The 72,089-nt window shown below is 46.3% G+C and overlaps 1 pseudogene; it reads left to right on the forward strand.

Moving 5' to 3' along the window:
- Positions 1 to 37,808: 37,808 nt before the first annotated feature.
- On the forward strand, positions 37,809 to 52,673 carry LOC141581125 (putative uncharacterized protein PRO2829; annotated as a pseudogene).
- Positions 52,674 to 72,089: the final 19,416 nt, after the last annotated feature.

Below are 72,089 nucleotides of genomic sequence, written 5' to 3' on the forward strand. Positions count from 1 at the left end.
GGGCACCACAGACCCTGTCTTAGAAAACAAAAACAAAACAGAACCTCCACATCAAGTCTGATTATAGGCATGCTCTGCAAATGTATCATAAAATTCAGCATCAACTTCAACGGTGCTCTTCTCAAACGGTGACACTCCAAAGGGAAGGCGTCTCTTTCTTTCCAGACAACAGAAAGCACTTCCCTTTAGAGGGTCACAGTATGAGATCTTCTTGCTCCCGCACTCTCGGATTTTTGTCGGAATTTCCCCTGACCAGGTTAAAATGGACACAAATATAAAGATGCATTTACTTGCCCTGTTCGCATGTTTTCTGGAATCCAGAATATAAAACCCTAAAAATCACCATCTCTAGTTCCTTGATTCAAAGGCTCAGCAGGTCAGCCTTGTAATCAGGGGGCCGTCTTTCTGAGTTTTGTCCTCAAAGAGAAAAAGCTATGCCAACGAGGCATACGTTATCCTTACCCAAGAGAATTGGGCTGGATTTCTACAGAATAGCAATGGATGTTGAGCCAGGTACAGGGACACACAGTCCTGATGGGAGCTACCAAAATGGAATCTAAGATGCTGAAGAACATATATTGTCCACACACACATCCTCCAGCATAGATCACCGTCTAGGCTGACTCAAGAGGACCACTTGAGGCTAGGTGCGGGGCTTACACGCCTGTAATCCCGGCACTTTGGAAGGCCAAGGTTAGTGGATCACCTGAGGTTATGAATTCAAGACCAGCCTGGCCAACATGGTGAAACCCCATCTACAGTAAAAACACAAAAAGTAAGTGAATGTGGCTGGGTGCTTGTAATACCAGCTCCCTAGGAGGCTAAAGTAGGAGAATTGCTTGGACCCGGGTGGTGGAGGTAGCAGTGAGACAAGATCACACCACTGCACTCTAGCCTGGGCAAAAAGAGCAAAACTCCATCACAAAAAAAAAAAAAAAAAAAAAAAAGAAAGAAATTAGCAGGGAGTGATGGTAGGTGTCTGTATTCTCAACTATCTGGCAGACAGAAATGGTAGAATCCCTAGAACCTGGAAGGTAGAGTTTCCAGTGAGTAGAGATTCTGCCACTGCACTCTAGCCTGCGCAACGGAGCCACAGTGAGTCTCAAAAAATAAAATAAAGAGAGGATCACTGGAGCCTTAGAGATCTCGCTGGAAGTATCACCCACTCCAGCCTGGGCAACAGAGACAGTGTCTTGAAAAAAGAAAACAAAACCCCAACATCATCCAAATCTGACTATTAGCATGTTCCGCAAATGTATTACAAACATCGGCATCAACTTCAACATTCCTTTTCTCAAACAGTAACCATCTAAAAGCAGGCACGTTCTAAGACTAGGTTAAACTGGACACAAAAATAAAGATGCATTGATCTACACCTTTGGCCCTGTTTGCACATTTTCTGGAATGCAGACCAGAAGCACCTAAAAGTCCCATCTTTTCTTCATTGCTTCAAAGGCTCACAAACCTCCTTTAGCACAGACCACAGTCTAAGCTGACTCAAGAGGACCACTTGAAGCCAGGCACGGTGGCTCCCGCCTGCAATCCCAGCACCTTGGAAGGACAAGGTTGTGAATTTGAGACCAGCCTGGCCATCACGGTGAAACTCCATTACAACTAAAAACATAAAAAGTAGGTCAGTGTGGTGGTGGGTGCCTGTAATTCCAGCTACCTGGGAGGCTAAGGCACAAGATGATACCATGGCACAGCAGCCTGGGCAACAAGAGCAAAATGCCACCTCAAAAAAAAAAAAAAAAAAAATTAGCAGGGGCTGATGGCAGGTGTCTGTATTCCCAACTATTCAGCAGGCTGAGGTGGAAGAAACCCTAGAAGCTGGGAGGTGGAGTTTCCAGAGAGCAGAGATCCTGCCACGGCACTACAGCCTGCGAAGCCAGAGTAGGTCACAGAGAATAAAAGTATAAAGAGGGGACCACTTGCACCTGAGAGAGTTCGATGAAAGTGCCACTCACTCCACCCTGGGCAAAAGGGACCCTGTCTTGGAAAAACAAAAACAAAAACAGAACCCCACCATCATCCAAGTCTGATTACAACCACGCTCTGCAAATGCTCAAGCCTGTAATCCCAGCACTTTGGGAGGCTGAGGCGGGTGGATCATGAGGTCAAGAGATCGAGACCATCTTGGTCAACATGGTGAAACCCCGTCTCTACTAAAAATACAAAAAATTAGCTGGGCATGGTGGTGCGTGCCTGTAATCCCAGCTACTTAGGAGGCTGAGGCAGGAGAATTGCCTGAGCCCAGGAGGCGGAGGTTGCGGTGAGCCGAGATTGCGCCATTGCACTCCAGCCTGGGTAACAAGAGCGAAACTCCGTCTCAAAAAAAAAAAAAAAAAAAAAATGCATTCATCTGAATCTTTGGCCCTTTTTCCACATTTTCTGGAAGCCAGAACATAAACACCTAAAAGAATCACCTTTTCTTCATTGCTTCGAAGGCTCAGCAGATTACCCTTGCTCATCAAAGGGCAATGTCCTGAGTTTTCCTCCCAAAGAGAAAAAACAAAGCCTAAAAGACATACCTTATCTTTACCCATGAGAATTGGGGAGGATTTCCAGAAAACAGCAATGGATTTTGAGTCAAGTGTTCCCTTGAGTTCCAGCACGGGAACGCACCATCTCTATGGAAGCATCCAAAATGGAATATAAGACATTGAAGAATATACATTGTCATACACACAAACATTCTCCAGTATAGACCACAGGCTAGGCATAAAGGTTTCTGAATAAATGTTGAACAGAAATACACACATAACCAGGCATGGGGGCTCATGCCTATAATCACCACCATTTGTAAGACAGAGGTTGATGCATCACCTGAGGTCAGGAGTTTAAAACAAGCCTGGTTAACATGAGGAAACCGAGTCTCTACCAAACATACAAAAAATTTGGCCAGGTCCAGTGGCTCAACCTGTTAATCCCAGCACGTTTGGAGGCCAAGGTGGTTGAATCATGAGGTCAAGAGATAAGAGACCATCCTGGCCAACATGGTGAAACCCTGTCCCTACTAAAAATACAAAAATTAGCTGAGCTTGGTGGTGCACACCTGTAGTTTCACCTACTCAGGAGGCTGAGGCAAGAGAATCACTAGAACTTGGGAGGCAGAGGTTGCCATAAGCTGAGATCACGCCATTGCATGCCAGCCTGGCCACAGGGTAAGACTACAACCACAGGTAAACAGGAAATTATTTGATGTTTACCTCAAATACTTTGTTCCTCTGAAATACAAATTTAACTGGGGGTGGGGTGTGAAACAAAGAACAATCTTTCCTTTTTCTTGCCTGTGCACAGGTTACTATTCAGATGTGTTCCCATCTACAAAGGATGGGGGAGGGGCAAAGGCAGAAGGATCGAATCCTACTTCAGCCTGGGCAGCATAGTGAGACCCCTATCTCACGCATTTATTTCTTGATCAGGCACCCAAGATTTACCCAATAAATACTGAAACCCCATGCATTCCACCTCTATGATCTTGCTAAGCAGTCCACATCCCTTCTTCAAGGGACACTAATGTCCCCTCCAACACTACCTGATCCCAAGTGAGGTTCTATAAATAATTGCCAAAATAATTTCCATGGAGCTAAAGGCGTTGACGGCCATGAGTGGTGGCTCACACCTGTGTCCTCAGCATTTCGGGAGGCTGAGGCAAGCAGTTCACTTGAGGTCAGGGGTTTGAGACCAGCATGGCCAACATGGTGAAACCCAATCTCCACTAAACATAAAATAAAAATAAAAACAGTAGCTGGGCTTGGTGGCAGGCACCTGTAATCACAGCTACTCTGGAGGTTGAGGCAGGAGAATTAATATAACCTGAAAAGCAGATGTTGCAGGCAGCCAGGATTATGCCACTCCATCTAGCCTGAGCATCAGTGAGACTTCATCTCAAAAATAAATAAAGGAATAATTTTTAAAACCCTACAAATATTAGCCAGGTGTTGTGTTGGGCACCTGTAATCCCTGCTACTTGGAAAGCTGAGAGAAGAGAATCACTTGAACCCAGGAGGCAGAGGTCACAGTGAGTGCAGTCCTGGCACTGCACTGTGGGCTGGGTCGCAGAGAACACTCTGTTAGAAAAAACAGGACTATTTTAGCCCAAGAGACCTAGGTTGGAGGTACCACTGTACTCCAGCCTGGGCAACACAGACCCTATCTTAGAAAACAAAAACAAAACAGATCCTCGACATCATCCCAGTTTGATTATAAGCATGCTCTGCAAATGTATTACCAAGATCAGCATCAACTTAACGTTGCTTTTCTCAAACGGTAACTCTCTAAAGGGAAGGCCTTTGGTTTTTTTCAGACAACAGAAAGCACTTCCCTTTGGAGGGTCACAGCCTGAGGTCTTCTTGCCCCAGGTCTCTTGGATTTTTGTTGGAATTTCCCTTGACCGGGTTAAAATGGACACAGAAATAAAGATGCATTTACTGGACCTGTTTGCGTGTTTTCTGAAATGCAGGAAATAAATCCCTAAAAGGACCATCTCTGGTTCCTTGCCTTGTTTATCAAGGGGCAATTCTCCTGAGTTTTGTCCCCAAAGAGAAGAAGCAATGCACACTACATATACCTTATCTTTAACCAAGAGAATTGGGCTGGATTTCTAGAGAACAGCAATGGATGTTGAGCCAAGTGTTCACTTGAGTTCCAGTACAGGGACATACAGTCCCAGTGGGAGCATCCTAAATGGAATCTAAGATGTTGAAGAATATACGTTGTTGTATATACAAACCTCCTACAGTATAGACTACAGGCTAGGCATAAAAATTTCTGAATAAATTTTCAACAGAATGCACAGGCCAGGCACAGTGGCTCACCCCTGTAATCGCCGCATTTTGGAAAGCAGAGGTGGATGCTGTGCCTGGGGTCAGGAGTTCAAAACCAGCCTGGTTAACATGGCGAAACCCCATCTCTGCTAAAAACATAAAAAATTTGGCCAGGTACGGCCAGGCGCGGTGGCTCAAGCCTGTAATCCCAGCACTTTGGGAGGCCGAGGCAGATGGATCACGAGGTCAAGAGATCGAGACCATCCTGGTCAACATGGTGAAACCCCGTCTCTACTAAAAATACAAAAAATTAGCTGGGCATGGTGGCACATGCCTGTAATCCGAGCTACTCAGGAGGCTGAGGAAGGAGAATTGCCTGAACCGAGGAGGCAGAAGTTGCAGTGAGCCGAGATCGCGCCATTGCACTCTAGCCTGGGTAACAAGAGCGAAACTCCGTCTCAAAAAAAATTTGGCCAGGTTCAGTGGCTGATGACTAAACCCCAGCACTTTAGGAGGCCGAGGTGGGTGAATCACAATGTCAAGAGATCGAGACCATCCTGTCCAACATGGTGAAAACCCCTATCTCCTAAAAATACAGTCATTAGCTGGGCATGGTGGCACATACCTGTAGTTTCAGCTACTCAGGAGGCTACGACAGAAGGAACTCTTGAATTTGGGAGACGGAGGTTGCTAAGCTGAGATCACACCATTGGACTCCAGCCTGGTGACAGAGCGAGACTTCGTCCACACCTAAACAGCAAATCATGTGTTGTTCAAGTACAGCTCAAATACACTGTTTATCTAAAATATAAATTTAAGTGGGGGTGCGGCATGAACCAAAAACAGTCCTTACTTTCATCTTGCCTGTGCATAGCTTAATATTCTCATGTCTTCCCAACTACCAAAACCAGGAGAGGAGCAGCGGCAGGAGGACGTAAGCCCAGTTGAGCCTGGGCAGCACACTGGGACTCCCATCTCATGCATTTATCTCCTGGTTACAAACCCAAGATTCCAGCTTCATTTACCCAATAAACACTAAAACCCCATGCATTCCACCTCTGTGGTCTTTCTAAGTAGTCACATCCCTTCTTCGAGAGATGCTGAGGTCCCCTCCCATCTACCTGACCCCAAGGGAACTTCTCTAAGCCAGTGGCAGAATGACTTACATGGAGTCAAAGGTGCTGATGGTCATGAGCGGGGGCTCACACTTGTATTCTCAGCACTTCAGGCCAAAGAAAGTGGCCCCTGTGAGGTCAGGGATTTGAGAGCAGCCTGGCCAACAGCGTGAAAACCAGTCTCCTTAAAAAAAAAAAAAAAAAAAAAAAAAAACGTAGCTGGGCACGGTGGCAGGCACTTGTAATACACACTACTTTGAAGGTTGAGGAAGGAGAATTAATTGAACCTGAGAAGCACAGGTTGCAGTCTGCCGAAATCATGCCACGGCCCTCTAGTCTGGGCAACAGCATGACTCTGTCTCAAAAATAAATAAATAAATGAAATTATTAAAAGAATATAAATATTAGCCAGGCGTTGGGGTGGGTGCCTGAAATCCCAGCTACTTGGAATGCTGAGACAGGAAAATCACTTGAACCAAGGAGCCAGAGGTTGTAGTGAGCAGAGTTCTGGTACTGCACTCCAGCCTAGGTCACAGAGCAAGACTCTGAAAAAAAAAAAAAAAAAAAAAAAAAAAAAAAAAAAAAAAGGACTATTGGCCGGGCGCGATGGCTCAAGCCTGTAATCCCAGCACTTTGGGAGGCCGAGGCGGGTGGATCACGAGGTCAAGAGATCGAGACCATCCTGGTCAACATGGTGAAACCCCGTCTCTACTAAAAATACAAAAAATTAGCTGGGCATGGTGGCGCGTGCCTGTAATCCCAGCTACTCAGGAGGCTGAGGCAGGAGAATTGCCTGAACCCAGGAGGCGGAGGTTGCGGTGAGCCGAGATCGCGCCATTGCACTCCAGCCTGGGTAACAAGAGCGAAACTCCGTCTCAAAAAAATAAAAGGACTATTTGAGATCAAGAGCTCTAGGTTGGCGGTGCCACTGTACTCCAGCCTGGGCAACACAGGCCCTGTCTTAGAAAACAAAACCAAAACAGAACCCCAACATCATCCAAGTGTGACTGTAAGCATGCTCTGCAAATGTCTTACCAACATCAGCACCAGCTTCAACGTTGCTTTGCTCAAACGGTAACACTCTAAAGGGAAGGCGTTCTTTCTTTTCTAACCAGAAAGCACTTCCCTTTGGAGGGTCACAGTATGAGATCTTCTTGCTCCAGGACTCTGGGATTTTTGTTGGAATTTCCCTTCGCCAGGTTAAAATGGACACAAAATTTAGATATGTTTATTGGCCTGGTTTGCATCTTTTCTAGAATCCAGAACATCAACCCCAAAAGGACCCTCTCTAGTTGCTTGCTTTAAAGACTCAGCGGGTTCGCCTTGTTCATCAGAAGGCAATCTTTCTGAGTTGTGTCCCCACTGCCATACCTTATCATTAACCAAGAGAACTGGGCTGGATTTCTAGAGAACAGCAATGGATGTTGAGCCAAGTTGTTCACTTGAGCTCCACACAGTCCCAATGAAAGAAACCAAAATGGAATCTAAGACGTTCAAGAATATACATTGTCAGACACATCAACATCCTCCAACATTGACCAGAGTGTAGGCTGACTCAAGAGGACCACCTGAGGCTAGGCGCAGTGGCTCACGCCTGTCATCCCAGCAGTTTGGAAGGACAAAGATGGTGGATCACCTGAGGTTGTGACTCTGAAACCAGCCTCGCCAACACAGTGAAACCCCATCTATACCAATAACACAAAAAGTAGGTGGGTGTGGTGGTAGGTGTCTGTAATCACAGCTACCTGAGAGGCTAAGGCAGGAGAAATGCTTGAACCCGGGAGGTAGAGGTAACAGTGAGACAAGATCATTCCATTGCACTCCAACCTGGGCAACAAGAGCAAAGCTCTGTTAAAAAAAAAAAAAAAAAAAAAAAAAAAAGCATGGTGTGATGGCAGGTGCCTGTATTCCCAACTATTCAGCAGGCTGAGGTGGGAGAGTTCCTAGAACCTGGAAGGTGGAGTTTCCGGTGAGCAGAGAACCTGCCAATGCACTCCAGCCTAGGCAACGAAGCCACGGTAGGTCTCCAAAAATACAAATATAAGAGCGGACCCCTGGTGCCCTAGAGATCTTGCTGGAAGTGCCACCCACTCCAGCCTGGGCAACAGAGACCCTGTCTTGAAAAAAGAAAAACAAAAACAGAACCCTACCACCATTCAAGTTTGATTATAAGTATGCTCTGCAGATGTATTACCAGCATCAGCAACACCATCAACATGGCTTTTCTCAAAGAGTCACCACCTAAAGGAACGTGCCTTCTTTTCTTTAAGACAATACACCACATATCCCTCTAGAGTGCCATACCATAGGAGCTTCTTGCTCCACTGTTCTGGGTTTCTGGGTTTTTTCCTTGGAATTTTCCTTGACCATGTTAAACTGGACATAAACATAAGGATGCATCTCTCAGCACTTTGGGAGGCCGAGGCAGGCGGATCACCTGAGGTCAGGAGTTCAAGACCTGCCTGGCCAACATGGTGAAACTCTGTCTTTAAAAAAAAAATAAAAATAGAAAAAATAAAAAGGATGCATTCATCTGCATCTTTGGCCCTGTTTGTGTATTTTCCGGAATCCAGAACATAAACATCTAAAAGGACCATCTTTTCTTCGTTGCCTCAAAGGCTCAGCATGTTAGCCTTGCTCATCAAAGTGCAATGCACCTGAGTTTTGTTCCCAAAGAGAAAAAGTAATACCCACTACACATACCTTATGTTTAACCACGATAATCGGGCAGGATTTCCAGAAAAGAGCAATGGCTTTTGAGCCAAGTGTTCACTTGAGTTCCAGCGCAGGGATGCACCGTCTCTAGGGAAGCATCCAAAGGAAATCTAGATTGTTGAAGAGTATGCGTTATCCTACACACAAACATCCTCCAGTATAGATCACAGGATAGGCATAAAAGTTTCTGAATAAATTTTGTAATTGCCGCATTTTGGAAAGCAGAGGCAGATGCATCAACTGAGGTCAGGAGTTCAAAACCAGCCTGGTTAACATGGCAAAACCCCGTCTCTACTAAAAATACAAAAAATTTGGCCATGCTCGGTGGCTGATGACTATAATCCAAGCACTTTAGGAGGCCAAGGTGGGTAAATCATGAGGTCAATACATCGAGACCATCCCAGCCAACATATTGTAATCCCGTCTCTACTAAAAATACTATCATTAGCTGAGCATGGTGGTACGCACCTGTAAGTTCAGCTACTCGGGAGGCTGAGGCAGGAGGATCGCTTGAACCTGGGAGGAAGAGGTTGCAATAAGCTGAGATCCCGCCATTGCACTCTAGCCTGGCAACAGAGCGAGACTTTGTCCACACCTAAATCAGGAAATCAGTTGTTGTCCCACTACATCTCACACACATTGTAATCTATAATATAAATTTAACTGCAGGTGGGGGGTGGCCATGAACCAAAGAACAGTCCTTACTTTCTCCTTGCCTGTGCATGGTTTAATATTTACATGTGTTCCCAGCTACTGAAAACGGGGGAGGAACAGAGGCATGAGAATCTAAACCCACTTCAGCCTGGACAGCATGGTGAGACCCCCCCGTTTCACGCATTTATCTCCTGATCAGGTACCCAAGATTTCAGTTTCATTTACCCAAAAAACACTGAAACCCCATCCATTCCACTCTGTGCTCTTGCTAAGCAGTCCACATCCCATATTCAAGGGACACTGAGGTCCCCTCCAACCAGGGTTAGAATAATTTCCATTGAGTAAAAGGTGTTATGGCCACGAGCAGTGGGTCGCACCTATATTTTCAACACTTTGGGAAGTCAAGGCAAGCGGCTTACTTGAGGTAAGGGGTTTGAGACCAGCCTGGCAAACAAGGTGAAACCCAGTCTCTACTAAACAAACAAACACACACACACACACACACACACTACAAAAAGCAGCCGGGGATGGTGAAGGGCACCTGTAATCTGAGCTACTCAGGTGGTTGAGGCAGGAAAGGTAATTGAACCTAAGAAACGGAGGTTGCAGTCAGCCGGCATTGTACCACTGCTCTCCACCGTCAGTGACGGTGAGAGACTGTCTCAAAAATAAATAAATAAATAAATAAATAAATAAATAAAATGTAAATATTAGCTGGGCATGTCAGGTGCCTGTATTCCCAGCTACTCAAGAAGCTGAGGCAGGAGAATCACTTAAACCCGGGAGGAGGGAGGTTGCAATGGACTAAGATTGCACCACTGGACTCCAGGCTCAGTCACAGAGCCAAGACTCTGACCCAAAAAAAGAGGACCATTGGAGCACAAGAGACCTAGGTTGGAAGTGCTGCACTCCAGCCTGGGCAACAGAGACCCTGTCTTAGAAAACACAAAACAAAACAGAACCCCCACATCATCCAAGTCTGACTATAAGCACGCTCTGCAAATCTATTACCAAGATCAGCATCAATTTCAACGTTGCTTTTCTCAAACGGTAACACTCTAAAGGGAAGGCGTCTCTTTCTTTCCAGACAACAGAAAGCACTTCCCTTTAGAGGGTCACAGCCTGGGATCTTCTTGCTCCAGGACTCCGGGATATTTGTGGAAATTTCCCTTGACCAGCTGAAACTGGACACAAAAATACAGATGCATTCACTGGCCGTGTCTGCATGTTTTCTGGAATCCAGAACATAAACCCCTAAAATGACCTTGTAATCAGGGGGCAATCTTTCTGAGTTTTGTCCCCAAAGAGAAAAGGCCGTGCACACTAGACATACCTTATTTTTATCCATGACAATTGGGGAGGATTTCCAGAAAAGAGCAATGGACTTTGAGCCAAGTGTTCACTTGAGTTCCAGCACAGGGATGCACCGTCTCTATGGAAGCATCCAGACACATCCAAAATGGAATCTAAGATGTTGAAGAGTATACATTGTTGTACACACAAACATTCTCCAGTATAGACAGCAGGCTAGGCATAAAAGTTTCTCCACAAATGTTGAACAGAAATACACAAGGCTGGGCACGCTGGCTCATGCCTGTAATCGCCACAATTGGAAGGCAGAGGGGTATGCATCACCTGAGGTCAGGAGTTCAAAACCAGCCTGCTTAACATGACGAAACCCAGTGTCTACTAAAAATACAAAAAATGTGGCCAGGTGCAGTGGCTCATGCCTGTAATCCCAGCGCTTTGGGAGAACAAGGGGGGCGAATCATGAGGTCAAGAGATCGAGACCATCCTGACCAACATGCTGAAACTCCGTCTCTACTAAAATACAAAAATTAGATGGCTTTGGTGGTGAGCACCTCCAGTTTCAGCTACTCGGTAGGGTGAGGCAAGAGAATCGCTTCAACCTGGGAGGCGTAGGCTGCGATAAGCTGAGATCGTGCCATTGCACTCCAGCCTGGGTAACAAGAGTGAAACTCCGTCATCAGCCAGGATCATGCCATCAGCCAGGATCATGCCACTGCCACACAGCCTGGGTGACAGCAATACTCTGACCTCAAAATAAATAAATGAACTAAAAAAAAAAAAATACAAATATTAACCAGGTGTTGTACTGGATGACTGTAATCCCAGATACTTGGAATGCTGGGACAGGAGAATCACTTCACCTCAGGAGGCAGAGGTTGCAGTGAGCCAAGCCCTGGCACTGCATTCCAGCCTGGGTCACAGAGCAAGATTTTGTTCAGAAAAAAAAGGACCATTTGAGTTAAAGAGACACAGGTTGGAAGTGCCACTATACTGCAGCCTGAGCAACACAGACTGTCTCTTAGAAAACAGAAACAAGGGTCGGGCGCGGTGGCTCAAGTCTATAATCCCAGCACTTTGGGAGGCTGAGGCGGGTGGATCACGAGGTCAAGAGATCGAGACCATCCTGGTCAACATGGTAAAACCCCGTCTCTACTAAAAATACAAAAAATTAGGTGGGCATGGTGGCGCGTGCCTGTAATCCCAGCTACTCAGGAGGCTGAGGCAGGAGAATTGCCTGAACCCAGGAGGTGGAGGTTGCGGTGAGCCGAGATCGCTCCATTGCACTCCAGCCTGGGTAACAAGAGTGAAACTCCGTCTCAATAAAAAAAGAAGAAGAAGAAGAAGAAGAAGAAAACAGAAACAAGGCCGGGCGCGGTGGCTCAAGCCTGTAATCCCAGCACTTTGGGAGGCTGAGGTGGGCGGACCACAAAGTCAAGAGATCGAGACCATCCTGGCCAACATGGTGAAACCCTGTCTCTACTAAAAATACAAAAATTAGCTGGGCGTGGTGGCCTGCGCCTGTAGTCCCAGCTACTCGGGAGGCTGAGGCAGGAGAATTGCTTGAATCCAGGAGGCGGAGGTTGCAGTGAGCTGAGATTGTCCCACTTCACTCCAGCCTAGTAGCACCTGGTGACAGAGTGAGACTGACTCAAAAAAAAAAAAAAAAAAAAAAAGAAAAAAGAAAACAAAAACAAAACAGACCCTCAATATCATCCAAGTCTGACTATAAGCATGCTCTGCAAATACATTCCAAGATCAGCATCGACATCAACGTTGCTGTTCTCAAACGGTAACACTCTAAAGGGAAGGCCTTTGTTTTTTTTTCAGAGGGCAGAAAGCACTTCCCTTTAGAGGGTCACAGCGTGAGATCTTCTTGCTTCAGCACTCTGGGTTTTTGTTGGAATTTCCCCTGATCAGGTTAAAATAGAATCAAAAATAAAGATGTATTTACTGGCCCTGTTTCCATGTTTTCTGAAATCCGGAACATAAACCCCTAAAAGGACCGTCTACAGTTCCTTGTTTCAAAGGCTGAGCAGAAAAGCCCTGTTCAACAAGGGGCAATCTTTCTGACATTTGTTCCCAAAGAGAAAAAGCAATGCACACTACAAATACCTTATCTTTAACCAAGAGAATTGGGCTGGATTTCTAGAGAACAGCAGCGGATGTTGAGCCAAGTGTTCACTTGAGTTCCAGTACAGGGACACGCAGTCCCAAGGAAACCAACCAAAAGGGAATCTAAGATGTTGAAGAATATACACTGTCACACAGAAACATCCTCCAGCATAGACCCCAATCTAGGCTGACACAAGAAAATCACTTGAGGCTCGGTGTGGTGGCACACACCTGCAATCCCAGCAGTTTGGAAGGCCAAGGGGGTAGATCATCTGAGGTTGTGGGTTCGAGACAAGCCTGGCCAACATGGTGAAACCCCATCTCTACTACAAACACAAAATGTAGGTGGGAGTGGTGGTGGATGCCTGTAATCCCAGCTACCTGGGAGGCTAAGGCAGAAGAACTGCTTGATCCCGGGTGGTTCAGGTACCAGTGATACAAGATCAAGCCATTGTACTCCAGCCTGGACAACAAAAGCAAAACTCTGTCAAAAATAAAAATAAAAATAAAATAAGCAGGGCATGATGGCAGGTTCCTGTATTCCCAACTATTTGCCAAGCTGAGGAGGGAGAATCACTAGAACCTAGGAGATGGAGTTTCCGGTCAGTAGAGATCCTGCCACTGCACTCCAGCCTGCATCTCAAAAAATAAAGAGAGGACAACTTGACAGCTAAAGACCTGGCTGGAAGTGTCACCCACTCCAGCCTGGGCAAAAAAAACAAAAACCGAACCCTCAACATCATCGAAGACTGATTATCGGCGTGCTCTGCAAATGTATTACCAAGATCAGCATCAAGTTCAATGCCGCTATTCTCAAACAGGAACCATCTGAAAGGACGTATGTTCTTTTTTTTCAGACAACAGAATGCCATCTCTCTAGACTGTCACAGCTAGGACCTTCTTGCTCCAGTACTCTGGGTTTTGTGTTGGAATTTTGCTTAACCAGCTTAAACAGGATTCAAAAATAAAGATGCATTCATTTGTAGCTTCAGTGCTGTTTGCAAGTTTTCTGGAATCCAGAACATGAATACCCAAAGGGACCATCTTTTTTGATTGGTTCAAAGGCTCAGCAGGTTAGCCTTATTCATCAAAGGGCAATGCTCCTGAGTTTGTTTCCAAAAAGAAAAAGTAATGCCCTCTAGACATACCTTATCTTTAATCAGGAGAAACGGGCAGGATTTCCAGAGAAGAGCGAAGGATTTGGAGCCAAGTGTTCATTTGGGTTCCAGCACAGGGACACACCGTCTCTATGGAAGCAACCATAATGGAATCTAAGATGTTGAAGAACATACGTTGTTGTACACACAAACATCCTCCAGGATAAACCACAGGCTAGGTATAAAAGTTTCTGAATAAATTTTGAACAGAATACACAGGGCCAGGCACAAAGGCTCACCCCTGTAATCGCCGCATTTTTGGAAAGCAAAGGGGGAATGCATGACCTGAGGTCAGGAGTGCAAAACCAGCCTGGTTAACATGGTGAAACTCCGTCTCTACTAAAAATACAAAACATTTGGCTGGGCTCAGTGGCTGATGACTATAAGAGGTGGAAATGGGTGAATCATGAGGTCAAGAGATCGAGACCATCCTGGCCAACATGGTAAAACCCTGTCACTACTGAAAATATAATCATTAGCTGGGCATGGTGGCAAGCACCTATAGTTTCAGCTACTCGGAAGCCTGAGGCCGGAGAGTTGCTTTAACCTGGGAGGCCAAAGTTGCGATAAGCTGAGATCACGCCATTGCACTCCAGCCTGGCGACAGAGCGGGACTTCATCCACACCTAAACAGCAAATCATTTGTTAATCAACTACATTTCAAATAGATTGTTTATCTAAAATATAATTTTAACTGGGGGTAAGGCATGAACCGAAGAACAGTCCTTACTTTCTTCTTACCTGTGCATGGGTTAATATTCACATGTGTTCCCGGCTACCAAAAGCCGGGGAGGGGCAGAGGCAGAAGGAACTATGCCTAGTTTAGCCTAGGCAGTTTAGTGCATTTATCTCCTGGTCATGTACCCCAGATTTCAGCTTCATTTACCCAATAAACACTGAAACTCCATGCATTCTACCTCTGTGCTCTCGATAAGCAGTCCACATCCCTTCTTCAAGGGACACTGAGGTCCCTTTCAGCTCTACCTGACCCCAAGTGAAGTTTTATAAACCAGAGGAAAAATAATTTCCATGGAGTTAAAGGTGTTGATGGTCATGAGCAGTGGCTCACACCTGCATTTTCAACGATTTGAAAAGCCGAAGTGAGTGGCTCACTTGAGGTCAGGGCTGTGAGATCAGCCTGGCCAACATGGTGAAACCCAGTCTCTGCTACACAAACAAACAAAAATACAAAAAGGAGCCGGGCGTGGTGATGGGTGCTTGTAATTTCACCTACTCTGGTGGTTAAGGCAAGAGAATTAATTGAACCTGAGAAGCAGAGGTTGCAGTCAGCCGGGATCATGCCACTGCCCTCCAGCCTGGGCGGCACTGTGACTCCATTTCAAAAATAAATAAATAAATGAATAAATAAACAAACAAAAATACATATATTAGCTGGGCGTGTGTCAGGTGCCTATATTCCTAGCCACTCAAGAAGCTGAAGCAGGAAAATCACTTGAACCCTGGAGGCGAACACTGCAATGAGCCAAGACTCTGCCCCCAAAAAGAGGACCATTTGAGCACAAGAGACATAGGTTGAAAATGCCACTGTAGGGCCGGGAGTGGTGGCTCACACCTGTAATTGAAGCACTTGGAGAGCAAGGCGGGCGGATCACCTGAGGTCGGGAGTTCAAGACCAGCCTGACCAACATGGTGAAACCTCGTCTTTACAAAAAAAAAAAAAAGAAAGAAAGAGCCACTGTACTCCAGCCTGGGCAACACAGACCCTGTCTTAGAAAACAAAACCAAAACAGAACCTCCGCATCAAGTCTAATTATAGACTTGCTCTGCAAATGCATTATAAAAATCGGCATCAACTTCAACGTTGCTTTCCTCAAACGGTAACACCCTAAAGGGAAGGCGTCTCTTTCTTTCTAGACAACAGAAAGCACTTCCCTTTAGAGGGTCACAGCCTGGGATCTTCTTGCTCCAGGACTCCGGGATATTTGTGAGAATTTCCCTTCACCAGGTTAAAATGGACACAAAAATAAACACGCATTTATTGACCCTGTTTGCACGTTTTCTAGAAGCCAGAACATCAAACCCCTACCGGGACCATCTCTAGTTCCTTACTTGCAAGGTTCAGCAGGTTAGCCTTGTTCATCAGGAGGCAATCTTTCTGAGTTGTGTCTCCGAAGAGAAAAAGGAATGTCACCCAGACATAACCTTACATGTAAGCATGAGAATTGGGCTGGATTTCTAGAGAACAGCAATGGATGTTGAGCGAAGCGTTCACTTGAGTTCCAGCACAGGGACGCACAGTCCTGATGGGAACAATCAAAACAGAATCTAAGATGTTGAAAAATATGTATTGTGGCCCACACAAACACCCTCCACCATAGACCAAGGTCTAGTCTGACTTAAGAGGACAACTTGAGTCTGGGTGTGGTAGCTCACACGCCTGTAGTCCTGGCACCTTGGAAGGCCAAGGTCAGTGGATCACCTGAGGTTATGAATTCGAGACCAGCCTGGCCAATACGGTGAAACCCCATCTCTAGTAAAAACATAAAAAGAAGGTGGATGTGGTAGTGGATGCCTGTAATCCCAGCTACCTGGGAGGTGAAGGCAGTGGAATTGCTTGAACCCGGGTGAGGGAGGTGGCAGTGAGACAAGCTCATGCCATTGCACTCTAGCCTGGGCAACAAGAGCAAAATTCTGTCTTAAAAAAAAAAAAGCCAAAAAAACACACACAAAAAAAAAAACAGAAGGGAGTGATGGCAGGTGCCTGTAATCCCAACTATTTGGCAGGCTGAGGTGGCAGAATCTGTAGAACCTGGAGAGTGGAGTATGTGATAAGCAGAGATCCTGCCACTGCACTCCAGCCTGTGCAATGGAGACACAGTGGGTCTCAAAAAATAAAAAAACAGAGAGGACCATGTGAGCCCTGGAGATCTCACTGGAAGTGCCACCTACCCCAACTTGGGCAACAGAGACAGTGTCTCGAAAAACAAAACAAACAAACAAACAAACAAAAACCACACAACACAAAAACAAAATCCCATCATCCAAGTCTGATTATCAGGATGCTCTGCAAATGTATTGCCAACACCAGCATCAACTTCAATGTTGCTTTTCTCAAACAGTAACCATCTAAAAGGATGTGCCTCCTTTACCATCCAACAACAGAAAACACACCCCTCTAGAGTGTCACAGCATAGGAGCTTCTTGCTCCAGTACTGGGGTATTTTGGTTGGAATTTTCCATGACCAGGTTAAACTGGACACAAAAATAAAGATGCATCATCTGGATCTTTGGTTCTGTTTACACATTTTCAGGAATCCGGAACATAAACACCTAAAAGGACCATCTTTTGTTCATTGCTTCAAAGGCTCAGCAGGTTAGCCTTGCTCATCAAAGGGCAATGCTCCTGAGTTTTGTCCCAAGGAGAAAAAGTAATGTCCACTAGACATACCTTACATATAAACATGAGAATTGGGCTGAATTTCTAGAGAACAGTAATGGATTTTGAGCCAAGTATTCCCTTGAGTTCCAGCACAGGGACACACCATCTCTATGGAAGCATCCAAAATGGAATCGAAGATGTTGAAGAATATACACTGTGGTACACATAAACATCCTCCACAGGCTATGCACAAACGTTACTGAGTAAATGTTGAGCAGAAATAAACATGGCCAGGTACGGTGGCTCGTGCCTGTAATCGCTGCACTTTGGAAGGTGGATGCAGACGCATTCCCTGAGATCAGGAGTTAAAACGAAACCGGCTAACATGGCAAAACCCCACCTCTACTATAAACACAAAAAATTTGGCCAGGTGCAGTGGCTCATGCCTGTAATTCCAGCACTTTGGCAGGCCAAATGGGTGAATCAGAAGGTCAAGAGATCGAGATCATCCTGGCCAACATGGTAAAACCCCATCTCTACTAAAAATAGAAAAATTAGATGGGCGTGGTGGTGCGCACCTGTAGTTTCAGTTACTCGGGAGGCTGAGGCAGGAGAATTGCTTGAACCTGGGAGGTGGAGGTTGCAATAAGCTGAGATTGTGCCACTGCACTCCAGCCTGGCGACAGAGGAAGGCTTCATGCACACCTAAAAAGGAAAGCGTTTGTTGTTCAAGTATGTCTAAAATACATTGGTTATCTAATACACAAATTTAACTGAAGGTGGGGCATGAACCAAAGAACAGTCCTTTCTTTCTTCTTGCCTGTGCATGAGTTAATATTCACATGTGTTCCCAAATACCAAAACGGTGGTGGCAGAGGCAGGAGGATCTAATCCTGGTTTAGCCTGGGCAGCATAGCTAGACCCCCATCTCACGCATTTATCTCCTGGTCACGCACCCAAGACTTCAGCTTCATTTACCCAATAAACACTGAAACCCCATGCATTCCACCTCTGTGCTCTTTCGAAGCAGTCCACATCCCTTCTTCAAGGGACACTGAGGTCCCCTCTATCTCTACCTGAGCCCAAGGGAGGTTCTATAAACCAGTGCCAGAAGAATTTGCATGGAGTAAAAAATGTTGATGGCCATGGGCGGTGGCCCACACCTGTATTCTCAGCATTTCGGGAGGCTGAGGCCAAGTGGCTCACTTAGGTCAGGGGTTTCAGACCAGCCTGGCCAACACAGTGAAACCCAGTTCCACTAGGTTTAAAAAAAAAAAAAAAAAAAAAAAAAGAACACACAGTAGTAGCTGAGCATGGTTGTGGGCATCTGTAATTCCAGCTACTCTGGAAGTTGAGGCAGAATTAATAGAATCCAAAAATCAGAGGTTGCAGTCTGCCAGGATTATGCCACTGCCCTCCAGACTGGACGACAGCAAAATCTGTGGCAAAAATAAATAAATATATGCATTACAAAAAACAACAACAACAACAAAAAAAAAAACTACAAATATTAGCCAGGTGTTCCACTGGGCGCCTGAAATTTCAGCTACTTGGAAAGCTGAGACAGGAGATTGAACCCAGGAGGCAGAGGTTACACTGAGCAGAGTCGTGGCACTGCACTGCAACCTGCGTCACAGAACAAGCCTCTGTCCAAAAAAAGAGAACCATTTGGGCCGGGCGCGGTGGGTCAAGCCTGTAATCCCAGCACTTTGGGAGGCCGAGGCGGGTGGATCACAAGGTCGAGAGATCCAGACCATCCTGGTCAACATGGTGAAACCCCGTCTCTACTAAAAATACAAAAAAATTAGCTGGGCATGGTGGCGCGTGCCTGTAATCCCAGCTACTCAGGAGGCTGAGGCAGGAGAATTGCCTAAACCCAGGAGGCGGAGATTGCGGTGAGCCGAGATCGCGCCATTGCACTCCAGCCTGGGTAACAAGAGCGAAACTCCGTCTCAAAAAAAAAAAAAAAAAAAAAGAACCATGTGAGCCAGAGACCTAGGTTGGAAGTGTTATCGTACTCAAGCCTAAGCAACAAAGACCTTTTTTAGAAATCAAAAACAAAACAGAACTACAACATCACCCAAGTCAGATTATAAGAATGCACTGCAAAGTATTATCAAAATCAGCATCGACTTCGACGTTGCTTTTCCCAAACGGTAACACTCTAAAGGGAAGGGGTCTCTTTCTTTTCAGAAAACAGAAAGCACTTCCCTTTGGAGGATCACAGTTTGGGATCTTCTTGCTCCAGGACGCTGGATTCTTTGTTGGAATTTTCCTTGACCAGGTTAAACTGCAGATAAAAATAAAGATGCATTCATCTGCATCTTTGGCGCTGTTTGCATGCTTTCTGGAATCCAGAACATAAACACCTAAAAGTCTCAACTTCTGTTCAGGTTTTCAAAGCCTCAGCAGGCTAGCCCTGCTCATCACAGGGCAATGCTCCTGAGTTTTGTTCCCTAAACAAGAAAGCAGTGCCCACTACACACACCTTATCTTTAACCATGAGAACTGGGCTGAATTTCCGGTAAAAAGCAATGGATTTGAAGCAATGGATTTTTTTTTTTAACAACAAAAAAAATATTTTAATGATATTTTTATAGTACAAATAATTAAACTGAGGCAGGCAGAGGGAAGTAGGAGAATCCACATAACCACAGCTATATCACTTTACATCCTGACAGCCCCAAGTGCTGAGAATGAACCCGATCCCAGCAGTCCAGGCTTCTCTGTTCCTCCTCTCACAGGTACAGCCTGGGTAAAGCCATCTCTTGGGCTCTTGACCCGACTTGTCATTCGCAAGCATTCCAACTGTGATGTTTGAAACTGTCTACCTCCTCAGTATTCACTTGAGTTCCAGCACAGGGACACCGTGTCTCTATGGAAGCATCCAAAATGGAATCTAAGATGTTGAAGAATATGCACCGTCATACACACAAACATCCTCCTATATGAACCACAGGCTAGGCATAAAAGTTTCTGAATAAATGTTGAATAGAATACACAAGGCTGGGCACTTTGGCTCATGCCTGTCATAGCCACAATTTGGAGGGCAGAGGCAGACATGTAACCTGAGGTCAGGAGTTCAAAACCAGTCTGGTTAACATGACAAAACCCCGTCTCTAATACAAATACAAAAAATTTGGTCAGGTGCAGGGGCTCATGCCTGTAATCCCAGCACGTCAGGTGAGCAAATCACGAGGTCAAGAGATTGAGACCATCCTGGCCAATATGGTGAAACCCCATCTCTACTAAAAATACAAAATTTAGCTGGGACTGGTGGTGCGCACCTGTAGTTTCAGCTACTCGGGAGGCTGAGTCAGAAGAATCGCTTGAACCTGGAAAGAGCAGGTTGCAATTACCTGAGATCGTGCCATTGCACTCCAGCCTGGCCAGAGAGTGAGACTTCGTCCACACCTAAACAGGAAATCATTTGCTGTTCAAGTACATATCGAATACATTGTTTATCTAAAACAAAAATCTAACTGGGGGTGGGGCATGAACCAAAGAACAATCCTTACTTTCTTTTCCCCTGTGCATGAGTTAATATTCACATGTGTTCCCATCTATGAAGGATGAGGGAGGGGCAGATGCAGGGGAATGGAACCCTAGCTTAGCCTGGACAGCACAGTGAGACCCCCATCTCAAGCATTTATCTCCTGGTCACAACTCAAGATTTCAGGTTCATTTATTCACTAAATACTGAAACCTCATGCATGCCATCTCTATGCTCTTACTAAGCAGTCTGCATCCCATCTAACAGGACACTGAGGTCCCCTCCGACTCTACCTGACTCCAAGTGAGTTCTATGAACCAATGCTAAAATAATTTCCATGGAGGAAAGGTGTTGATGGCCATGAGCGGTGACTCACACCTGTATTCTCAGCACTTTGGGAGGCCGAGGCAAGCAGCTCACTTGAGGTCAGGGGTTTGAGACCAGCCTGGCCAACAGGGTGAAAACCAGTCTCCGCAAAAAAACAAAAACAAAACAAAAAAACAAGTAGTTGGCATGGTGGCAGGTGCCTGTAATTCCGGCTACTATAGAGGTTGAGGCAGGAGAATTAATTGAACCTCAGAGGCAGACGTTGCATTCAGCCGGGATCGTGTCACTGCCCTCCATTCTGGGCAACAGCAAGACTCGTCTCAAAAGTAAATAAATAAAGGAATTCTGTATAAAACTATGAATATTAGCCAGGTATTGCGGTGGGCGCATGAAATCCCAGCTATTTGGAAAGCTGAGATAGGAGAATCACTTGAACCCAGGAGGCATAGGTCACAGTGAGCGGAGTCCTGGAACTGCACTCCAGTCTGGGTCACAGAGCAAAACTCTGTCCAATAAAACAGGACCATTTGAGCCCAAAGGACCTGCCACCATGCTCTAGTCTAGGGAACAAAGACACTATCTTACGAAACAAAAACAGAACAGAAACTCAGCATCATCCAAGTGTGACTATAAGCATGTTCTGCAAATGTATTACCAAAATCAGCATCAACTTCAACGTTGCTTTTCTCGAACGGTGACACTCTAAAGGGAAGGCCTTTGTATTTTTTCACACAACAGAAAGCACTTCCCTTTGGAGGGTCCCAGTTTGGGATCTTCTTGCTCCAGGACTCTGAAATTTTTGGTCGAAGTTCCGTGCACCAGGTTAAAATGGACACAAAAATAAAGATGCACTTATTGGCCCTGTTTGTACATTTTCCAGAAGGCAGAACGTAAACCCCTAAAAAGACCATCTCTAGTACCTTAATTCAAAGGCTCAGCACGTTTGCCTTGTTCATCAGAAGGCAATCTGTCTGAGTTTTGTCCCCAAAGACAAAAAGCAGTGCCCACTCGGCATACCTTATCTTCAATCAAGAGAATTGGGCTGGGTTTCTAGAGAACAGCAATGGATGTTGAGCCAAGTGTTCACTTGAGTTCCAACACAGGGACACACAGTCCTAATGAATGAAACCAACATAGAAAACGTTGAATAATATACATTTTTGCACACACAAACATCCTCCAGCATAGACCAGCGTGTCGGCTGACTCAGGAGGACCACCTGATGCTAGGTGTGGCAGCTCATGGCTCTCATCCCAGCACTTTGAAAGGCCAACGTTGGTGGATCACCTGAGGTTGTGAATTTGAGACCACCCTGGCCAACGTGGTGAAACCCCACCTCTACTAAAAACACAAAAAGTAGGCGGGTGTGGTGGTGGGTGCCTGTAATCCCAGCTACCTGGGAGGCTTAGGCAGGAGAACTGCTGGAACCCGGGCGGTGGAGGTCCCAGTGACACAAGATGTGCAACGCCACTGGACTCCAGCCTGGGCAACAAGAGCAAAACTCCATCTCAAAAAAAACCCCAAAAAATTAACTGTGCGTGATGGCAGTTTCCTGTGTTTGCAACTATTCAGCAGGCTGCGGTGGGAGAATCCCTAGAACCTGGGAGGTGGAGCTTCTGGTGAGCAGAGATCCTGCCACTGCACTCGAGCCTGGGCAACGAAGCCAGAGTGGGTTTCAAACAATAAATAAAGAAATAAACGACTTGAGCCCTAGAGATCTCACTGGAAGTGCCACCCACTCTAGGCTCAGCACAGAGACTCTGTCTTGGAAAAACAAAAACAACAACAGAAACTCACCATCATCCACGTCTGATCATCAGCACGCTCTGCAGATGTATTACCAACATCAGCATCAACTTCAACGTTGCTCTTCTCAAACGGTAACCATCTAAAAGGACGTGCGTTTTTTCTTTCTGACAACAGAAAGCACATCCCACTAGAGTGTCACAGCATAGGAGCTTCTTGCTCCAGAACTCTGGGGTTTTTTTGTTGGAATTTTCCTTGATCACGTTAAGCTGGACACAAAAATAAAGATGCACTCATCTGCATCTTTGGCGCTGTCTGCACGTTTTCTGGAATCCAGAACACAAACACCTAAAAGGATCATCCTTTCTTTCAAAAGCTCAGCAGGTTAGCCTTGTTCATAAATGGCTAATGCTCCTGAGTTTTGTTTCCAAAGAGAAAAAGTAATGCCTACTAGACACACATTATCTTTACCCATAAGCATTGCCTGAATTTCTAGAGAACAGCAATGGATTTTGAGCCAAGTGTTCGCCTGAGTTCCAGTACAGGGACACACCATCTCTATGGAAGCATCCAAAATAGAATCTAAGATGTTGAAGAATATACATTGTGATACACACAAACATCTTCCAGTATAGACCACAAGCTAAGCATAAAAGTTTCTGAATACATGTAGAACCTAAATGCACAAGGCCGGGATGATGGCTCACACTTGTAATCACCACATTTTGGAACGCGTCACTTGAGGTCAGGAGTTGTAATCCGGCCTGGTTAACGTCCTGAAACCCCCTATACTAAATACAAAATATTTGGCCGGACTCGGCGGCTGATGCCTGTAATCCCAACACTTTGGGAGGCCCAAGTGAGTGAATCACAAGGTTGAGACATGGAGACCATCGTGGACAACATAGTGAAACCACGTTTCTACTAAAAATACAAAACTGAGCTTGGCATAGTGGTGCGCACCTGCGGTTTCAGCTCCTCGGGAGGCTGAGGCAGGAGAGTCGCTTGAACCTGGGAGGCAGAGGCTGTAATAAGCTGAGATCCCGCCGTGGCACTCCAGCCTGACGACAGAGCACGATTTTGTCCACACCTAAACAAGAAGTCATTTGTTATTCAAGTATATCGCAAATACATTATTTATATAAAGTACACATTTAACTGGGGGTGGGGCATGAACCAGAGAATAGTCCTTTCTTTCTTCTTGCCTGTGCATGCGTTCCTATTCACGTGTCCCCATCTACACAAGATGGGGGAGGGTGGACACAGGAGGATCTAACCCTAGTTTAGCCTGGGCAGCATAGTGAGACCCCATTTCATGCATTTATCTCCTGGTCACGCACCCAAGGTTTTCAGCTTCATTTGCCCAGTAAATACCGAAACCTCACGCATTCCACCTCTGTGCTCTTGCTAAGCAGTCCACATCACTTCTTCAGGGGACACTGGGGTCCCCTCCAACTCTACCTGAGCCCAAGGGAGGTTCTATAAACCAGTGCCAGAATAATTTCCCTGGAGCAAAAAATGTTGATGGCCACAGGCAGTGGCTCACACCTGTATTCTCAGCTCAGATGTGAGTCGAGGTGAGTGGCTCACTTGAGGTCAGGGGTTTCAGACCAGCCTGGCCAACATGGTGAAATCCAGTCTCTGCTACACAAACAAACAAATAAAAATACAAAAAGGAGCCGGGCATAGTGATCGGCACTTGCATTTTCATGTACTCTGGTGGTTGAGTTAGAATTAATTGAACCTGAGAAGCAGAGGTTATAGTCAGCTGGGATGGTGCCAGTGGCCTCCACCCTGGGTGATGGCGAGACTTCACCTCATTCATTCATTCATTCATAAATAAACAAATAATAACAAAAATACATGTATTAGTTGGGCATGTGTCAGAAGCCTGTATTCCCAGCTACTCAAGAAGCTGAGGCAGGAGAATCACTTGAACCCGGGAGGTAGAGGTTGCGATGAGCCAAGATCATGCCACCACACTCCACGCTGGGTCACAGAGCAAGACTCTGATCCAAAAAAGAGGATCATTTGAGCCCAAGAGACCTAGGTTGGAAGTGCCACTGTACTCCAGCCTGAGCAACAGAGACCCTATCTTAGAAAACGAAAACAGCCGGGCGCGGTGGCTCAAGCCTGTAATCCCAGCACTTTGGGAGGCCAAGGCGGGTGGATCACGAGGTCGAGAGTTCGAGACCATCCTGGTCGACATGGTGAAACCCCGTCTCTACCAAAAATACAAAAAAATAGCTGGGCATGGTGACGCGTGCCTGTAATCCCAGCTACTCAGGAGGCTGAGGCAGGAGAATTGCCTGAACCCAGGAGGTGGAGGTTGCGGTGAGCCGAGATCGCGCCATTGCACTCCAGCCTGGGTAACAAGAGCGAAACTCCGTCTCTAAATAAATAAATAAATAAATAAATAAAGGCTCAGCAGATTAGCCTTGTTCATCAAAGGCCAATGCTACTGAATTTTGTTCCCAAGCAGCAACGCCTACTAGACATACCTTATCTGTAACCATGAGCATTGACTGGATTTCTAAAGGACAGCAATGGATTTTGAGCCAAGTGTTCACTGGAGTTCCAGCACAGGGACACACAGTCCTTATGGAAGCATCCCAAATGGAATCTAAGACATTGAAGAATATACATTGTTATATACACAAACGCCCTCCAGGATAGAATACATGCTAGGCCATAAAAGTTCCTCAGTAAATTCTAAACACAAATACACAAGGTTGGGTAGTGTGACTCACACCTGCCATCCCAACACTTTGGGAGGTAGAGGTGGGCATATCGCCTGAGGTCAGCAGTTTGAAACCAGACTGACCAACGTAGCGAAACCCCATCTCTACTAAACATACAAAAAAAAATTGACTTGGCGTGGTGGCTCATGTCTGTAATCCCAACACTTTGAAAGGCTGAGGTGGGCAGATGACAAGGTCAAGAGATGGAAACCATCCTGGTCAACATGGCAAAACCCCATCTCCACTGATAATACAAAAATCAACTGGGCGTGGTCGTGCTCACCTGTAATCCCAACAACTCTGGAGGCTGAAACAGGAAAATCGCTTGAACCCGGGAGGCAATCGTTGCAGTGAGCCCAGATTCACGCCATTGTACTCCAGCCTGGGTGACGAGCGTGAAACTCCACTTCAACAAAAAATAAATAAATAAAATTAGAGAAAACAAATGTCCACACCGAAACAGTCAATGAGTTCTAGTTCAAACACATCTCAAATACAATGTTGATCTGAAATACAAATTAACCTCACCCTGGGAAGCTCCCTTTGGCAATTCAGTCAAGGGTCTCCTTGGGAAGGTAACAGGCAGGAAAGCAGAGATGTCAGCAGAGGGAAGGGACTGTTAGGGGTTCTTATGATTCTGCAGATGCCCGGCCAGATCTCAAACTTCCCCAAAAGATCCCAACTCCAGGCAGGAAGGATCAGTGGGTTCCAGAAACCAAATGAAGTAGGCCTGGGTGGGATACTTTTGTCATCAGATTCCATGACTGAAAGATAGCCAGAGAGCAGAGTGAAAATCCCAGGGGCTCCCTCCCAGAAGACACCTGCTCCATCCAGATCAAATCCAAACTGTCCCCTGTCAGCGATGCCTGGCTCTCCTTTCCCCCTGGCTCATCCTGCCTGGACCACCGCAGGGTCCTGGTCTTCCCAGTCCAGATGCCTTCACTCCCTTCAGTGCCCCAGGGGGGTCACCTTGCAGTTCAGAGGGAGGAACGTGGGGTTTGCCACCCCGTGAGCTTCCCAGACATCAGTCTCTGCCCATTTCACTCCATTCCCAAAGGATGTTCTGCCCAGTTCTCCCAGCCTCCTGCTTCCCTCCAGGGACCACCCTTCAGGGGTAAGATTCACACTGCAGGCAGCCAGGACCACCCATTATCCTCAACAGGCCGCCCATTCAAGACTGGTCTAGGCGACATGCCCGCAAGGGGCAGATCCAGAGCTAGAGAGATGCGGAGAGGCTGCAGGGTCTGGGTGGAAGAGCGGGGAGGGAACTGACTGCACATGGGAATAAGCCTCTGTGGGGTGATGAAAATCTCCAAACTAGAGTGGTGGTGGTTGCAAATATGATAATGTTTCACCTGTTGTCCCAGGTACAAGAAAGTGGGGAGGGGCAGAGGCAGGAAAATCTCTAAAGCCTGGTTTAACCTGAGGGGCATAGGAAGACCACTGTCTCTAAAATAAAGAAATTAAGTTAAGTGTGCATTTATGACCTACTCATGCACTCTGCACTTCAGTTTCATTTACTCAGTAAAAACTCAAACGCTGGCCAGGAGCAGTGGTCACGCATATAATCCCAGCACTTTGGGAGGCCAAGGTGGGTTGATACCTGAGGTCAGGAGTTCACGACCAGCCTGGCCAACAGGGCAAAACCTCTTCTCTGCTAAAAATACAAAAATTAACTGGGTGTTGTGGTGGGCACCTGTAATCCCAGCTACTCCAGAGGCTGAGGCAGGGGGATCACTTGAACCTAGGAGGTGGAGGTTGCAGTGAGTCAAGATGGCACCACTGTACTCCAGTCTGGGCAACAGAAACCCCGTCTTAGAAAAAACAATAAAACCAAAACAGAACCCCACCACTGTCCAAGTCTCATGGTAACCATGCTCTGCAAATCTCTTACCAAGATCAGCATCAACTTCAACGTTGCTCTTCTCAAAGAGTAACCCTCTAATTGAAGGCAGTTTCCTTTTTTCAGACAAAAGAAAGTGCTTCCATTCAGAGGGTCACAGCCTGATATGTCCTTGCTCCAGCACCGTGGCTATTTTGTCGGAATCTTTCTTGACCGGATTCAAATTGACACAAAGAGAAACGTGCAATTACTTGCCCTGTTTGCGTGTTTCCTGGAATCTGCTACATACACCCCTAAAAAGGATTATTTCCGGGTCCCATCCTTCAAAGGTTCTGCAGGTTTAGCCGTGTTCATCAAGGGGCAGTCCTCCTGAGTTTTGTATCTAGAAAGAAAAACGAGGCCGGGCGCAGTGGCTCAAGCCTGTAATCCCAGCACTTTGGGAGGCCGAGGCGGGTGGATCACGAGGTCAAGAGATCGAGACCATCCTGGTCAACATGGTGAAACCCTGTCTCTACTAAAAATACAAAAAATTAGCTGGGCGTGGTGGCGCGTGCCTGTAATCCCAGCTACTCAGGAGGCTGAGGCAGGAGAATTGCCTGAACCCAGGAGGCGGAGGTTGCGGTGAGCCGAGATCGCGCCATTGCACTCCAGCCTGGGTAACAAGAGCGAAACTCCGTCTCCAAAAAAAAAAAGAAAAAGAAAAACGAGTGCTTACTAGATATACCTTATACTTGCCCAAGAAAATGAGGCAGGATTTCTAGAGAACGGCCATGGACTTTGAGCCAAACGTTCACTTGAGTTCCTGTACAGGGACACATAGTTCCAATGGAAGCATCCAGAATGGAATCTACGATGTTAAAGAGCATATATTGTGACCAACAGTCTCCAGGATAGACCACAAGCTACGCCATAAAAGCTCCTCCATAAAACTTTATCACAAACACACAAGTAAGCATGGGGCATGGTGGCTCATACCACTTAATCACAGCAGTTTTGGGGGCCGCGGTGGAAAGATCACTTGAGCTCACGGGTTCGAAACCAGCCTGGGAAACATGGTGAAACCTCATCTGTACAAAAAAGGTAAAAGTTAGTCAGGTGTGGTGGTGCGTGCCTGCAGACAGCTATTCAGGAGGCTGAGGTGGGAGGTGGAGGTTGCAGCGATCTGAGACTGCACCACTGCGCTCCAGCCTGGGCGACAGGAAACTCTGTTTCAAAATTAAGTAAGAAAATAAATAAATAAATAATAAAAACCGCAAAAATTAGCTAGGTGTAGAGGCACATTCCTATAACCCCAATGGCTCAGAAGGCTGAGGCAGGAGAATCACTTGAACTCGGGAGGCAGAGGTTGCAGTGAGCCAAATTCCTGCCACCGCATGCCAGCCTGGGTCAAGAACAAGACTCTGTCACAAAAGGAGGGCCACTTGAGCTCAAGACATCCAGGTTGGAAGCGCCACCGCACTCCAGCCTGGGGAACAGACACCCTATCTTAGGAAAACCAAACAAACAGACAAACGCAAAACCCAACATCATCCACATCTGATTATCAGCATTCTCTGCAAAGGTATTACCAAGATCAGCACCAACGTCAACGTTGCTCTTCTCAAGGAGTGACCTTCTGAAGGAAAGCACTTTCTTTTCTTTCAGACAACAGAAAGTGCCTCTTCCTCCAGATGGCCACCGCCTGAGATCTTCCTGCTCCAACAGCAATGATTTTTTGTTTGAATTTTCCTTGACCAGGTCAAAATGGACACAGAAATAAAGATGCATTTATTTACCCTGCTTGCATATTTCCTGGAATCCAGAATCAGAAGCCTTGAAAGGACCACCTCCTATGGATCAGCAGAACCACCTCCTATGGATTCAAAGGATCAGCAGGTTAGGATTATCTATCATGGGGCAATCCTCCTGAGTTTTGTCTCTGGGAAAAAAAAAGAAATGCCTACCAGACGTACCTTACGTGTAACCAAGAGAATTGCGCAGGATTTCTAGAGAAGAGCGATGGATGTTGAGCCAAGTGTTCACCTGAGCTTCAGCACAGGGACACACTGTCTCTATGGAAGCATCCAAAACGGAGTCTACAATGTTGAAGAATATACATTGTCATACGCACAAATATTCTCCAGAATAGACCACAGGCTAGGCCATAAAAACTCCGCAATAACATTTGAACAGAAATACGGAAGTAGGGGTAGGCCGCGGTTGACTGAGACCTCTAATCCCAGCGCTTTAGGGGGCCACCATGGGAGGATCACCAGAGCTCAGCACTTCAAGACCAGCCCTGGCAACGTGGTGCAACCCCATGTGTACAAGGAACACAAGAGTTAGCCAGGAGTGGGGGTGCATGCCCGTAGATGCTAATTCAGCAGGCTTCGGAGGGAGGCACAGGTCACAGTGAGCCGAGATCTCACCACTGCACTCCAGCCTGGGCGATAGAGCCAGACGTAGTCTCAAAAACAAGCAACCACACACACACAAGGACGCATGGACATACACACATACACAAACACACACACACACAAACCGAAACAAAAAAATACCCAAGGTGCTATCAGAGTAGTCTATGTATTTAGAAGAGTATTTTGTGTGTATATGATTAACTGATATAAATGATAAAAATATATGATGAAATACACACCACATATTTTTGAGACCTTATCTCAAAGGAAGTTCCATATATTGTATGCTCACAGAAGAGTAATTCCTACACATGGAGTTAAAGGTTGATGGCTGCAGGCGGTGGCTCACGCCTGTACTCTCAGCACTTTGCCAGGCTGAGGTGAGTGGCTCACTTGAGATCAGGGGTTTGAGACCACGCTAGCCAACATGGTGAAAACCCATCTCTCCTTAAAAAAACATAAAATAAAGGGCCGGGCGCGGTGGCTCACGCCTGTAATTCCAGCACTTTGGGAGGCCGAGGCAGATGGATCACGAGGTAGAGAGATCGAGACCCTCCTGGTCAACATGGTGAAACCCCATCTCTACTAAAAATACAAAAAAATTAGCTGGGCATGGTGGTGCGTGCCTGTAATCCCAGTTACTCAGGAGGCTGAGGCAGGAGAATTGCCTGAACCCAGGAGGCGGAGGTTGCGGTGAGCCGAGATCGCGCCATTGCACTCCAGCCTGGGTAACAAGAGCGAAACTCCATCTCAAAAAAAAAAAAAAACAAAAAAAAAAAAAACATAAAAGAAAATAAAATACACACACACACACACACACACACACACACCGGGCGTGGTGGTCAGCAATTCCAGCTACTGGGGAGGCTGAGTCAGGAGAATCATATGAACCCCAGAGGCAGAGGTAAGTCTGACTATAAATAAGCATGCTCTGCAAACATATTACCAAGATCAGCATCAACTTCAACGTTGCTTTGCTCAAACGGTGACACTCTAAAGGGAAGGCCTTTGGTTCCTTTCAGACAACAAAAAGCACTTCCCTTTAGAGGGTCACAGCCTGGGATCTTCTTGTTTCAGCACTCCAAGTTTTCCTTGAAATTTTCCTTGACCAGGTTAAACTGGACACAAAAATAAAGATGCATTTATTTTCCCGGTTTACATGTTTTCTGGAATCCACAACATAAACCCCTACAGGGGCCATCTGCAGTTCCTTGCTTCAAAGGCTCATCAGGTTAGCCTTGTTCATCACAGAGTAATGCTCCTGAGTTTTGCCGTCAAAAACAAAAGTAATGCCCGCTATACATACCTTTAACCAAGAGAATTAGGCTGAATTTGTAGAGAACAGCAAAGGATTTTGATCCAAGGGTTCACCTGGGTTCCAGTACACCGACATCAGTCCTGATGAGAACGAACAAAATGGAACTTAAGATGTTGAAGAATATACATTGTCACATAACCAAACATCCTCCAGCACAGACCACAATCTAGGCTGCCTCAAGAGGACCACTTGAGGCTAGGCCCGGTGGCTCACACACCTGTAATCCCAGCATTTTGGGAAGCCGAGGTGGGAAAAGCAGCTGAGGTCGGGATTTGGAAACCAGCCTGGGCAACATAGTGAAACCCCATCTCTACTAAAAATTCAAAATTTAGTTGGGCATGGTAGTGAGGGCCTCTAATCACAGCTACCTGAGAGGCTAAGCCAGGAGAATTGCTTGAACCTGGGAGGCAGAGGTTGCAGTGAGCTGAGATCGTGCCATTGAACTCGAACTGGGGCAACAAGAGGTAAACTCGGTCTAAAAATAGAAAATTTTTAAAAAAGTAGCACGGCGTGATGACGGTCACCTGTATTCCCAACTACTTGGCAGACTGAGGGGTAAGAATCCCAGTAACCTGGGAGGAGGACTTTCTAGTGAGCAGATATCCTGCCACTGCACTCAAGCATGGGGAACGAAGCCAGAGTGCATCTCAAAAATAAAAAAAGTAACAAGAGGCCCACTTCAGCTCAAGAGATCTCACCGGAAGTGCCACGCACTCCAGCCTGGGCAACAGAGACCCTGCCCTGGAAAAAAACCAAAACAAAAATAGAACCCCAACATCATCCAAGTCTGATTATAGGCATGCTCTGCAAATCTGTTACCAAGATGATCAGCCTCAACTTCAACGTTGCTTTTCTCAAACAGTAACACTCTAAAGGAAGACGCATTCGTTTCTTTTGGACAACAGAAAGCGCTTCCCTTTAGAGGGTCACAGCATGAGATCTTGCTCCAGCACTCTGGGTTTTCCTTTGAAGATTTCTGTTGACGTTTTCTGGAATCCAGAACAGAAACCCTTAAGAGGACCATCTCCAGTTCCTTGCTTCACCACAAGGCAATCCTCCTGAATTTTGTCCCCAAAGTGAAAAAGCACTACCTCCTAGACATACCTTATATTTAATGAAGAGACTGGGCTGAATTTCTAAAGAACAGCAATGGACGCTGAGCTCAGTGTTCACTTGGATTCCAGCACAGGGACACACAGTCCTTAGGAAAGCACGAAAATGGAATCTAAGATGTTAAAGAATATACATTGTTATACACACAAATGTCCTCCGGTATAGACCATAGGCTAGGCCATAAAAGTTCCTCAGTAGAATTTGAACAGAAATATACCAGGCCGAGGGCAAGTGGCTCACGCCTGTAATTCTAGCACTTTGGTAGGCACAGTCAGGCACAACATTTTAGGTTAGGAGTTCAAAACCAGCCTGGCCAACATGGCAAAACCCTGTCTCTATTAAAAATTCAAAAAATTAGCCAGATGCAGTGATGGGTGCCTATAATCCCAGCTACTCAGGAGGCTGAGGGAGGAGAATCACTTGAACCCAGGGGGAGGAGGTTGCGGTCAACTGAGATTGGGCCACTGCACTCCAGTCTGGGCAACACAGGAAGACTCCATCTCAAAAAAAAATACACAAGTCCAGGTGTGGCATGGTGGCTCACACCTCTAGTCCCATCACTTTAGGAGGCTGAGGCAGGAGGATCACATGGGCTCAAAAATTGGAAGCCAGATCAGGCAACATGGTACAATCCCATCTGTACAAAAACTACAACAGTTAGCCAGATGGCTGGGCAAGGTGGCTCACACCTGTAATCCCAGCACTTTGGGAGGCTGAGGTGGGTGGATCACTGAGGTCAGGAGTTCGAGATGAGCCTGACCAACATGATGAAACCCCCTCTCTACTAAAAATACAAAGTTAGCTGGGTGTGGTTGTGCATGCCTGTAATCGTAGCAAAACAAAACACACTATTGTCCAAGTCTGATGATAAGCATGCTCCGCCAATGTATCAAGATCAGCATCAGCTTCAACGTTGCTTTTCTCAAACAGTAATCCTCTAAAGAGACGCACCTTTTTCTCTTTCAAGTCAAAAAAAAGTGCATCCCTCTAGAGAATCGCCGCATGAGATCTTCTTGCTCCAGTACTCTGGTTTTCTTACTGAAATTTTCCTTGAGCAGGTTAAAATGGACACAAAAATAAAGATGCATTGATTAGCCCTGTTTGCTTGTTTTCTGGAATCAGGAATCTAAACCCCTAAAAGAACCCTCTCCAGTTTCTTCCTTCCAAGATTCAGCAGGTTCGCTTTGCTCACCAAAGGACAATGAAAGCAATACTCACTAGACATACCTGATACGTAACCAAGAGAATGGGGCTGGATTTGAAGAGAACAGCAATCGATGTTGAGGCAAATGGTCCCTTATTCCAGCACAGGGACACAAAGTCCAGACGGGAGCATCCAAAATGGAATCTAAAATGCTGAAGAATATAAATCGTCATACACACAAACATCCACCAGGATAGAGCACAGAGTCCACAAAAGCTCCCCAATAATATTTGAACAGAAATACATAAGGACACGTGGGACATGGCAACTGACATCTCCAACCCCAGTACCCAAGTAGGTCAAGACTGGGGGATCACTTGTGCTCAGGAGTTAGAGATGAACCTGGGAAACACGGGAAACCCTCATCTGTAAAAATACAAAAGGCAGTCAGATGGCAGGGGTACGTGCCTGGAGACAGCTCTTCTGAAGGCTGAGGTGAGAGGCGGGGGTGGCAGTGAGTGGAGATTGCACCACTGCATTCCAGAATGGGCAACAGTCCCAGACCTTGTTTAAAAAACAAAAAAAGGGCACAAACACAAAAAAATGCAAAAGTGATGAGTATTCTCCGTGTAGAGTATTTCGTGTGTGTATGACTGTATTAACCATAAAACACGATACAATAAAATGTACATCACACATTTCTGATACCCTGCCTCAAAATGAGAATGTTCTATATATTGTATCCTCACAGGTAGAGTAATTCCTATACAGAAATGAATGTTTCGGCAGCACACATTAAAAAAATTGCAAGGATAGAGATTACCATGGCCGCTGCACGAAGCCACACCCAAATTCATGACGGATGGGCCCTATGTTTAAAATTAGGAAATACAGGTCAGGTGTGGTGGCTCATGCCCGTAATCCCAGAACTTTGGGACACCGAGGCGAGTCCATCACTGGAGGTCAGGAGTTCGAGACTGGTATGGCCTACAGGGTGAAACCCAGTCTCCACTAAACACAGTGAGCCAGGCATGATGGCGGGCACCTGTAATTCCAGCTACTCAGAAGGCTGTGGCAAGAGAATTGCTTGAACCTGGGAAGTAGAGGTTGCTGGGAGCCGAAATCGTGCCATTGTACTCCAGCATGGGTAACAAGAGTGAATCTCCATCAAAAAAAAAAAAGTAGGGGGAGAGAAGAGTGAAAATCCCAGGAGCTCTCTCCCAGTACACAACTGCTCCTTCCAGATCAAACCCAAACCCCTAACTGTCCCCAGCCAGCTGCGTGGCTCTCCTCTCCCCTCAGCTCATCCTGCCTGCCCTGCTGCAGGGCCCTGGTGTTCCCAGTCCAGATGCCTTCACTCCTTCCAAGGCCCCAGGAGGGGACATCTCCCAGTTCTCAGGGAGGAACATGGGATTTGCCACCCTGTGAGCTTCCCAGACATCAGGCTCTGCCCGCCCCACTCCATTCCCAAAGAACGTTCTGCCTCTTGCGTGCCTGGGACTACAGGCGCATGTCACCATGCTCGGCGAATTTTTGTATTTTTATTTTTCTTTCCTTTTTTTGAGACAAAGTTTCGCTGTCGTTGCCCAGGCTGAAGTGCAATGTGTGATCTCACCTCATCACAACCTCTGCCTCTTGGGTTCAAATGATTCTCCTGCATCAGCCTCCCGAGTAGCTGGGATTACGGGTATGCGCCACCACACCTGGCTAAGTTTGTAGTTTTAGTAGAGACGGGGTTTCTCCATGTTGGTCAGGTTGGTCTCCAACTCCCGACCTCAGGTGATCCGCCCGTCTCCGCCTCCCAAAGTGCTGGGATTACAGGCGTGAGCCACCACGCCCAGCCAACTGTGCATTTAAGACGTGGTCATGCACCCTATATTTCGGCTTCATTTACCCTATAAAAACTCGAATGTCATGCATTCCAGCTCCGTGCTTTTACTAAGGAGTGCATGTTCCATTTTCAAGGGACAATAAGGTCTCCCTTCAACTCTACCTCAACCCAGATCGTGTCCTATAAACCAGTGCAGGCATAACTTCCATGGCATGAAAGGTGTTGAGTGCTTGAGGAAGAGGCATCTTTCACCATGGTGACAGGAAGAGCTGCCGTGTATCCCACCTGTTACTAGGGGGCCCCTTCTAGGGTCCTCCAGGTTTTTGTGAAACTGTCTGTGGTTTTGTCCCATGCAACATTTATGACCGTGGCTGAGCTTCACCTTGTCTACAATAGGTTTCTTACATTAGCCACAGCCAACATTTCACATCTTACCAAGCAACTGGCATTTAGATGAGAGGTTTTGCCCAGTGGAATGGGGTAAGCAGTGCGGCTGCAGTCAGAAGAACTCACTGGGGTGGGCATTAGTGGGTGACGGCTGGATCCACCACACTTTCCTGCAGAACAAGTAGGTTTGAGAAATGATAGCAAGTTGCTGGAGAAAAAAATTTTCAGTGTCAGGGACAAGAACATTAAACTGAAAAGACACAAATAAATAGGAAAAATAAGAACATTTTATTAATATTGACATTCTTTGGGGATGACAGAATAGACTGGATAGATGTGGAGGTTTACTTACAATTTTTTTTTTTTTTTTTTTTTTTTTTTTTGTGAGACAGAGTCTCAGTTTGTCACCCAGGGTGGAGGGTAGTGGCGCGATCCTGGCTCACTGCAACCTCTGCCTGTCAGGTTCTAGGGATTCTCCTGCCTCGGCCTCCCAAGAAGCTGGGATTACAGGCGTGCACCACCACACCTGGCTAATTTTGTATTTTTCAGGGTTTCTCCATGTTGGTCAGACCAGTCTTGAACTACTGGCCTCAGGCGATCCATCTCTTAGGGCCTCCCAAAGTGCTGAGATTACAGGTGTGAGCCACCACACCCGGCCTTGTAATCTGTTTTTAAAGAGATGGGATCTTGCTATGTTGGCACAGGCTGGAGTGCAGTGACTATTCAAAGATGTCATCAGTGCCTGCTATAGCCTTAAAAGAACCCTTACACTCCAATCCTTACAGTAACTGGGACTCTGTGTACCCCAGGATGCTGGCCCTGTCACCTATCTTTGAAAGGGGTCATCAGGACAAGGGGGCTCAGCCATTTAGGATCACTGAAGCTCAGAAGTTGAGACTATCCTGGGCAAAAGAGACCCCATCCTACCAAAAATGAACAACCGAGCCAAGTGTGGTGGCACACCCCATGTAGTCCCATCTACTTGAAAGGGTGACCAAAGAGGACCAGTTCAGGCTGGACATGTTGGCTCATCCATGTAATCCCAGCACTTTGGGAGGCCAAGGCAGGTGGATCACATGAGGTCAGGAGTTGAGACCAGCCTGGCCAACATGGTGAAACCCCTTCTCACCTAAAAATACAAAAATTGGCAGGATGTGGTGGTGGGCACTGGTAATATCAGCTACTTGCAAGGCTAAGGTGAAAGAATTGCTGAAACAGGGGAGGTGGGAGTTGCAATGATTGGAGATCCGGCCACTGCACTCCAGCCTGGGTAACAGAATGAAATTCCATCTCTAAATAAAGAGAGGACCACTTCAGCCCAAGAAATCCAGGTTGGAAGTGCCACCCCACTCTAGACTGGGCAACAGAGAGCCAGTCTTGGAAAAACACAAACACAGAACCCCACCATTGTCCAAGTCTGACTATAAGCATGCTCTGCAAATGTATTACCAAGATCAGCAACAACTTCAACGCTGCTTTTCTCAAACCGTAACACTCTCAAGAGAAGCGCCTTTTTTTTTTTGCAGACAATAGAAAGCGCTTCCCTCGAGAGGGTCACAGCCTGGGATCTTCTTGCTCCAGCACCACAGATTTCTTGATGAAATTTTCCTTGAGCAGGTTAAAATGGAAACCAAAGTAAACATGCATTTACTGGCCCTGTTTCCATGTTTTCTGGAATCCAGAACATAAACCCCTAAAAGAACCATCTCAGTTCCATGCTTCAAAGGCTCAGCAGGTTCGCCTTGTTCATTAAGGGGCAATCCTCATGAGTTGCGTTCTCAAAGAAAAAAAGCAATGCCTACTAGACATACCTTATCTTTAACCATGAGAACTGGGCAGGACTTCTAGAGAAGGGCAATGGATTTTGAGCCAAGTGTTCACTTGAGTTCCAGTATAGGGACACACAAGTTCTATATACTGTATGCTCACATAAAGAATATTTCCTGGCCGGGCGCGGTGGCTCAAGCCTGTAATCCCAGCACTTTGGGAGGCCGAGGCGGGTGGATCACGAGGTCAAGAGATCGAGACCATCCTGGTCAACATGGTGAAACCCCATCTCTACTAAAAATACAAAAAATTAGCTGGGCATGGTGGCGCGTGCCTGTAATCCCAGCTACTCAGGAGGCTGAGGCAGGAGAATTGCCTGAACCCAGGAGGCGGAGGTTGCGGTGAGCCGAGATCGCGCCATTGCACTCCAGCCTGGATAACAAGAGCGAAACTCCGTCTCAAAAAAAAAAAAAAAAAAAAAAGAATATTTCCTACTCGTAAGTGCTTGCTTTGACAGCACACATAAAAAATGAATGGAGTGGGCCGGGCGCGGTGGCTCACACCGGTAATCCCAGCACTTTGGGAGGCTGAGGAGGGCGGATCACAAGGTCAAGAGATCGAGACCATCCTGGGCAGCATGGTGAAACCCTGTCTCTACTAAGTAAAGTACAAAAATTAGCTGGGCATGGTGGTGTGTGCCTGTAATCCCAGCTACTCGGAAGGCTGAGGCAGGAGAATTGCTTCAACCCAGGAGGCAGATGTTGCAGTGAACCGAGACTGCACCACTGCACTCCAGCCTGGTGCCTGGCAACCAAGCAAAACTCTGTCTCAAAGAAAAAAGAAAGGAATGACAGAGATTACCACGGCCCCTACACAGAGATGAAATCCAAATTCATAATGGGTGCCAGATTCAAAATTACCAGCAAAAAAAAAAAGCCAATGAGAGTGGCTCATGCCTGTAATCCCAGCACTTTGGGGAGCCTACGTGGGTGAATCACCTGAGGTCAAGAGTTTGAGAACAGCCTGGTCAACATGGTGAAACAATCTCTAAAAACACAGAAGAGAAAACACAAAGATTAAACATGCACGGTGGCATGAACCTGTAATCCCACCTACTCAGGAGGCTGAGGTTGCAGTGAGCCACCAGAGGGACACTGCATTGCAGGCTGAGTGACAACAGGGAGACTCCCTGTCAAAAATAAAAATAAAAGAGGATCACTTGAGCCCAAGAGATCTAGGTTGGAAGCTCCACCCACTCCAGCCTGGGCAACAAAGACCTTGTCTTGGAATAAAACCAGACAAAAGCAAAACCCCACCATATCCAAGTCTGAGTATAAGCATGCTCTGCAAATGTCCTACCAAGATCAGCATCAACCTCAGCGTTGCTTTTCTCGGACAGTAACTCTCTACAAGGCTGCACTTTCTTTTCTTTCAGACAACAGAAAGCGCTTCCCTGTAGACGGTCACGGCCTGAGATCTTCTCGCTCCAGCACTGTGGATTTTTGGCTAGCATCTTCCTTGACCCGGTTAAAACGGACACAAAAGTAAACATGCATTTACCGGCCCTGTTTGCGTGTTTTCCGGAATCCACAACATAAACCTGTAAAGGACCATCTCCAGGTCCCAGGTTTCAAAAAAAACCAGCAGGTTAGTCTTATATATCAAGAGGCGATCCAGACTTTTGTCTCCAAGAAAAAAAGCAATGCCTACTAGACATACCTTATCTTTAACCAAAATAATTGGGCCAGATTCCTAGAGAAGACCAATGGATTTTGAGCCAAGTGTCCACTTGAATTCCAGTAGTGGGACACACAGTCCCGATGGAGGCATCCAAAATGGAATCTAAGGTATGAAGAATACACATTGTCACAGGCACAAACATCCTCCAGGGCGGACCACGTCTAAATAAAATTTAAACAGAAATACACAAGTATGGGTGGGGCATGGTGGCTCACACCTCTAATCCCAGCAGAGACTGGAGGATGACCTGAGCTCAGGAGTTCGAGACCAGCCCTGGCAACATGGTATAACCCATGTGTACAAAATATACAAAAGTCAGCCAGGTATGGTGGTGCATGCCTGCAGGCAGCTATTCAGGAGATCTAGGTAGGAGGTGGAGGTTGCACTGAGCTGAGATCGCAACAGTGCACTTCAGCCCAGACAAAAAGGTGAGACTCTGTCTCAAAAATCGATAAATAAATAATAAAAATACAAAAATTAGGCAGGCATGGCAGAACACGTCTGTAGCCCCAGGGGCCTGGGAGACTGAGGCAGGAGAATTGCTTGAACCCAGGTGGCAGATGTTGCAGTGAGTGGAGTTCCTGACACTCCAGCCTGGGTCACAGAATGAGACTCTGCCCCCAAAAAGAGGACCACCTGAGCCCAATAAATCTATGTTGAAGTGCCACTGCACTCAGCCTGGGCAACACACACCCTGTCTTAGAAAAACAAACAAACAAACAAACAAACAAACAAACACAAAAACCCAACATCACCCACGTCTGATTGTAAGCATGCTCTGCAAATGTATTACCAAGATCAGTATCCATGTCAGCGCGGCTTTTCTCAAACGGTGACGCTCTAAAGGGAAGCGAGTTCTTTTCTTCCAAATCACAGAAAATGCTTCCCTTTAGAGGGGCACAGCATGAGATCTTCTTGGTCCAGCACTTCAGGTTTCTTGTTGGCATTTTCCTTGAGCAGATTAAAATGGACCCAAAAATAAAGATGCATTTACTGGCCCTATTTTCATGTTTCCTGAAATCCAGAACAAAAACCTCTAGAAGGACCATCTCTAGGTACCTTGCTTCAAAGGCTCAGCGGGTTAGCCTTGTTTGTCAAGGGGCAATCCACGTGAGTTTTGCTGTCAGAAAGAAAAGGCAATGCCTAATACACATACCTCATATTTAACCATGAGAATCAGGCTGGATTTCTATAGAACAGCAATGGATTTTAAGCCAAGTGTTCACTTGAGTTCAGTACAGGGACACACAGTCCGGATGGGAGCAGCCAAAATGGAGTCTACCATGTTAAAGAACACACATTGTCATACACATAAACATCTTCCAGGGTAGACCGAGACCCTGCCACTGCCCCCCAGCCTGAGAGACTGGGAGATTACATCTCCAAAATAAGTAAAAATGAAAAAATGTAAATATTATACAGGCATGGAATTAGGCACCTATAATCCCAGCTACTCAGGAATCTGAGGAAGGAGAATCCCTTGAAACTGGGAGGTGAAGGTTTCAGTGAGCCAAGATCATACCATGGCACTCCAGCCTGGATCACAGAGCAAGACTTTGTCCCAAAAAAGAGGACCATTGGAGCCTAAGACACCTAGGTGGGAAGTGCCACCACACTCCAGCCTGGGTAACAGAGACCTGGTCTTAAAACAAAAAGAAAAAAAAAGCAGAACTCCACCAACATCCAAGCCAGATGATAAACATGCCCCGCTAAGGTATCACCAAGATCAGCATCAGCTTCAAGGTTGCTTTTCTCAATCTTTAACTCTCTAAAGGGAAGTGCCTTGTTTTCTTTCAGACGACAAAAAGGCGCTTCCCTTTGGAGGGTCACAGCATGAGATCTTCTTGCCTAGGACTCTGGGTTTATGAACTTTTTTTTTTTTTGACCAGGTTAAAATGCATACAAAAATAAAGATGCATTTATTAGCCCTATTTGCATGTTTTATGGAATCCGGAACACAAACCCTTAAAAGGAACATCTCCAGTTCCTTTCTTCAAAGGCTCAGCAGGTTAGCCTTGTTCATCACGGGGCAATCATCTTGAGTTTTGTCTACAAACAGAAAAAGCAGCACCCACTAGACATACCTTATATTTAACCAGGAGAACTGGGCTGGATTTCTAGAGAACAGCAATGGATGTCGAGCCAAGTCTTCACTTGCGTTTCAGTACAGGGACACACTGCAATGGGAGCAACCAAAATGGAATCTCAGACGTTGAAGAGGCCAGGCACGGTGGCTCACATCTGTAATCCCACCACTTTGGGAGGCCAGGGAGGAGAATCACTTGACTTAAGGAATTGACACCAGCCTAGCAAACATGGTGAAACCACCTGTCTGCTAAAAATACAAAAATTAACAGGGTGTGGGGGTGGGTGCTTATAATCCCAGCTATTTGGGAGACTGAGGTGGGAGAATCGCTGGAACCTGGGAGGCAGAAGTTGCGGTGAGTAGAGATCCTACGACTGTACTCCAGCCTGGGTGATAGAGTGAGACTCTGTCACAAAAAATAAAAAAAGGCCAGGCGCGGTGGCTCAAGCCTGTAATACCAGCACTTTGGGAGGCCAAGGCGGGTGGATCATGAAGTCAAGAGATCGAGACCATCCTGATCAACATGGTGAAACCCCGTCTCTACTAAAAATACAAAAAACTAGCTGGGCATGGTGGCATGCGCCTGTAATCCCAGCTACTCAGGAGGTTGAGGCAGGAGAATTCAGGCGAACCCAGGAGGCGGAGGCTGCGGTGAGCCGAGATCGCGCCATTGCACTCCAGCCTGGGTAACAAGAGCGAAACTCCGTCTCAAAAAAATAAATAAATTAAATTAGATTAAATTAAAAGAGGACCACTTGAGCCCAAGAGATCTAGGTTGGAAGTGCCACCACACTACAGTCTGGGTAACAGAGACCCTGTCTTAGAAACAACAAAACAAAAACAGAACCCCAACATCATCCAGGTCTGACTATAAGCATGCCCTGCAAATGTCTTACCAAGATCAGCATCAACTTCATCGTTGTTTTCCTCAAACCGTAACACTCTAAAGGGACGCGACTTATGCTTTTTTAACATCACAGAAAGTGCATCCCTTTAGAGGGTCACAGCCTGAGATCTTCTTCCTCCAGCACCGTGGATTTTTTGTTGGAATCTTTCTTGACCAGGTTAAAATAGACTCAAAAATAAAGATGCATGTATTTACCTTCTTTGCGTGTTTTCTAACATCCAGAGCATAAACCCCTAAAAGGGCCAGCTCAGGGTCCATGCTTCAAAGGCTCAGCAGGTTGGCCCTGATAATCATCAGGCAATCCTCCTGAGTTTTTTCTCCAGAAATAAAAAACAATGCCTACTACATATACCTTATATTTAACCAAGAGTACTGGGCTGGATTTCTCAAGAAGAGCAATGGATTCTGAGCCAACCTTTCACCTGAGTTCCAGCACAGGGACACACAGTCCCTATTGGAACATCCAAAATTAAATCTAAGCTGTTGAAGAATATACAGGGTCATACACAAATATACTCCAAAATAGACCGCCACAGACTAGGCCAAAAGTTCAAAATCCATGGCTAGAAGCAAGAACGTAATCCCCTACAGGGACCATCTCCAGTTGCTACTTCAAAGGCTCAGCAGGTTAGCACTGTTCATCAGAAGGTAATCTTTCTGAGTTTTGTCCCCAAAGAGACACTCCAACCTGGGTGTCACCGCCAGATTCTCTCTCAAGAAAGAAAAACAAAAGGACCTAGCCGGGCGCGGTGGCTCACGCCTGTAATCCCAGCACTTTGGGAGGCCGAGGCGGGTGGATCACGATGTCGAGAGATCGAGACCATCCTGGTCAACATGGTGAAACCCCGTCTCTACTAAAAATACAAAAAAATCAGCTGGGCATGGTGGCACGTGCCTGTAATCCCAGCTACTCAGGAGGCTGAGGCAGGAGAATTGCCTGAACCCAGGAGGCGGAGGTTGCGGTGAGCCGAGACGGCGCCATTGCACTCCAGCCTGTGTAACAAGAGTGAAACTCCATCTCAAAAAAAAAAAAAAAAAAGAAAGAAAAAAAAGAAAAACAAAAGGACCGTTTGAACCTAAAAGATCAAGGTTGGAAGCGTCACCACACTCCAGCCTGGGCAACAAACACCCAGTCTTAGAAAAAAAAAGCAAAGCAAAAACAGAACCCGACATCATGCAAGTCTGATTAGAAGCACGCTCTGCAAGTGTCTTACCAAGATCGGCACCCACTTCCACCTGGCTTTCCTCACACAGTTACCCGCTAAAGGGGGGCGCGTTCGATGTTTTTCTTTTAGACAGCAGAACGCACCACCCTTTAGAGGGTCACAGCGTGACATCTTCTTGCTCCAGGACCATGGGATGTTTGGGAAATTTTCCCCGACCAGGTGAAAACGGACACACAAAAAAAGATGCATTTATTGGCCCTGTTTGCCTGTTTCCAGAATCCAGAATATAAACCCCTAAAAAGACCATCTCTAGTTCCTTGCTTCAAAGGCTCAGCAGGTTAGCCTTGTTCATGAAGGAGCAATCCTTCTGAATTTTGTCCCCAAAGAGAAAAAGCAATGCTTACTAGACATACATTATATTTAAGCAAGAGATTGGGCTGGATTTCTTGAGAATAGCAATGATGTTGAGCCAGTGTTCACTTGAGTTCCAGTACAGGGACACACAGACCCGATCAGAGCATCCAAAATGAAATCGAAGATGCTGCAGAATATACATTGTCATACACAGAAACATCCTCCAGTATAGACCACCACAGGCGAGGCCATAAATCTCCTCAAGAAACCCCATCTCTTTAAATACAAAATGAGTCGAGCGTTAATGGTACCTGCCTGTATTCCAGCTACTTGGCGGGTGAGGCAGGAGAATCACTGGAACAGGGGATGCAAAGGTTGCAGTTAACTGAGACCGTGTCATTGCACACCAGACAAAGCAACAAGAGTAAAATTCCATCTGGAAAAAAAAAAAAAAAAAAACCATAAAAAGCAAGCAAAAAACCTCCCTAATACAATTTGAGGATAAACACACAAATAAGGGCAGGGCATGGGGGATCATATTTTAAATTGCCGCACTTTAGGAGGCCAAGGTGGTCAAATCACTTGAGCTCAGGAGTTCAAGACTAGCCTGGGCAACAAGGTGAAACCAGGCCTGTAGATAAAATACAGAAGTTAGCCTGGTATGCTGGTGTGTGCCTGTAGACAGCTATTCAGGAGGCTGACATTGAAGGTGGAGGTTGCCATGAGCCAAGACCTCATCACTGCAATTCAGCCTGGGTGATAGAGCAAGACTCTGTCTCAAAAATCAATCAATCGATCAATAATAAAACTACAAAAATTAGCTGAGTATGATGGCACATGCCTGTAATCCCAGCTGCTCTGGAGGCTTAGGCAAGAGAATTCCTTAAATCCAGGAGGCGGAGGTTGCAGTGAGTGGAGTTCCTGCTACTGCACTCCACCCTGGGTCACAGAGTGAGACTGTCCCAAAAAAGAGAACCACCTGAGCCCAACAGATATAGGTTAGAAGTGCCACCGTAATCCAGCCTGGGCAACAGACACCTTTTGTCTTAGGAAAAGGGAAAAAAAAAAAAAAACCCAACATCATCCAATTCTGACTGTAAGCATGCTCTGCAAAGGTATTACCAAGACCAGCCTCCGCTTCAACGTTGCTTTTCTCAAACAGTAATCCTCTAAACGGGTACACTTTCTATTTCTTTCAGACAAAGAAAGTGCATCCGTCTAGAGGGTCACCGCCTGAGATGTCCTTCCTCCGAAGGGTGAATTTTCTGTTGAAATCTTCCTTCACTAGGTTTAAATGGAGACAAAAATAAAGATGTATTTATTAGCCTTGTTTGCATGTTTTCTGCAATGCAGAATACAAACATCTAAAAGGACAATCTTGAATTCCTTGCTTCAAAGGCTCAGCAGGTTAACCTTGTTTATCATGGGGCAATCCTCCTGAGTTTTATCTCCGGCAAGAAAAAGCAATGCCTACTATACATACCTCATACTTCACCAAGAGAACTGGGCAAGATTTCTAGACAAAAGCAATGGATTTCGAACCATGTGTTCACTTGAGTTCCAGTGCAGGGACACGACTGACCTCAGGTGATCCTCCTGTCTTGGCCTCCCAAGGTGCTGGATTTACAAGCCTGAGCCACCGCATCTGGACTATTCCCATATTTCAAATCAGTAAAGAAAAAAAAAAAAAAAAAAAAGATGTCCACACCTAAACAGCAAATCATTTGCTGCTCAAGTCCAACTCAAATACTTTGTTTATCTAAAATACAAACTAAACTGGGGGTGGGGCATGAACCAAAGAACAGTCCTTCATTTCCTCCTCCTGTGCATGGGTTAATATTCACATCTGTGCCCATCTATGAAGGATGGGGGAGGGCAGAGGCAGGAGGATCTAACCCCAGTTTAGCCTGGGCAGCATAGTGAGACATATGTGTCATGCACAGACCTCCTGGTCACCCACCCAAGATGTCAGCTTCATTTACCCAATAAACACGGAAACTCCACGCATTCCACCTTCGTGCTCTTGTTAAGCAGCCCACAACCCATATTCAAGGGACACTGAGGTCTCCTTCAACTCTACCTGAACCCCAAGTGAGGTTCTATAAACCAGTGCTGGAATAATTTCCATGGAGTTAAAGGTGTTGATGGCCACCCACGGTGAAACACACCTGTATTCTCACCACTTTGGGAGGCTGAGGTGAGCGGCTCACTTGAAGTCAGGGGTTTGAGACCAGCCTGGCCAACCTGGTGAAACACAATCTCTACTAAAAATATATATACAGAAAGTAGTTGGGCGTGGTGGCAGGCAAACTGTAATTCAAGCTACTTGGGAGGCTGAGGAAGGAGAACTGCTTAAACCCAAGAAGCAGAGGTTGCAGTCAGCAGGATCTCCCTATTGCCCTCCAGCCTGGGAGACAGGGAGACTCTGTCTCAAAAAATAAACTATAAATAAATCATTTAAAACAACAATAACAAATACTAACTGGGCGTGACGTAGGGCCCCTGCCATCCCAGCTACTCAGGAAGGTGAGGAAAGAGAATCACTTAAACTTGGGATGTAGAGGTTACACTGAGTCAAGACTGCATCACTGCACTCTAACCTGGGTAACAGAGCAAGACTCTGTCCCATAAAATAGGACCATTTAGGCCCAAGAGACCTAGGTTGGAAGTTCCACCACACTCCAACCTGGGCAACAGATACCCAGTCTTAGAAAACAAACAAACAAGGCCGGGCGCGGTGGCTCAAGCCTGTAATCCCAGCACTTTGGGAGGCCGAGGTGGGTGGATCACGAGGTCGAGAGATCGAGACCATCTTGGTCAACATAGTGAAACCCCGTCTCTACTAAAAATACAAAAAACTAGCTGGGCGTGGTGGCGCATGCCTGTAATCCCAGCTACTTAGGAGGCTGAGGCAGGAGAATTGCCTGAGCCCAGGCAGAGGTTGCGGTGAGCCGAGATCGCGCCATTGCACTCCAGCCTGGGTAACGAGAGCGAAACTCCGTCTCAAAAAAAAAAAAAAAAAAAAAAAAAAAAAAGAAAACAAACAAACAAACAAATAATAAACAAAGAAAACAGAACCCCACCATCATTCAAGTCTTGATTATACGCATGCTCTGCAAATGTATTACCAAGATCAGCACCAGCTTCAACGTTGCTTTGCTCAAACGGTGACACTCTAAAAGGAAGCGCTTTGCTTTTTTTTTGTACAACAGAAAGTGCTTCCCTTTAGAGGATCACAGCATGAGATCTTCTTGCTCCAGCACTGTGGGTATTTTGTTGGAATTTCCCTTGACCAGGTTAAAATGGACACAAAAAATAAAGATGCATTTGCCGGGCGCGGTGGCTCACGCCTGTAATCCCAGCACTTTGGGAGGCCGAGGCGGGTGGATCACGAGGTCGAGAGATCGAGACCATCCTGGTCAACATGGTGAAACCCCGTCTCCACTAAAAATACAAAAAATGAGCTGGGCATGGTGGCGCGTGCCTGTCATCCCAGCTACTCGGGAGGCTGAGGCAGGAGAATTGCCTGAGCCCAGGAGGCGGAGGTGGCGGTGAGCCGAGATCACGCCATTGCACTCCAGCCTGGGTAACAAGAGCGAAACTCCATCTCAAAAAAAAAAAAAAAAACAAAGGGAAATCCTCCTGAGTTTTGTCCTCAAACAGAAAAAGCAACGCCTCCTAGACATACCTTATCTTTAACCAAGAGAATCGGGCAGAATTTCTGGAGAACAGCAAGGAAAGCTGAGCCAAGCGTTCAGTTGAGTTCCAGCAATAGGAACACACAGTCCAGAGGGGGGCAACCAAAATGAAACCTAAGATGTTGAAGAATATACACTGTCGCACACACAAAAATCCTCCAGCAGAGACCACAGTCTAGGCTGACTCAAGAGGACCACTTGAGGCTGGGCATGTGGCTTACGCCTGTAAATCCAGCGTTTTGGGAGGTCAAGGGGAGCAGATCACCTTAGGTCAAGAGTTCAAGACCAGCCTGGCCAACATGGCGATACCCCGACTCTACTAAAAACACAAAAATTAGCTGGGCGTGGTGGTGGGTGCTTTTAATCCCACCCTCCCAGGAGGCTGAGGCAGGAGGATCGCTTGAACCCAGGAGGGGGAGGTTGCTGAGATCATGCCATTGCACTCCAGCCTGGGCAAAAGGGAAAACTCCATCTCAAAAATAAATAAATAAATAAATAAATATAAAAATAAATTAAAAATAAGTAAAAAGGGGATCCCTGGAGCCCGAGAGATCTCATTGGAAGTGCCACCCACTCCAGCCTGGGGAACAGAGATCCTGCCTTGGAAGAAAACAAAACAAAAACAGAACCTCAACGTCATCCAAGTCTGACTATAAGCATGGGTTGCAAACGCATTACCAAGATCAGCATCGACTTCAATATTGCTTTTCTCAAACAATGACACTCTAAAAGGATGCACGAACTTTTCTTACAGACAACAGAACGTGCGTCCCTCTAGAGGGTCATAGCAGGAGATCTTCTTGCTCCAGTACTCTGGGTTCGTTGTTGGAATTTTCCTTGACCAGGTTAAACTCGACACAAAACTAAAGATGCTTTTATTGGCCCTGTTTGCATGTTTTCTGGAATTCAGAACATAAACCCCTAAAAGGACCATCTCTAGTTCACTGCTTCAAAGGCTCAGCAGGTTCGCCTTGTTCATCAAAGGGCAATACTCCTGAGTGTTGATCCGAAAGACAAAAAGCAATACCTTTGGTTTATGCCCTCCCCCTCCCAGTTAAATCTGTAATTCTGATAAACGACATATTTGAGAGCTACTTGAATAACAAATGACTTGCTGTTTAGGTATGGGCATCCTCCCCGCTCCCCAATTTTAAATATAAGACAAGGCCGAGTACAGTCGCTCACACCTTTATTTCCATCATTTTGGGAAGGCAAGACAGGAGGATCACCTGAGGTCTGTTGCTTGAGACCAGTCTGGCCAATAAGGTGAAAATCTGTCTCTACTAAAAATAAAAATTTAAAAAAAAAAAAAAATTCAAGCCAGCTGTGGCGGTGGGCACCTGAAATCCCAGCTACTTGGGAGGCTGAGCATCAGCTTCAATGTTGCTTTTCTCGAACAGTAACTCTCTAAAGGGAAGCACTTTCTCTTCTTTGACACAACAGAAAGTGTTTCCCTCAAGGGGGCTACAGCAAGACCTTCTTGCTCAAGCACCATGGATTTTTTTGCCGGAATTATCCTTGACCAGGTTAAACTGGACACGCTGCATTCCAGCCTGGGCAACAGGGTGACTCCATCTCTAAATAAATAGATAAATGGAGGACACCTTGAGCCTGAGGGATCTAGATTGGAAGTGCCAGCACACTCCAGCCTGGGCAGAAGAGACCCTGTCTTCAGAAAGAAACAAAACCAAAATAGAACCCCACCATCAGACAAGTCTGATTATAAGCTTGCCCTGCAAATGCCTTACCAAGATCAGCATCAACGTCAACGTTGCTTTTCTCAAACCGTAAACCTCTAAAGGGGAGCGCCTTCTTTTCTTTCAGACAATAAAAAAGCGCTTCCCTTTGGAGGGTCACAGCATGAAATCTTCTTGCTCCAGCACTCTGAATTTTTTTTTGTTGGAATTATCTTTGTCTCCAAAGAGAAAAAGCAGTGCCCACTAGACATACCTTACCTTTGACCAAGAGAATTGGGCTGGATTTCCAGAGATCAGCAACGGATTTTGAGCCATGTGTTCACTTGAGTTCCAGTACAGGAATACGCAGTCCCGATGGGAGCATCCAAAATGGAGTCTAAGTTAGCTGGGCATGGTGGTACACACCTGTAATCCCAGCTACTCGGGAGGCTGAGGCAGGAGAATTGCTTGAACCTGGGAGGCGGAGGTTGCAGTGAGCAGAGATTGTGCCACTGCACTCCAGCCTGGGTGAGACAACGAGACCCTGTCCCAATCAATCAGTAATAAATAAATAATGCAACAATTACCCGGGCATGGTGGCTCATGCTTCTAATCCCAGCTGCTTGGCAGGCTGCATGAGGAGAATGGCTTGAACCCGGAAGGCAGAGGGTACACTGAGGTGAGTTTCTGCCACTGCACTCCAGTCTGGGTCACAGAGTGAAACTGTCCTAAAAAAGAGGATCATTTCAGCCCAAGAGATCTAGGTTGGAAGCGCCACTCCACTCCAGCCTGGGCAACAGACACCCAATCTTAAGAAAAACAAAAACAAAAACAACATCTTTTATCATCTAAGTCTGACTATAAGCATGCTCTGCAAATGTATTAACAAGATCAGCATCCACTTCAACGTTGCTTTTCTCAAACAATAACCCACTACAAGGATGCACTTTCTTTTCTTTCTGACAACAGAAAGAGCGTCCCTGTAGACGGTCACGGCCTGAGATCTTCCTCCAGTATGTTGAATTTTTTTTTTTTTTTTGGAATCTTTCTTGACTAAGTTAAAATGAACACAAAAAAGCCAGGCACGGTGGCTCACGCCTGTAATCCCACCACTTTGGGAGGCCGAGGCGGGCAGATCACGAGGTCAAGAGATCAAGACCATCCTGGCCAACATGGTGAAATCCCTCTACTAAAAACGTATAAAAATTAGCTGGGCATGGTGGCACGTGCCTGTATTCCCAGCTACTCAGGAGGCCGAGGCAGGAGAATTGCTTGAACCCAGGAGGCGGAGATTGTGGTGAGCCGAGACTGCGCCACTGCACTCCAGCCTGGCACCTGGTGACTAAACAAGACTGTGTCTCAAAAAAACAAATGAACACAAAAAACAAAGATGTATTTACTGGCCCTGTTTCCATGTTTTCTGGAATCCAGAACATAAACCGCTAAAAGGACCGTCTCCAGTTCCTTGCTTCAGAGGCTCAGTAAGTTAGCATTCATCATGAAGGAGCAATCCTCCTGACTTTTGTCCTCAAAGAGAAAATGCAATGCCCACTAGACGTACCTTATCTTTAACCAAAAGAATTGGGCTGGATTTCTAGAGAACAGCAATGGATATTGAGCAAAGTGTTCGCTTGAGTTCCAGCACAGAAACACATAGTCCCCATGGGGGCATCCAAAATGAAATCTAAGATGTTGAAGAACATACATTGTCAGGGGTATAAACATCTTCCAGGATAGACCCCAGGCTACGCAGCAAAAGCTCCTCAATAAATTTGAGCAGGAACACACAAGAACTGGTCGATCACAGTGGCTCACACCTCTCCTCTCGGCACTTTAGGGGGCTGAGGTGGGAGGATCACTTCAACTCAGGGGTTTGAGACCAGGCCTGGCAATATGGTGAACCCACATCTATACAAAACATACAAGAGATAGCCAGGTGGTGGTGCATACCTGCAGACAGTTATTCAGGAGGCTGAGGTGGGAAGTAAAGGTTGCAGCTGAGCCGAGATAGCACCACTGCACTCTAGCCTGGACAAGAGAGTGGAATGCTGCTTCAAAAATAAACAATAAAAATACAAAAATTACCTGGGTGTAGTGGCACATGCCTGTTATCTTAGTTGCTCAGGAGGCTGAGGCAGGAAAACTGCCTGAACCCAGGCCGCATACGTTGCAGTGAGTGAAGTTCCTGACACTGCACTCTGTCACCAGGGTGACTGGGTGAGACTCTGTCCCAAAAAAGAGAACCACTTGAGCCCAACAGATGCAGATTGGAAGTGCCACCGCACTCCAGCCTGGGCAACACACACCCTGTCATAGGAAAAAAACCAAACCAAACCAAAACAAAAAACAGAACAAACACAAAACCCCAACATCATCCACGTCTGACTATAAGCATGTTCTGCAAATGTGTTACTAAGGTCAGCATCAATTTCAGCGTTGCTCTTGTCAAACGGTGACACTCTAGAGGGATGAGCTTTGTTTGTTTACAAACAACAGAAAGCACGCCCCTCCAGGGGGTCACAGCCTGAGATCTTCTTGCCCCAGCACTCTGGGATTTTTGTTGGGATTTCCCTTGACCAGGTTAAAATGGACACAAAAATAAAGATACATTTATTGGTCCTGTTTGCATGTTTCCTGGAATCCAGAACATAAACCCGTAAAAGGACCGTCTCCAGTTTCTCACTTCCAAGGCTCAGCAGGTTACCCTTGCTCATCAAGGAGCAATCCTCCTGAGTTTTGACTCCAGAAAGAAAAAGCAATGCCTACTAGACATACCTTATCTTTAGCCAAGAGAATTCATCTGGATTTCTAGAGAACAGCAATGGATTTTCAGCCAAGTGTTCACTCGAGTTCCGGTACAGGGACACACAGTCCAGACGGGAGCATCCAAAATGGAATCTAAGATGTTGAAGAACATACATTGCTGCACACACACATCTCGTTGCATGTGTGAGCTGGTCATGCACGCATAATTTCAGCTTCATTTACCCAATGAAAATTCAAATCCCATGCACTCCCCACCTCTGTGCTCCTGGTAAGCAGTGCACATCCCATCATCAAGGGACACTAGTGTCCCCTTCAACTCTACCTGACCCTAGGTGAGGTTCTATGTATAAACCAGTGCCAGAATAATTTCCATCATGTAAAAGGTGTTCATGGCTCGCCGAAGTAGCTCACACCTGCATTTTCAGCACTTTGGGAGGCTAAGGCGGGCAACTCACTTGAGCGCTCCCGGACTAGAGACCAGCCTAGCCTACATGGTGAAACCCATCCTCCACTAAAACAAACGTAGCCAGGTGTGGTAGTGGGCACTTGTAATTCCAGCTACTTGGGAGGCTGAGGCAGAAGAACTGCTTGAACCCAAGAGGCAACGGTTGCAGTCAGCTGAGATCCTGCCACTGCACTCCAGGATGAGTGACAGCAAGACTTCGTATCAAAAGTAAGTAAGTGGCCGGGCGCGGTGGCTCAAGCCTGTAATCCCAGCACTTTGGGAGGCCGAGGCGGGTGGATCACGAGGTCAAGAGATCAAGACCATCCTGGTCAACATGGTGAAACCCCGTCTCTACTAAAAATACAAAAAATTACCTGGGCATGGTGGCGCATGCCTGTAATCCCAGCTACTCAGGAGGCTGAGGCAGGAGAATTGCCTGAACCCAGGAGGCGGAGGTTGCGGTGAGCCGAGATCGCGCCATTGCACTCCAGCCTGGGTAACAAGAGCGAAACTCCGTCTCAAAAAATAAAAAAACAAAAACAAAAACAAAAAGTAAATAAGTAAGAAAGAAAAATGCAAATATTAGCCAGGTGTGGCGTCAGTCACCTCTATTCCTAGCTACTCAGAAATCTGAGGCAGGAGAATCCCTTGAAACCGGGAGGCGAGGGCTGCAGTGAGCTGAGACTGAGCCACTGCATTGCAGCCTGGCTCACAGGGCAAGACTCTGTCCCAAAAAAGAGGACCATTTGAGCACAAGAGACCTAGGTTATAAGTGCCACCACATTCCGGCCTGAGCAACAGAGACCCTATCTTAAAAACAAAAACAAAAACAAAAACAAAAAAAACCCCACCATCATCCGAGTCTGATTATAGGCATGTTCTGCAGAGGTATTACCGAGTTCATTCAGCATCAGCTTCATCGTTGCTTTTCTCAAACGGTAACACTCTAAAGGAAAACTCATTCATTTCTTATAGACAACAGAAAGCGTTTTCCTTTGGAGGGTCACAGCATGAGTTCTTGCTCCAGCATTCTGGGTTTTCTGTGGAAATTTTCCTACACCAGATTAAAATGGACACAACAATAAAGATGGTGCATACTGGCCCTGTTTGCATGTTTTCTGGAATTCAGGACATAAACCCTTTTAAAAGGACCATCTCCAGTTCCCTGTTTCAAAGGCTCAGCAGGTTAGCCTTGTTCAGCACAGGGCAATCATCCTGAGTTTTGTCCACAAAGAGATAAAGCAATGCCTACTAAACATACCTTATATTTAACCAAGTGATTGGGCTGGATTTCTAGAGAACAGCAATGGATGTTGAGCCAAGTGTTCACTTGCGTTCTAGTACAGGGACACATTGCAATGGGAGCATCCAAAATGGAATCTAAGATGCTGAAGAGGCCAGGCATGGTGGCTCACACCTGTAATCCCACCACTTTGGGAGGCCAGGGAGGAGGATCACCTGAGGTCAGGAATTGACCCCAGCCTGGCCAACATGGTGAAACCATTTGTCTGCCAAAAATACAAAAATTAACAGGGTGTGGGGGTGGGTGCTTATAATCCCAGCTATTTTGGAGGCTGAGGTGGGAGAATCGCTGAATCTGGGAGGCAGAAGTTGTGGTGCGTGGAGATCCTGTAACTGCACTCCAGCCTGGGTGATAGAGTCAGACTCTGTCTCAAAAAATAAAAAATAAAATTAAAAGAGGACCACTTGAGCCCAGGATATCTAGGTTGGAAGTGCCACCACACTCCAGACTGGGCAAGAGAGACCCTGTCTTAGAAAAAAACAAAACAAAACAGAACCCCAACATCATCCAGGCCTGATTATAAGCATGTCCTGCAAATGTCTTACCAAGATCAGCATCAACTTCAACATTGCTTTTCTCAAACAGTAACCCCCTGAGGGAAGCGACTTCTTTTCTTTCAAACAGAAAGTGCTTCCCTCGGGAGGGTCACAGCATGAGATTTTCTAGCTCCAGCACAATGGGTTTTTTGCTGGAATTTGTGCAACTAGGTTAAAATGGACACAAAAATAAAGATGCATTTACTGGCCCTGTTTGCACATTTTCTGGAATCCAGAACATAATCCCCTGAAAGGACCATCTCCAGGTCCTTGCTTCAAAGGCTCAGCAGGTTAGCCTCATTCATCAAGGGACAACCCTCCTGAGTTTTGTCTCCCAAGAGAAAGAACAATTCCTACTATACATACCTGATCTTTAACCAAGAGAATTAAGCTGGATTTCTAGAGAAGAGCAATGGATTGTTGAGCCAAGTTTCACTTCAGTTCCAGCACAGGGACACACAGTCCCGATGACAGCATCCAAAATGGAATCTAAAATGTTGCAGAATATACTGTCGCACACACAGACATCCTCCAGGATAGACCGCAGACTATGCTGTAAGAGCTCCCCAGTACAACTGGAACGGAAATACACAAGTACGAGTGTGTTGCGGTGGCTCGCACCTCTAATCCCGGCACTTTAGGAAACCGAGGCAGGAGGACCACTTGAGCTCAGCCGTTTGAGACAAGCCTGGGCAACACAGTGAAACGTCATCTGTACAAAAAAATACAAAACGTAGCCGAGTGTGGTGGTGTGCACTTACGGACACTAATCCAGGAGGCTGCGGTGGCAGGTGGAGGTGACAGTGATCGGAGATGGTACCACTGCACACCAGCCTCGGCAATACAACCACGCTGTGTCTCAAAAAAGTTAAAAAGACTTACACAAACACACACAACCCCAACGTGATCTAAGAGTATTCTCTGTGTGTAGAAGACTATTTTGTGTGTCTATAATTAAACAAGATTGTATGATGAAATACACATCATGTATTTTTGAGATCCTGACCAAAAAAAAAAACAAGTTTCTTTCTCTTTTTTTTTGAGGATATACTGTATGCTCACATGAAGAATACTTCCTACACGTAACTGCTTGCTTTGGCAACACAAATAAAAACATGAATGGAATGACAGAGATTACCACGGCCTCTGCACAGAGGTAACACCCAAATTCATGATGGGTGCCATGTTTAACGTTAGAAAAAAGGCCGAGTGTAGTGGCTCATGCCTAGAATCCCACCATTTTGGGAGGCCTAGGTAGGCAAATCAGCTGAGAACAGCCTGGCCAACATGGTGAAACTGTGTCTAAAAATATTTTTTTAAAAAAATCCAGTAGGTGGGTACACGCATGCAAACCCAACTACTTAGGAGGCTGAGATGCAGTGAGCTCAGATCATACCACTGCAGTCCAGCCTGGCAGACACGGCAAGACGCTGACTCCAAAAACAAAACAAGAAGAATTGCTTGAACCCAGGAGGCAGAGGATGAAGTGATTGGAGTTCCTATGACTGCACGTCAGCCTGGGTCACAGACGGAGACTCTGTCTCGAAAAACAGGACCACGTGAGCCTAAGAGATCTAGGTTGGAAGTACCAGCAGACTCCAGCCTAGGCAATGGAGACCCTGTCTTAGAAAAAAACAAAACAGGCCAGGCGCGATGGTTCACGTCTGTAATCCCAGCACTTTGGTACGCCAAGGCGGGTGGATCACCTGAGGTCAGGAGTTCAAGACCAGCCTGACCAACATGGTGAAACCCCATCCCTACAAAAATTAGCCAGGAATGGTAGCGTGTGCCTGCAGTCCCAACTATTTGGGAGGCTAAGACAGGAGAATCACTTGAACTGGGCAGCACAGGTTGCCGTGAGCCGAGATCAAGCCTCTGCACTCTAGCCTGGGCAATAGAGCAAGACTCCGTCTAAAAAAAAAAAAAAAAAAAAAAAAAAAAAGGCCGGGCGGGGTGGCTCAAGCCTGTAATCCTAGCACTCAAAAAAAAAAAAAAAAGAAAGCAAGCAAGAAAAAAAAAAAAAAAAAAAAAAAAAAACAAAAGCCCAACATCATCCAAGTCTGATTGTAAGCATGCTCTGCAAATGTATTACCAACATCAGCATCAAGTCCAACACTGCTCTTCTCAAACAGTAATCCTCTACAAGGATGCACTTTCTTTTCTTTCTGACAACAGGAAGTGCTTCCTTGTAGAGGGTCACGGCCTGAGATGTTCCTGCTCCAGCATGGTGGATTTCTTGTTGGAATCTTCCTTGACCAGGTTAAGATAGACAGAAACAATAAAGATGCATTTATCTGCCCTGTTTGCGCGTTTGCTGGAAACCAGAATGTAAACCCTTAAAAGGACCATGTCCACGTGCACACTTTACCGGCTCAGCAGGTTAGCCTTGATAATCATGGGGCAAAGCTCCTCAGTTTTCTCTCCAGAAATAAAAGGAAATGCCTACTACAGATACTTTATATTTAACCAAGAGTACTGGGCTGGATTTCTAGAGAACAGCAATGGATGTTGAGCCAAGTGTTCACTTAAGTTCCAGCACAGGGACACACAGTCCCAATCGGAACATCCAAAATGGAATTTTTTTTTTTTTTTTTTTCTTTTTTTGAGACGGAGTTTCGCTCTTGTTACCCAGGCTGGAGTGCAATGGCGCGATCTCGGCTCACCGCAACCTCCGCCTCCTGGGTTCAGGCAATTCTCCTGCCTCAGCCTCCTGAGTAGCTGGGATTACAGGCACGAGCCACCATGCCCAGCTAATGTTTTTGTATTTTTAGTAGAGACGGGGTTTCACCGTGTTGACCAGGATGGTCTCGATCTCCTGACCTTGTGATCCACCCGCCTCGGCCTCCCAAAGTGCTGGGATTACAGCCTTGAGCCACCGCGCCCGGCTATATACATATATTTTTTGAGATGGGGTCTCGCTATGTTGCCCAGGCTGGAGTGTCGTGGCTATTCACAGGCACGATCCCACTACTGATCAGCATGGAAGTTTTGACCTGCTCCGTTTCTGACCTGGGCCGGTTCAGCCCTCCTTAGGCAACCAGGTGGTCCCCAGCTCCCAGGATGTCACCATATTGATGCCCAACTTAGTGCGGACACCTGATCGTCATAGTGCACTACAGCCCAGAACTCCTGGACACAAGAGATCCTCCCACCTCAGCCTCCCGAGTAGCTGGGACTATAGGCACACGCCACCGCGGCCAGCAAGAAATGGTCTTAATATTGACATCCATTGAGGATTACAGAATAGACTGGATGGACTCAGAGCCTTACTCAATCTCTTAGTGAAGGAAACATGGTTTGAATTGATTCGAGGCCAGGGTTTGAAATGACCCACCCAAATGAAGTCAGTGTAACCAGGTACCATGTAATCTATGGTTTTAAAGAGATGGGATCTTGCTATGTTGGCCCAGACTGGAGTGACTATTCAAAGGTATGATCACTGTATGGTATGGCCTTAAAAATCAAAGGACCCTCCCACCCCAGCTCTGCTACTACAGCACTTTGGGAGGGCCCAGGAGGCAGATCACTTGAGGTCAGGAATTGAAACCAGCCCAGCAAACATGGTGAAACACTGTCTCTGCTAAAAATGCAAGCAGGACATGGTGGTGGGCACCTGTAATCCTAGCTACTTGGGAGGCTGAGATGGGAGAACCGCTGGAATCCGGGGGGTGGGGTTGAAGTGAATGGAGATTGTCCGACTGCACTCCAGCCTGGGTGACAGAGCCAAACTCCATCTCAAAACAAAATTAAGTGAATAAATAGAGGACCACTTGAGTCCAAGAGCTCTCAGTTGGAATTACCACCATACTGCACCCTAGGCAACAGAGACCCTGGGTTTAAAAAAAAAAAGAGAAAAAAACAGAACCCCAAACGTATTACCAAGATCAACATCAGCTTCAACATTGCTGTTCTCAAACCGTAACATTCTAAAGGAAAGCACTTTCTTTTCTTTCAGACAACAGAAAGTACATCCCTCTGGAATGTCCCAGCTCGAGAACTTCCTGCTTCATACATCATGTATGTTTTAGACCTTATCTCAAAAAACAACAAAGCTCCCTATACCATATGCTCACATAAAGAGTAATTCTGGCTGGGTATGGTGGTGCAGGCCTGTAATCCCAGCATTTTGGGAGGCCAAGGCGGGCGGATCATGAAGTCAGGAGGTCAAGTCTCAGCCTGACCAACACGGTGAAACCCCATCTCTACTGAAAATTAAAAAAAAAAAAAAAAAATTAGCTGGGCATGGTGGAGGGCACCTGTAATCCCAGCTGAGACAGGAGAATCACTTGAGCCCAGGAAGTGGAGATTGCAGTGAGCCAAGATCACACCATTGCACTCCAGCCTGGTCGAAAGAGTGAGACTCCACTAAAAAAAAATGTTTTTTTAAAATAATAATTTCGGCCGGGCGCGGTGGCTCAAGCCTGTAATCCCAGCACTTTGGGAGGCCGAGGCGGGTGGATCACGAGGTCAAGAGATCGAGACCATCCTGGTCAACATGGTGAAACCCCGTCTCTACTAAAAATACAAAAAATTAGCTGGGTATGGTGGCGCGTGCCTGTAATCCCAGCTACTCAGGAGGCTGAGGCAGGAGAATTGCCTGAACCCAGGAGGCAGAGGTTGCGGTGAGCCGAGATCGCGCCATTGCACTCCAGCCTGGGTAACAAGAGCGAAACTCCGTCTCAAAAAAAAAATAATAATAATAATAATAATAATAATTTCTACATATATGTCCTTGCTTTGGCAGCACACATAAAAAAATAAATGGAATGACAAAGATTACAATGGTCCCGGCATAAGGGTGACACCTAAATTCATGATGGGTCCCATATTTAAAATCAGGAAAAAAAGGCCAGGTACAGTGGCTCATGCCTATCATCCCAACACTTTGGGAGGCCAAGGAGGCAGATCACTTGAAGTCAAGAGTTGACACCAGCCCCGCAAACATGGTGAAACGCTGCCTGTGCTAAAAATACAAAAACTGTCAGGGCGTGGTAGAGGGCATTTGTAATCCCAGCTACTTGGGTGTCTGAGGTGGGAGAATCCCTGGAACCTGGGAGGCAGAGGTTGTAGGGAGTGTAGACTGTCCCACTGTACTCCAACCTGGGTGACAGAGCCAGACTCCATCTCAGAAATGAATAAATAAATAAATAAATGAGGACCACTTGAGTCCAAGAGAGCTAGGTTGGAAGTGCCACCCACTCCAATCTGGGAAACAGAGACCCTGTCTTGAGAAAAGAAAAACGAAGACAGAACCCCAACATCACCCACGTCTGACTATAAGCATGCTCTGCAAATGTATTGCCAAGATCGGCATCAACTTCAACCGTTTGCTCTTGTCAAACGGTGACACTCTAGAGGGATGAGCTTCGTTTGTTTACAAACAACAGAAAGCACGCCCCTCCAGGGGGTCAAGGCCTGGGATCTTCTTCCTCCAGCACTCTGGGTTTTCTGCTGTAATTTTCTTTGACCAGGTTTAAATGGACACAAAAATGAAGATGCATTTATTTGCCCTATTTGCATATTTCCTGGAATCCAGAACATAACCCCCTAAAAGGACCATCTCCAGCTCCTTGCTTCAGAGGCTCAGCAGGTTAGCCTTGGTCATCAAGAAGCAATCCTGAGGTCTGGGGATGGGGGGGCGGTGGGTCTAGGGGAGGGACAGTGGAGGGTGGAAGTTGGGGAAGGATAAGGTGGGGAGAGATGCCAGATATAGGTGATGGGGAGGAAGGCAGCAAACCACATCGCCATGTATGTACCTATGCAACAATCCTGCACGTTCTTCACATGTACCCCCAAACCTAAAACGCAATAAAATATAGAAGAAGAAGAAAGAAGAAGAAAGAAGAAAGAAGAAAGAAGCAGCAGCAGCAGCAGCAGCAATCCTCCTGAATTTGGTTCCCAAAGAGAAAAAGCAATGCCTGGTAAACATACCTTATCTTTTTTTTTTTTTTTTTTTTTTTTTTTTGAGACGGAGTTTCGCTCTTGTTACCCAGGCTGGAGTGCAATGGCACGATCTCGGCTCACCGCAACCTCCGCCTCCTGGGTTCAGGCAATTCTCCTGCCTCAGCCCCCTGAGTAGCTGGGATTACAGGCACGCGCCACCATGCCCAGCTAATTTTTTGTATTTTTAGTAGAGACGGGGTTTCACCATGTTGACCAGGATGGTCTCGATCTCTTGACCTCGTGATCCACCCGCCTCGGCCTCCCAAAGTGCTGGGATTACAGGCGTGAGCCACCGCGCCCAGCCGGATATACCTTATCTTTAACTAAGAGAATTGGGCTGGATTTATAGATAACAACAAATGAATTCTGTTTGAGCCAAGTGTCCACTTCAGTTCTAGCACAGGGACACAGTCCTGATGGGAGCATCCAAAATGGAATCTAAGATCTTGAAGAATATATATTGCCACACACACTAACATCCTCCAGGGTACACTTCAGGCTAGGCCTTAAACACTTCTCAATAAAATGAGAAAAAATACTCGAGTAGAGGTAAGATCAAACCCTAACTGTCCCCACCCTGCGATGCCTGGCGCTCCTCTCCCCTCAGCTCATCGTGCCTGCACTGCTGTAGGGCCCTGGTGTTCCCAGTTGAGATGCCTTCACTCCTTCCAGTGCCCCAGAGGGGGTCGCCTTGCAGTTCTCAGGAACATGGGGTTTGCCACCCTTGTGAACCTCACAGACGTCAGGCTCGGCCCACCCCACTCCCTTCCCAAAGGATGTTCTGCCAAGTTCTCCCAGCTTCTTGCTCTCCTCCAGGAACCAGGCTTCAGTGGTAAAATTCACATTGCAGACAACCAGGACCACCCATTAACCTCAACAGGCCACCCATTCAAGACTGGTCGAGATGACATGCCCGCAAGCAGCAGATCCAGAGCTAGAGAGACGTGGAGAGGCTTCCAGGGTCTGGGTGGAAGAGTGGGGAGGGAATTGACTGCACATGGGAATAAGCCTCTGTGGGGTGATGAAAATCTCCTAAACCAGAGTGGTGAGATGAGAATATGCTAAATATTCCCATTTCAGAGTAAACTGCAAGAGATTACTTTCTTAGTTTAGAAAGGTCAGAGACTCGGCCAGGCGTGAAAGCTCACACCTGCAATGCTGGCACTGTGGGAGGCTGAAGTGGGTAGATCCTGGTCAACATGGTCAAACCCTGACTCTAGAAAAACACAACATAAGACATGAGTGATGGCATGAACCTGTAGTCCCAGCTACTCAGGAGGCTCAGGTTGCAGTGAGCCAAGATAGTGCCACTGCCTTCACTGCAGGCTGAGTGACAAGAGTGAGCCTCCTTGTCAAAAATAAAAATGAAAGATGACCACTTGAGCCCAAGAGATCTAGGTTGGAAGTGCCACCGCACTATAGCCCGGGTAAGAGACCGAGCCTTAGAAAAAAGCAGAATGAAAAGAGAAGCCCAATACCATCCAACTCTGATTATAGGAACGCTCTGCAAATGTGCTACCAAGATCAGCCACAACTTCAACGTTGATTTTCCCAGACGGCAACTCTCTAAAGGAAAACACATTCATTTCTTTCTAACAGAAAGTGCTTTCCTTTAGAGCGTCACAGCATGAGACCTTGCTCCGGCACTCTGGGATTTCTGTTGAAATTTTCCTTGGCCAGGTTAAAATGGACACAAAAATAAAGACACATTCATTGGCCCTGTTTGCATGTTTTCTGGAACCCAGAACATAAATCCTTAAAAAGACCATCTCCACTTCCTTGCATCAAGGGCTCAGCAGGTTAGCCTTGTTCATCAAGGGGAAATCCTCCTCAGTTTCATCCCCAAACAGAAGAAGCCACGCCTACTAGACACACCTTATATTTACCCAAGAAAATTGGGCCGGATTTCTAGAGAACAGCAATGGATGTTGACCCAAGTGTTCTCTTGAGTTCCAGTACAGGGACACACAGTCCAAAATGGACTGCTGTCACATCTTAGCATCCAAAATGGAATCCAAGATGTTGTCTCTGTGACATGCCCACAAGAGGTAGATCCAGAGCTGGAGAGACGCAGAGTGGTTGCCAGGGTCTGGATGGAAGGGTGGGGTGGGTACCAACTGCACATGGGTGTAAGTCTCTTTGTGGTGATGAAAATCCCCCAAACTAGAGTGGTGGCGGTTGCAAACATCCTAAACATTCACATTTCAGAGTAAATTGCGAAAGATTACGTTCTTTTTTTTTTTTTTTTTTTTTTTTTTTTTTTTTTGAGACGGAGTTTCGCCCTTGTACCCAGGCTGGAGTGCAATGGCGCGATCTCGGCTCACCGCAACCTCCGCCTCCTGGGTTCAGGCAATTCTCCTGCCTCAGCCTCCTGAGTAGCTGGGATTACAGGCACGCGCCACCATGCCCAGCTAATTTTTTGCACCATTAGTAGAGACGGGGTTTCACCATGTTGACCAGGATGGTCTCGATCTCTTGACCTTGTGATCCACCCGCCTCGGCCTCCCAAAGTGCTGGGATTACAGTCTTGAGCCACCGCGCCCGGCCGAAAGATTACTTTCTTAATTCAGAAAGATCAGAGACATGCCCAGGTATGAAAGCTCACACCTGCAATACTGGCACTGTGGGAGGCCGAAGTGGGTAGATCCTGGTCAACATGGTCAAACCCTGACTGTAGAAAAATACAAAAATTACACATGCATGATGGCATGAACCTGTAATCCCAGCTACTCAAGAGGCTGAGGTTGCAGCGAGCCAAGATAGTGCCGCTGCCTTCACTGCAGGCTGAGTGACAAGAGTGAGCCTCCTTGTCAAAAATAAAAATGAAAGATGGGCCGGGCGCAGTGGCTCAAGCCTGTAATCCCAGCACTTTGGGAGGCCGAGGCGGGTGAATCACGAGGTCAAGAGATTGAGACCATCCTGGTCAACATGGTGAAGCCCCGTCTCTACTAAAAATACAAAAAATTAGCTGGGCATGGTGGCACGTGCCTGTAATCCCAGCTACTCGGGAGGCTGAGGCAGGAGAATTGCCTGAACCATGGAGGCGGAGGTTGCGGTGAGCCGAGATCACGCCATTGCACTCCAGCCTGGGTAACAAGAGTGAAACTCCGTCTCAAAAAAAAAAAAGAAAGATGACCACTTGAGCCCAAGAGATCTAGGTTGGAAGTGCCACCGCACTATAGCCTGGGTAAGAGACCGAGCCTTAGAAAAAAGCAGAATGAAAAGAGAACTCCAATAACATCCAACTCTAATTATAGGAACGCTCTGCAAATATACTACCAAGATCAGCCACAACTTCAACGTTGATTTTCTCAGACGGCAACTCTCTAAAGGAAAACACAATCATTTCTTTCTAACAGAAAGTGCTTTCCTTTAGAGCGTCACAGCATGAGATCTTGCTCCAGCATTCTGGGCTTTCTGTTGAAATTTTCTTTAAACAGGTTAAAATGGACATAAAAATAAAGATGCATTCATTGACCCTGTTTGCATGTTTTTTAGAACCCAGAACATAAATCCTTTTAAAAGGTCCATCTCCACTTCCTTGCATCAAGGGCTCAACAGGTTAGTCTTGTTCATCAAGGGGAAATCCTCCTCAGTTTCATCCCCAAACAGAAGAAGCCACGCCTACTAGACACACCTTATATTTACCCAAGAGAATTGGGTTGGATTTCTAGAGAACAGCAATGGATGTTGAGCCAAGTGTTCTATTGAGTTCCAGTACAGGGACACACAGTCCAAATGGGCCGCTGTGACATCTTACCATCCAAAATGGAATCCAAGATGTTGAAGAATATATATTGTTGTACACATTAACATCCTCAAGGATAGACCTCAGGCTAGGCCTTCAAAGTTCCTCAATAAAATGAGCAGAAATACACACATGAGTGAGGTGTGGTGGCTCACAACTCTAATTAGGAAAAACCAATGCCCACACCTAAACAGCCAACCATTTCTACTTCAAATGCCCCTCAAATGTACTGTTGATCTGAAACACAACTTTAACTGGGTTTCCCTGCCCTGGGAGCAGGCCCCTTTGGCAATTCAGTTAAGGGTCTCCTTCCAAAGGTACGTGGGAACATGGAGACGTCAGGAGTTTCTATGATTTTGCAGATGCCCTCACAGATCCTGAACTTCCCAAAAAGATTCCAAGAAGGAAGGACCAGTGGGCTCTAGAAACCAAATGAAGTGGCCCTGGGTGAGAGTCTTTGTCGTCAGATTCCATGACTGAAAGACAGCCAGAGAGCAGAGTGAACATCTCAGGAGCTCTCACTCATAAGACACCTGCTCCATCCAGATCAAACCCAAACTGTCCCCAGCCAGTGATGCCTGGCTCTCCTCTCCCCTCAGCTCATCCTGCCTGCACTGCTGCAGGGCCCTGGTGTTCCCAGTCCAGATGTCTTCACTCCTTCCAGTGCCCCAGGGGGGTCACCTTGCAGTTCACAGGGAGGAACATGGGGTTTGCCACCCTTGTGAGCTTCCCAGACATCAGGCTCTGCCTGCCCCACTCCCTTCCCAAAGAATATTCTGTCCAGTTCTCCCAGCCCCCTGCTTCCCTCCACGGACCACCCTTAAGGGGTAAGATTCACACTGCAGATAGCCAGGACTACCCATTATCCTCAGCAGGCCACCCATTCAAGACTGGTCTAGGTGACATGCCCACAAGCAGCAGATCCAGAGCTAGAGAGATGCAGAGAGGCTGCCAGGGTCTGGGTGGAAGAGTAGGGAGGGAACTGACTGCAAACTAGAGTGGTGGTGGTTGCAAATATCCTAAACATTCACATTTCAGGGTAAACTGCAAACGATTAACTTTCTTTGTTCAGAAGAGTCAGAACCACCACCAGGTGTGAAAGCTCACACCTGGCAATATTGCACTTTGGGAGGCCAAAGTGAGTAAGATCCTGGTCAATATGGTCAAACCCTGACTCTAGAAAAATACAAAAATTAGACAGGCGTGGTGGCATGAACCTGTAATCCCAGCTACTCAAGAGGCTGAGGTTGCAGTGAGCCAAGTTAGTGCCACTGCATTCACTGCAGGCTGAGTAACAAGAGTGACATTCTACGTCCAAAATAAAAATAAAAGATGACCACTTGAGCCCAGCAGATCTAGGCTGGATGCTCCACCCACTCGAGCCTGGGCAGCAAGTATCTCGTCTTTGAATAAAACAAAACAAACGCAAAACCCCACCACATCCAAATCTGACTATAAGCATGCTCTACAAATGTAATACCAAGATCAGCATCAACTTCAGTGTTGCTTTTCTCAGACAGTAACCCTCTTAACGGAGACACTTTCTTTTCTTTCAGAAAACAGGAAGTGCTTCCGTCAAGAGGGCTACAGCCAGAGATGATCTTGCTCCAGCACCATGCACTTTTTGTTGAAATTTTCCTTGACCAGGTTAAAATGGACACAAAAATAAAGACGCATTTATTGACCCTGTTTGCCTGTTTTCTGGAATCCAGCACATAAACCCTTAAAAGGACCATCTCCACTTCCTTCCTTCAAGTGCTCAGCAGGTTAGCCTTGTTCATCAAGAGACAATCCTCCTGGCCAGGCGCGGTGGCTCAAGCCTGTAATCCCAGCACTTTGGGAGGCCGAGGCGGGTGGATCACGAGGTCGAGAGATCGAGACCATCCTGGTCAACAAGGTGAAACCCCATCTCTACTAAAAATACAAAAAGTTAGCTGGGCATGGTGGTGCGTGCCTGTAATCCCAGCTACTTAGGAGGCTGAGGCAGGAGAATTGCCTGAGCCCAGGAGGCGGAGGTTGCGGTGAGCCGAGATCGCACCATTGCACTCCAGCCTGGGTAACAAGAGCGAAACTCTGTCTCAAAAAAAAAAAAAAAAAGAGACAATCCTCCTAAGTTTCATCCCCAAAGGGAAAAAGCAATGCCTACTAGACATATATTTAACCAAGAGAACTGGGCTGGATTTCTAGAGAACAGCAACAGATTTTTGAGCTAAGCGTTCTCTTGAGTTCCAGTACAGGGACACACAGTCATGATGAGAGCATCCCAAATGGAATCTAAGATATTAAAGAATACATATTGCCCCACACACACTAACATCCTCCAGGATACATCTCAGGCTAGGCCTTAAAAGTTCCTCAATAAAATGACCAGAAATACACAAGCATGGGTGAGGTGCGGTGGGTGACACCTTTAATTAGGAAAAACCAATGCCCACACCTAAACACACAGCCAATCATTTCTACTTCAAGTACCCCTCAAATATAGTGTTGTTCTGAAGTACAAATTTAACTGGGTTTCCCTACCCTGGGAAACCCCCTTTTGTAATTCAGTTAAGGGTCTCCTTTGGAAGGTAATAGGTAGGAACATGGAGATGGTAGCAAACAGAAAATGGACTGTTGGGTTTCTATGGATTATGCAGACGCCCTCACAGATCCCAAACTTCCCCAAAAAGATCCCGACTCCAGGCAGGAAGGACCACTGGGCTCCAGAAACCAAATGAAGTGGCCTTGGGCGGGAATCACTGTCATCAGATTCCATGACTGAAAGCCAGGGAGCAGAGCGAAAATCCCAGGAGCTCTCTTGCAGAAGACATTTGTTCTGTCCAGATCAAACCCAAACTATCCGAGGTTAGCAATACCTGGCTCTCCTTTCCCCCTGGCTCATCCTGCCTGGACCACTGCAGGGTCCTGGTCTTCCCAGTCCAGATGCCTTCACTCCTTCCAGTGCCCCAGGGGGTTCACCTTGCAGTTCACAGGGAGGAACGTGGGGTTTGCCACCCAGTGAGCTTCCCAGACCTCAGTCTCTGCCCATTTCACTCCATTTCCAAAGGATGTTCTACCCAGTTCTCCCAGCCTCCTGCTTCCCTCCAGGGACCACCCTTCAGTGGTAAGGTTTACACTGCAGGCAGCCAGGACCATCCATTATCCTCAACAGGCCACCCATTCAACACTGGTCTAGGTGACATGCCCGCAAGGGGCAGATCCAGAGGTAGAGAGATGCGGAGAGGCTGCAGGGTCTGGGTGGAAGAGCGGGGAGGGAACTGACTGCACATGGGAATAAGCCTCTGTGGGGTGATGAAAATCTCCAAACTAGAGTGATGGTGGTTGCAAATATGCAAAACATTACATTTCAAACTAAACTGCCAAAGATTACTTTTTCAGTTCAGACAAGTTAGAGACGTGGCGAGGTGTGAAAGCTCACACCTCCAATACTGGCACTTTGGGAGGCCAAAGTGGGTAGGTCCTGGTCAACATGGTCAAACCCTGACTCTAGAAAAATACATTAGACATGCGTGGTCACATGAACCTGTCATCACAGCTACTCAGGAGGCTGAGGTTGCAGTGAGCCGACACAGTGACACTGTATTGCAGGCTGAGCGACAAATGTGAGATTCCATGTCAAAAATAAAAATGAAAGGCAACCACTTGAGCCCGAGAGATCTAGGTTAGACGTTCCACCCACTCCACCCAAGGCAACAAAGACCTTGTCTTGGAATAAAACAAAACCAAAGCAAAACCCCATCATATCCAAGTGTGACTATAAGCATGCTCTACAAATGTAATACCAAGATCAGCATCAACTTCTGCTTTTCTCAAAAGGTAAACCTCTAAATGTAAGCAGTTTCTTTTCTTTTTTTTTTTTTTTTTTTTTTTTTGAGACGGAGTTTCGCTCTTGTTACCCAGGCTGGAGTGCAATGGCACGATCTTGGCTCACCCCAACCTCCACCTCCTGGGTTCAGGCAATTCTCCTGCCTCAGCCTCCTGAGTAGCTGGGATTACAGGCACGCGCCACCATGCCCAGCTAATTTTTTGTATTTTTAGTAGAGATGGGGTTTCACCATGTTGACCAGGATGGTCTCGATCTCTCGACCTCATGATCCACCCGCCTCGGCCTCCCAAAGTGCTGGGATTACAGGCTTGAGCCACCGCACCCGGCCTAGCACTTTCTTTTCTTTCAGAAAACAGAATGTGCTTCCCTCTAGAGGCTTACAGACTGAGACCTTGCTTCAGCACCATTGATTTTTGGTTGGATGTTCCTTGACAACGTCAAAATGGACACAAAAATAAAGACACATTCATTGGCCCTGTTTGCCTGTTTTCTGAACCAGAACATAAATCCTTAAAAGGACCATCTCCACTTCCTTGCTTCAAAGGCTCAGGAGGTTAGCCTTGATCAGCAAGGGGCAATCCTCCTGAGTTTTGTCTCCCAAAAGAAACAGCAATGCCTATTAGACATACCTTATATTTAACTAAGAATTGAGCTGGATTTCTAGAGAACAGCAATAGATTTTGAGCCAAGTATTCCCTTGAGTTCCAAACAGGGACACACAGTCCCAATAAAAGCAACCAAAATGGAATCTAAGATGTTGAAGAGTATATATTGTTGCACACACAAACATCCTCCAGGATAGACCACAGGCTATGCCATAAATGCTCCTCAATAAAATTTCAGCAGAAATACAACTATGGGTGGGGTGCCATGGCTCAGACTACTGAACACAGCAGTTTAGGAGGCTGAGGCGGGAGGATCATGTGTGTACAAAATATACAAAAGTTAGCTGAGTGTGGTGGTGCACACCGGTGGATAGGTACTCAAGAGAGTGAAGAGCAGGTGGAGGTTTCAGTGAGCTGAGATGGTACCACTGCACTCTAGCCTGGGCCGAGGGCCAGACCTTGTCTTAAAGCAAAACAAAACAAAATAAAAACCACACAAACAAACAAAAACATACCCAAAGTGTTAAGAGTTTTCTCTTTGTATAGAAGAGGGTTTTGTGGGTATATTACTATGTTTTATATACATATATATATGTGTGTGTGTGTGTATATATATATGACTATGTGATAAAATTACGCTATATTTTTGACACCCTGTCTGAAAATAAAAAGAATGTTCCATATACTGTAGGCTCACATGAAAAGTAATTCCTACACATAAGTGCATGCTTTCCACATAAAAAAAAATTGGAAGACAGGCGGGGTGGCTGATGCCTTTAATCCCAGCACTTTGGGAGGCTAAGATGAGCGGATCACCTGAGGTCAGAAGTTCAAGACTAACCTGGCCAACATGGTGAAACTCCATCTCTTCTAAAAATGTAAAAATCAGCTAAGCACAGTGGCTCATACCTGTAATCCCAGCTACTCAGGAGGCAGAGGTTGCAGTGAGCAGAGAATGTGCCACTGCCCTCCAGACTGAGCCACAGAGCTGTCTCAAGAAAAAAAAGTCGGGGGTCTGAAATCACCTGAGCCCAAGAGATCAAGGTTGGAAGTGCCACTGTACTGCAGTCTGGGCAACAGACACCCTATGTTGGGAAAAAAAACTAAACAGAAACCAAACAAAACCCCAACATCATGCAAGTCTGATTTTAAGCAGTTCTTCAAATCTATTACCAAGATCAGCATCAACTTTAACGTTGTTTTTCTCAGAAAGTAACTCTCTAAAAGGAAGCACTTTGCTTTATTTCAGACAACAGAAAAGTGCCACCCCTTGGAGAATCACTGCATGAGATCTTGCTCCAGCACTCTGGGTTTTTTGTTGGAATTTTCCTTGACCATGTTAAAATGGACACAAAACTATGCAATTATTGTCCCTGTTTGCATGTTTCCTAGAATTCAGACCATAAAACCCTAAAAAGATCATCTCAGGGACACGCAGTCCCAATGGGAGCATCCAAAATGAGATCTAAGATGATATTTAAGAATACACACTGTCAACCGGGCGCATTGGCTCATGCCTGTGATCCCAGCACTTTGGGAAGCTGAGGAGGGTGAATCATAAGTTCAGGAGTCTGAGACCAGCCTGGTCAACATAGTGACACCCCATCTCTACTAAAAACACAAAAAGTAACCGGATATGTTGGCAGGCACCTGTAAGCCCTGCTACTCAGGAGGTTGAGGCAGGAAAATTCCATGAAGTCAGGAGGCAGAGGTTACACACAAATGGAGTCTCTGGAATCAGGTGCCATGTAATGTTTTTTGTTTTTGTTTTTTTTTTTGAGACGGAGTTTCACTCTTGTTACCCAGGCTGGAGTGCAATGGCGCGATCTCGGCTCACCACAACCTCCGCCTCCTGGGTTCAGGCAATTCTCCTGCCTCAGCCTCCTGAGTAGCTGGGATTACAGGCACGTGCCACCATGCCCAGCTAATTTTTTGTATTTTTAGTAGAGACGGGGTTTCACCATGTTGACCAGGATGGTCTCGATCTCTTGATCTCGTGATCCACCCGCCTCAGCCTCCCAAAGTGCTGGGATTACAGGCGTGAGCCACCGCGCCCGGCCCCATGTAATGTATTTTTTAAGGGAGATGGGATCTTGAGTGCAGTCACTATTGAAAGGTATGATCAATGCATGGTATAGCCTTGAAATCAAGGGACCCTCCCATCCCAGCCTCTGCTGTAGCTGGGACTCTGTCTGTCCTACTATGCCTGGCCATGTCAACCATCTTTAAAATGGGCAAGGTGGTTTCCACCTGCAGGGCTACTTGAGCTCTGGAGTTGTGACCATCCTAGCCAGAGTAAGACCCCATCTCTACAAAAAATTTAAAAATATGCCAAATATGGTGGCACACCCCTGTATTATAGTCCCAGCTACTTGTGCGGATGAGGCAAGAGGACCAGTTGAGTTCAGGAGGTCTAGGTCTAGGTCGCATTCCAACCAGGGCAGAGACCCCCGTCTTGGAGAAAGAAACCAAACCCCAACATCACCCAAGTCTGATTATAAGTATACTCTGCAGATGGACTGCAAACATCAGTATCAACATCAAGGCTGCTTTTCTCAAACAGTAACTCTCAAAAAGGAAGCACTTTCCTTCCTTTCAGACAACAGAAATTGCTTCCATCTTGAGGGTCACAGCATGAGATAGTCTTGCTCCAGCACTCTGGGTTTTTATTAATTTCCTTGAATCTCGCCGGGCGTGGTGGCTGACGCCTGTAATCCCAGCACTTTGGGAGGCTGACGTGGGTGGATCACCTGAGGTCAGGAGTTCGAGATTGGCCTGGCCAATATGGTGAAACCTCATCTCTTTTAAAAAAAAAAAAGAAAAGAAAAGAAAAGAAAAAAGAAAAAAAAAATTCCTTGAATCTTAAACCTTGACCAGATTGGAATGAACACAAAAATAAAAAGTCAAACATTCATTTCCCTGTTTGCGTGTTTTCTGGAATCGCAAATTACAAACTTATTAAATGAACATCCTGGGTTCCTTGCTTGAAAGGCTCAAAAAGTTGCCCTTGTGAATCCAGGGGCAATCCTCCTGAGTTTTGTCCCCCAAAAGAAAAAGCAATGCCTACTAGACATACCTTATATTTAACCAAGAGAACTGGCTAGTTTTCTAGAGAACAGCAATGGATTTTGGGCCAAGTGCTCACCTGAACTCCAGTACACAAATATACAATTCAGATGGGAGCATCCAAAATGGAATCTGAGATGTTTAAGAGTATACACTGTCGAGCCGGGCGCGGTGGCTCAAGCCTGTAATCCCAGCACTTTGGGAGGCCAAGGCGGGTGGATCACGAGGTCGAGAGATCGAGACCATCCTGGTCAACACGGTGAAACCCCGTCTCTACTAAAAATACAAAAAATTAGCTGGGCATGGTGGCACATGCCTGTAATCCCAGCTACTCAGGAGGTTGAGGCAGAAGAATTGCCTGAACCCAGGAGGCGGAGGTTGCGGTGAGCCGAGATCACGCCATTGCACTCCAGCCTGGGTAACAAGAGCAAAACTCCGTCTCAAAAAAAAAAAAAAGAAAGAAAAGAATATGCACTGTCATACACACAAATATTCTCCAGGATGGACCACAGGCTACGCTATAAAAACCTCAACAGAATTTGAAGAGAAATATACAAGTATGAGTGGGGTGTGGTGGCTGACACCTTGTACTTCTAGCCCTTTGGGAGGCTGAGCCAGGAGGATGCTTGAGCCCTGGAGGTTGAGAGGCTGCTATGAGCTGTGAACATGCCACTGCACACCAGTCTATGCAAGAGAGAGACCTCGTCTCTGTATCAAATAATTTATACCAAAAAAAAAAAAAAAAAAAAAGGAATTTATACTCCTAAAGACCTTTTATACAGGGAAATTCTAAGGCAATTTACTCACTGTAGCTTCATGACATTACCAGGATGCTTAGTTTTTTTCTTTATATCTATTTCCTTTAAAACCAATTTTCTAAGTACATTTCTTGGATCAACAGCATCAAGAAGTAAACACAGGAATCTCATTTCATGCTTGCTT

Source organism: Saimiri boliviensis, chromosome 14 (assembly GCF_048565385.1).
Source record: "Saimiri boliviensis isolate mSaiBol1 chromosome 14, mSaiBol1.pri, whole genome shotgun sequence".
NCBI lineage: Eukaryota > Metazoa > Chordata > Mammalia > Primates > Cebidae > Saimiri > Saimiri boliviensis.